We start from the raw sequence: 72,089 nt of genomic DNA, 5'->3' as shown, positions 1-72,089 counted from the left end.
CCGAATAGCCAAAGCAATCTTGAGAACGAAAAATGGACCTGGAGGAATCAGGCTCCCTGACTTCAGACTATACTACAAAGCTACAGTAATCAAGACAGTATGGTACTGGCACAAAAACAGAAAGATAGATCAATGGAACAGGATAGAAAGCCCAAAGATAAACCCATGCACATATGGTCACCTTATCTCTGATAAAGGAGGCAGGAATGTACAGTGGAGAAAGGACAGCCTCTTCAATAATTGGTGTGGGGAAAACTGGACAGGTACATGTAAAAGTATGAGATTAGATCACTCCCTAACACCATACACAAAAATAAGCTCAAAATGGATTAAAGACCTGAATGTAAGGCCAGAAACTATCAAACTCTTAGAGGAAAACATAGGCAGAAGACTCTATGACAAAAATCACAGCAAGATCCTTTTTGACCCACCTCCCAGAGAAATGGAAATATAAACAAAAATAAACAAACGGGACCTAATGAAACTCCAAAGCTTTTGCACAGCAAAGGAAACCATAAACAAGACCAAAAGACAACCCTCAGAATGGGAGAAAATATTTGCAAACGAAGCAACTGACAAAGGATTAATCTCCAAAATTTACAAGCAGCTCATGCAGCTCAAGCACAAAAGAACAAACAACCCAATCCAACAATGGGCAGAAGACCTAAATAGACATTTCTCCAAAGAAGATATACAGACTGCCAACAAACACATGAGAGAATGCTCAACATCATTAATCATTAGAGAAATGCAAATCAAAACTACAATGAGATATCATCTCACACCAGTCAGAATGGCCATCATCAAAAAATCTAGAAACAATAAATGCTGGAGAGGGTGTGCAGAAAAGGGAACACTCTTGCACTTCTGGTGGGAATGTGAATTGGTACAGCCACTACGGAGAACAGTATGGACGTTCCTTAAAAAACTACAAGGAGAACTACCATATGACCCAGCAATCCCACTACTGGGCATATACCCTGAGAAAACCATAATTCAAAAGGAGTCATGTACCAAAATGTTCACTGCAGCTCTATTTACAGTAGTCTGGTGATGGAAACAACATAAGTGTCCATCATCAGATGAATGGATAAAGAAGATGTGGCACATATATACAATGGAATATTACTCAGCCATAAAATAAACGAAATTGAGTTCTTTGTAGTGAGGTGGATGGACCTAGACTCTGTCATACAGAGTGAAGTAAGTCAGAAAGAGAAAGACATATACCGTATGCTAACACATATATATGGAATTTACGGGAAAAAAATGACAAGAACCTAAGGGTAAGACAGGAATAAAGAATAAGACCTACTCGAGAATGGACTTGAGGATATGAGGAGGGGTAAGGGTAAGCTGTGACAAAGTGAGAGAGTGGCATGGACATAGATACACTACCAAAGATAAAACAGATAGCTAGTGGGAAGCAGACGCATAGCACAGGGAGATCAGCTCAGTGCTTTGTGACCACCTAGAGGGGTGGGATAGGGAGGGTGGGAGGGAGGGAGATGCAAGAGGGAAGAGATAAGGGAACATATGTATGTATAACTGATTCACATTGTTATAAAGCAGAAACTAACACACCATTGTAAAGCAATTATACTCCAGTAAAAAGAAAAAAGAGTCATGTACCAAAATGTTCATTGCAGCTCTATTTACAGTAGACAGGATGTGGAAGCAACCTAAGTGTCCATTAACCGATGAATGGATAAAGAAGATGTGGCACATATATACAATGGAATATTACTCAACCATAAAAAGAAATGAAATTGAGTTATTTGTAGTGGCGTGGATAGACCTAGAGTCTGTCATACAGAGTGAAATTAAGTCAGAGAGAAAAACAAATACTGTATGCGAACACATATATATGGAATCTAAGAAGAAAAAGGTCATGAAGAACCTACGGGCAAGATGGCAATAAAGACACAGACCTACTAGAGAATGGACTTGAGGATATAGGGAGGGTGAAGGGTAAGCTGTGACAAAGTCAGAGAGTGGCATGGACATATATACACTAGCAAATGTAAAATAGATAGCTAGTGGGAAGCAGGTGCATAGCACAGGGAGATCAGCTCAGTGCTTTGTGACCACCTACACAGGTGGGATAGGGAGGGTGCGAGGGAGGGAGACACAAGATGGAAGAAACATGGGAACATATGTATATGTATAACTGATTCACTTTGTTATAAAGCAGAAACTAACACACCATTGTAAAGCAATTATACTCCAATAAAGATGTTAAGAAAAAAAAAAGAAACACTGGCCTTCAGTGACACATGAGGCCAGTCATTCCATCCAAAAGCAACACCATACGCAATCTTCTCAAGGGCACATGGAACATTCTCCAGGAGAGAGAATATGTTAGGCCACAATACAAGTCTTAATAAATTTTAAAAGATTAATGTCATATTAAGCATGTTTCCCAACCATAATGCAATACAACTAGAAATTGATTATGAGAAGACAACTGGAAAATTCCCAGGTGGAGATTAAAAATGATACTGAACAACCAATAGGTTAAAGAAATCAAAAGAGAAATTTTAAAAAGTACCTTGAGAGAAATGAAATGGAAATATAGTAGAACCCCATTATCTGTGAGGGATACATTCCAAGACACTGAGTGGATGCCTGAAACCATGAATAGTAATTAACCCCACAAATATTATGTTTTTTCCTATACACACACATGCACACACGGTGTGTATACAACAGACAAAGGGATGATTCATATCCCAGGCAAGATGGAGAAGGGTGGCACAAAGTTTTATTGCATTCCTCAGGACAAGGCACAATTCAAAACTCTATTTTAAAGTAGTTAAAAAATGTTTACTTCTGTAATTTTCCATTTAATATTTTCAGACCACAGTTGACTGCAGGTAACTGAAACTGTAAAAAGCAAAACTGCAGATAAAGGGGGACTATTGTGCAATATACTGAAACTTACAGGATGCAGAAAAAGAATTTCCAAGAGGGAAGTTCATAGTGATAGTGATAAATCAAGAAACAAACAAGATCTCAAAAAACCTAACTTTATATATCAAGGAACTAGGAAAAGAAGAAAAAGCAGGTGCCAAAGTTAGTAAAATGAAGGAAATAACAAACATAACAGTGGAAATAAATGAAAAAGTCTAAAATGAGAGGAGAAAAACAATCAATGAAACTAAGAGCTTTTATAATATAAGATAGATATCCAATAGAGATGGCAGAGGAATAAGACGGGGAGATCACCCTCCGCCACACAAATACACCGCAAATACATCTACATGTTGAACTACAGAACACCTACTAAACGCAGGCAGAAGACCTCAGGCTTCCCAGATGGCAAGAAACTCCCCATGTACCCGGCCGTGTGGCTGACAGGGTCTTGGTGCTCCGGCCTGCTGTCAGGCCTGAGCATCTCAGGTGAGAGAGCTGAGTTCAGTACACTGGACCACCAGAGATCTCCAGGCCCCATGTAATAGCAATCTGCAAGGGCTCTCCCAGAGATCTGTGTCTCAACCCTAAGACCCAGCTGACTCAACGGCCAGCAAGCTCCAGTTCTGGACACGCCATGACAAACAACTGGCAAGACAGGAACACAATCCGACCCATTTGCAGAGAGACTGCCTAAAATCATACTAAGTTCAGAGACACCCCAAAACACACCACTGGACACGGCCCTGCCCACCAGTAAGATCCAGCCCCACCCACCAGAACACAGGCTCCAGTCCTCTCTACCAGGAAGCCTACACAAGCCCCTTAACCAATCTTACCCACCAGGGGCAGACACCAAAAACAACGGGAAGTACAAACCTGTAGCCTGCGAAAAAGAGACACCAAACACAGTAAGTTAAACAAAATGAGAAGACAGAGAAATATGCAGCAGATGAAGGAGCAAGGTAAAAACCCACCAGACCAAACAAATGAAGAAGAAATAGGCAGCCTACCTGAAAAAGAATTGAGAGTAATGATAGAAAGGATGATCCAAAAATCTTGGAAATAGAATGGAGAAAATACAAGAAATGTTTAACACGGACGTAGAAGGACTAAGAGCAAGCAAACAACGATGAACAACACAATAAATGAAACTTAAAATTCCCTACAAAGTATCATTAGCAGAATAAATGAGGCAGAAGAAAGGATAAATGACCTGGATGATAAAATAGTGGAAGTAACTGCTGCAGAGCAGAATGAAAAAAGAAAGAAAGAATTGAGGACAGTCTCAGAGACCTCTGGGACAGCATTAAATGTACCAACATTTGAATTATAGGGGTCCAAGAAGAAGAAGAAAAAAAGAAAGGGAGAAGCTTCAAGATGGTGTAAGAGTAAGACACGGAGATCACAGTCCTCCCCAAAACTACATTAGAAATACATCTGCACGTGGAACTGCTCCTATAGAACACCTACTGAACGCTGCCAGAAGACCTCAGACCTCCCAAAAGGCAAGAAACACTCCACGTACCTGGGTAGGCCAAAAGAAAAAAGAGACAAAAGAATAGGGACGGGACCTGCACAACTAGGAGGGAGACGTGGAGGAGGAAAGGTTTCCACACACTAGGAAGCCCCTGTGTGGGCGGAGACTGCAGGTGGTGGAGGGGGGAAGCTTCAGAGCCACAGAGGGGAGCGGAGCAACAGGGGTGCGGAGGGCAAAGCGGACAGATTCCCACACAGAGGGATGGTGTCAACCAGCACTTATCAGCCCGAGAGACTTGTCTGCTCACACACCAGGGCGGGTGGGGGCTGGAGGGTGAGGCTCGGCTTCACTTACATCCCAGGGAGAGGACTGGTGTTGGCTGTGGGAACACAGCCTGAAGAGTCTAGTGAGCCACAGCTAGCCAAGAGGGAGTCTGGGAAAGAGTCTGGAGCTGCCAAATAGGTAAGAGACTTTTGCTTCCCTCTTTTCTTCCTGCTGCTCCAGAAGAGGGGATTAAGAGCACCGCTTAAAGGAGCTCCAGACACAGGTGCGAGCTGCGGCTATCAGCGTGGACCCCAGAGATGGGCATGGGATGCTAAGGCTGCTGCTGCAGCCATAAAGAAGCCTGTGTGCAAGCACAGGTCACTCTCCACACCTCCTATCCGGGGAGCCTGTGTAGCCCGCCACTGCCAGGGTCCCGTGATCCAGGGACAACTTCCCTGGGAGAGTGCACGACATGCCTCAGGCTGTTGCAACGTCACACAGGCCTCTACTGATGCAGGCTCGCCTCGAATTCCATGACCCTCCTTTCCCCCCAGGCCTGAGTGAGCCAGAGTCCCTGAAGTAGCTGCTCCTTTAACCCTGTCCTGTCTGAGCAAAAACAGATGTCTTCAGGCGACCTACACGCAGAAGCGGGTCCAAATCCAAAACTGAACCCTGGGAACCATGTGAACAAAGAAGACAAAGGGAAATCTGTCCCAACAGCCAAAGGAGCAGCGGATTAAATCTCCACAATCAACTTGATGTACCCTGCATCTGTGGAATACGTGAATACACAACAAATCATCCAAATTGAGGAGGTGGACTTGGGGAGCAAAGATATATAATTTTTCCCCTTTTTCACTTTTTTGTGAGTGTGTATGTGTATGCTCCTCTGTGTGATTTTGTCTGTATAGCTTTGCCTTTACCATTGGTCCTATGGTTCTTTCCTTCTGTTATATTGTTTTTTTTAATTTTTAAATTTTTTTCTTAGTCATTATTTTTTATTTTTAACTTTAATAAATTTATTTTATCTTCTTTTCTTTCTTTCTTTCTTTCCTTCTTTCTTATTTTTTCTCCCTTTTATTCTGAGCCATGTTGATGAAAGGCTCTAGGTGCTCCAGCCAGGGGTCAGGGATGTGTCTCTGAGGTGGGAGATCCAACTTCAGGACACTGGTCCATGAGAGACCTCCCAGCTCCATGTAATATCAAATGGCAAAAATCTCCCAGAGATCTCCACCTCAACGCCAAGACCCAGCTTCACTCAATGACCAGCAAGCTACAGTGCTGGGCACACTATGCCAAACAACTTGCAACACAGGAATGCAACCACATCCATTAGCGTAGAGGCTGCATAAAATCATAGTAAGTCCACAGACATCCCAAAACACACCAACAGACGTGGATCTGCCCCCAAGAAAGACAAGATCCAGCCTCACCCAGCAGAACGCAGGCACGAGTCCCCTCCACTAAGAAGCCTACACAACCCACTGAACCAACCTTAGCTACTGGGGACACACACCAAAAACAATGGGAACTATGAACCTGCAGCCTGTGAAAAGGAGACCCCAAACACACTAAGTTAAGCAAAATGAGAAGACAGAAAAACACACAGCAAATGAAGGAGCAAGATAAAAACCCACCAGACTGAACAAATGAAGAGGAAATAGGCAGTCTACCTGAGAAAGAATTGAGAATAATGATAGTAACGATGATCCAAAATCTTGGAAATAAAATAGAGAAAACACAAGAAACGTTTAACAAGGAACTACAAAAACTAAAGGGCAACTAAACAATGATGAACAACACAATAAATGAAACTAAAAACTCTCTAGAAGGGATCAATAGCAGAATAACTGAGGCAGGACGGATAAGTGGCTTGGAAGATAAAATAGTGGAAATAACTACTACAGAGCAGAATAAAGGAAAAAGAAGGAAAAGAATTGACGACAGTCTCAGAGACATCTGGGACAACATTAAATGCACCAACATTCGAATTATAGGGCTCACAGAGGAAGCAGAGATAAAGAAAGGGACTGAGAAAATATTTGAAGAGATTATAGTTGAAAACTTCCCTAATATGGGAAAGGAAGTAGTTAATCAAGTCCAGGAAGCACAGAGAGTCCCATACAGGGTACATCCAAGGAGAAACATGGCAAGACACATACTAATAAAACTGTCAAGAATTAAATACAAAGAAAAAATATTAAAAGCAGCAAGGGAAAAACAACAAATAACACACAAGGGAATCCCCATAAGGTTAACAGCTGATCTTTCAGGAAAAACTCTGCAAGACAGAAGGGACTGGCAGGACATATTTAGAGTGATGAAGGAGAAAAACCTACAACCAAGATTACTCTACCCAGCAAGGATCTCATTCAGATTTAATGGAGAAATTAAAACCTTCACAGACAAGCAAAAGCTAAGAGAATTCAGCATCACCAAACCAGCTTTACAACAATGCTAAAGGAACTTCTCTAGGCAGGAAACACAAGAGAAGGAAAACACCTACAATAACAAACCCCAAACAATTTAAAAATGGGAATAGAAACATACATATTGATAATTACCTTAAATGTAAATGGATTACAGGCTCCAACCAAAAGACATAGACTCGCTGAATGGATACGAAAACAAAACCTGTATATATGCTGTCTACAGGAGACCCACTTCAGACCTAGGGACACATACAGACTCAAAGTAAGGGGATGGAAAAAGATATTCAATGCAAATGGAAACCAAAGGAAAGCTGGAGTAGCAATTCTCATATCAGACAAAATAGACTTTAAAATAAAGACCATTAGAAAAGACAAAGAAGGATTCTACATAATGATGAAGGGATTGATCCAAGGAGAAAATATAACAATTGTAAATATTTATGCACCCAATATAGGAGCACCTCAATACATAAGGCAAATACTAACAGCCATAAAAAGGGAAATCGACACTAACACATTCATAGTAGGGGACTTTAACACCCCACTTTCACCAATGACAGATCATCCAAAATGAAAGTAAATAAGGAAACACAAGCTTTAAATGATACATTAAACATGATGGACTTAATTGATATTTATAGGACATTCCATCCAAAAACAATAGAATACACATTTTTCTCAAGTGCTCATGGAACATTCTCCAGGATAGATCATGTTTGGGTCACAAATCAAGCCTTGGTAAATTTAAGAAAATTGAAATTGTATAGAGTATCTTTTCCGACAACAACAGTATGAGACTAGATATCAATTACAGGAGAAGATCTGTAAAAAATACAAACACATGGAGGCTAAACAATACACTACTTAATAACCAAGTGATCACTGAAGAAATCCAAGAGAAAAACCAAAAATACGTAGAAACAAATGTCAATGGAGACATGACGACCCAAAACCTATGGAATGCCACAAAAGCACCTCTAAGAGGGAAGTTTATAGCAATACAATCCTACTTTTAGAAACAGGAAACATCTCGAATAAACCACCTAACCTTGCACCTAAAGCAATTAAAGAAGGAAGAACCAAAAAAACCACTGGCATTTTTCACAGAACTAGAACAAAATATTTCACGATTTGTATGGAAACACAAAAGACCCCGAATAGCCAAAGGAATCTTGAGAACGAAAAATGGAGCTGGAGGAATTGGGCTCCCTGACTTCAGACTACACTACAAAGCTACAAAATCAGGACAGTATGGTACTGGCACAAAAACAGAAAGATGGATCAATGGAACAGGATAGAAAGACCAGAGATAAACCCACACACATATGATCACCTTATCTTTGATAAAGGAAGCAAAAATATACAGTGGAGGAAAGACAGCCTCCTCAATAATTGGTGCTGGGAAAACTGGACAGGTACATGTAAAAGTATGGAATTAGAACACGCCCTAACACCATATACAAAAATAAACTCAAATTGGATTAAAGACCTAAATGTAAGGCCAGACACTGTCAAACTCTTAGAGGAAAACATAGGCAGAACACTCGATGACATAAATCACAGCAAGATCCTTTTTGACCCACCTCCTACAGAAATGGAAATAAAGACAAAAACAAACAAATGGGACCTAATGAAACTTAAAAGCTTTTGCACAGCAAAGGAAACCATAAACAAGGCCAAAATAAAACCCTCAGAATGGGAGAAAGTATTTGCAAATGAAGCAACTGACAAAGGATTACTCTCCAAAATTTACAAGCAGCACATGCAGCTCAATATCTAGAAAACAAGAAACCCAATCCAAAAATGGGAAGAAAACCTAGACATCTCTCCAAAGAACATATACAGATTGCCAACAAACACATGAAAGAATGCTCAACATCATTAATCATTAGAGAAATGCAAATCAAAACTACAATGAGATATCATCTCACACCAGTCAGAATGGCCACCGTCAAAAAATCTAGAAAGAATAAATGCTGGAGAGGGTGTGGAGAAAAGGGAACACTCTTGCACTGTTGGTGGGAATGTAAATTGATACAGCCACTACAGAGAACAGTATGGAGGTTCCTTAAAAACTAAATATAGAACTACGATATGACCCAGCAATCCCACTACTGGTCATATACCCTGAGAAAACCATAATTCAAAAAGAATCATGTACCAAAATGTTCGTTGCTGCTCTATTTACAATAGCGAGGACATGGAAGCAACGTAAGTGTCCATCAACAGATGCAAGGATAAAGAAGATGTGGCACATATATGCAATGGAATATTACTCAGCCATAAAAAGAAACGAAATTGAGTTATTTGTAGTGAGGTGGATACACTTAGAGTCTGTCATACAGAGTGAAGTAAGTCAGAAAGAGAAAAGCAAGTACCATATGCTAGCACATATATATGGTATCTAAGGAAAAAAGAAAAAAGGTCATGAAGAACCTAGGAGCGACATGGGAATAAAGACATAGACCTACTAGAGAATGGACTTGAGGATATGGGGATGGGGAAGGGTAAGCTGTGACAAAGTGAGAAAGTGGCATGGACATATATACACTACCAAATGTAAAATAGGTAGCTTCTGTGAAGCAGATGTATAGCACAGGGAGATCAGCTCGGTGTTTTGTGACCACCTACAGGGGTGGGATAGGGAGGGTGGAGGGAGGGAGACCCAAGACGGAAGAGATATGGGAACATATGTATATTTATAACTGATTTACTTTGTTATAAAGCAGAAAGTAATACACCATTGTAAAGCAATTATACCGCAATAAAGAAAAAGAAGAAAAAATAAAACGAGTCATGTACAAAAATGTTCATTGCAGAACTATTTACAATAGCCTGGACATGGAAGCAACCTAAGAGTCCATCAACAGATGAATGGATAAAGAAAATGCGGCACATATATACAGTGGAATATTACTCAGCCATAAAAAGAAACGAAATTGAGTTATTTGTAGTGAGGTGGATGGACTTCATGTCTGTCATACAGAGTGAAATAAGTCAGAAAGAAAAAAACAAGAGCCATATGCTAACATATATAAATAGAAACAATAAAAATTGTCATGCAGAACCTAGGGGCAAGATGGGAATAATGACACGGACCTACTAGAGAATGAAATTTAGGATATGGTGACGAGGAAGGGTAAGCTCTGACAAAATGAAAGAGTGCCACGGACATATACACACTAGCAAACATAAAATAGATCGCTAGTGGGAAGCAGATGCATAGCACAGGGAGATCAGCTCAGTGCTTTGTGACCACCTACAAGAGTGGGATAGGAAGGGTGGGAGGGAGGGAGACACAAGAGAAAACAGATATGGGAACATATGTGTATGTTTAACTGATTCACTTTGTTATAAAGCAGAAACTAACACACCATTGTAAATCAATTATTCTCTAATACAGATGTTTTAAAAAAAGAAAGAAACACTGGCCTTCAGTGACACATGAGGCCAGTCATTCCATCCAAAAGCAGCAGTACACACAATCTTCAGAAGGGCACTTGGAACATTTTCCAGGACAGAGCATATCTTAGGCCACAAAATAAGTCTTAATAAATTTAAGAAGATTAAAGTCATATTAAGCATCTTTCCCGACCACAATGAAATATAACTAGAAATCGATTATGAGAAGATAACTGGAAAATTCCCATGTAGAGATTAAAAACGATACAAGAACAACCAATAGGTTAAAGAAATCAAAAGAGAAATTTTAAAAAGTACCTTGAGAGAAATGAAATGGAAATGTAGTAGAACCCCATTATCTGTGAGGGATACATGCCAAGACACTGAGTGGATGCCTGAAACCATGAATAGTAATTAACCCCACAAATATTATGCTTTTTTTCTATACATACAGATGCACACACAGTGTGTATACAACGAACAAAGGGATGATTCATATCCCAGGCAAGATGGAGAAGGTTGGCACAAAGTTTTATCACACTCCTCAGGACACTGCACAATTCTTTATTTTAAAAAATATTTAAAGTATTTAAAAAATGTTTATTTCTGTAACTTTCCATTTAATATTTTCAGACCACAGTTGACTGCAGGTCATTGAAACTGTAAAAAGCAAAACTGCAGATAAAGGGGGAGTATTGTGCAACATACTGAAACTTACAGGATGCAGCAAAAGCATTTCCAAGAGGGAAGTTCATAGTGATGGTTATAAAACAAAAAATATCTCAAAAAACCTAACTACATATCAAGGAAGTAGAAAGAGAAAAAGCAAATGCCAAAATTAGCAAAATGAAGGAAATAACAAAGATCACAGTGGAAATAAATGAAAAAGACTAAAAAGAGAGTAGAAAAACAATAATGAAACTAAGAACTTTTAAAATATTAGATAGATATCCAGTAGAGATGGTGGAGGAATAAGATGTGGAGATCAACTTCCTCCACACATATACACCACAAATACATCTACATGTGGAACAACTACAGAACACCTACTAAACGCTGGCAGAAGACCTCAGACTCCCCAGAGGGCAAGAAACTCCCCATGTACTCGGTCGTGTGGCTGACAGGGTCTTGGTGCTTGGGCCTGCTGTCAGGCCTGAGCCTCTGAGGTGGGAGAGCTGAGTTCAGTACCCTGGAGCAGCAGAGACCTCCCAACTCCATGTAATATCTATCGGCGAGGGGTCTCCCAGAGATCTCTGTCTCAATCCTAAGGCCCAGCTCCACTAAACAGCCAGCAAGCTCCAGTGCTGGACACCCCATGCCAAACAACTAGCAAGACAGGAACACAACCCGACCCATTAGCAGAGAGACTGCATAAAATCATACTAAGTTCACACATACACCAAAACACACCAATGAACACTGCCCTGCCCACCAGAAAGACAAGATCCAGCCCCACCCACTAGAACACAGGCACCAGTCCTCTGTACCAGGAAGCCTACACAAGCCCCTTAACCAATCTTACCCACCAGGGGCAGACACCAAAAGCAATGGTAACTATGAACCTGTAGTCTGTGAAAAAGAGACACCACACACAGTAAGGTAAACAAAATGAAAAGACAGAGAATTATGCAGCAGATGAAGGAGCACAAGTAAAAACTCACCAAACCAAACAAATGAAGAGGAAATAGGCAGCCTACCTGAAAAAGAATTCAGAGTAATGATAGAAAAGATGATCCAAAAATCTTGGAAATACAATGCAGAAAATAGAAGAAATGTTTAACAAGGACCTAGAAGGACTAAAGAGCAAACAAAGAACGATGAACAACACAATAAATGAAATTAAAAATTCCGTAGATGGAATAAAGAGCAGAATAAATGAGGCAGAAGAAAGGATAAATGATCTGGAAGATAAAATAGTGTAAATAACTGCTGCAAAGAATACAGAAAAAAGAATGAAAAGAATTGAAAACAGTCTCAGAGACCTCTGGGACAACATTAAATGTACCAACATTCGAATTATATGGGTCCCATGAGAAGAAGAAAAAAAGAAAGGGAGGAGCTTCCAGATGGCGGAAGTGTAAGACGCAGAGATCAACTTCCTCCCCACAACTACATCAGAAATACATCAGCACATGTAACTGCTCCTATAGAACACCTACTAAATGCTGGCAGAAGACCTCAGACCTCCCAAAAGGCAAGAAACTCCCCACATACCTGCATAGGCCAAAAGAAAAAAAAAGAGACAAAAGAATAGGGATGGGACCTGCACCAAGGCAGGAAGCTGTGAAGGAGGAAAGGTTTCCACACACTAGGAAGCCCCTTCGCGGGCAGAGACTGTGGGTGGCGGAGGGGGAAAACTTGGGGGCCATGGAGGAGAGAGCAGCAACAAGTGCAGAGGGCAAAGTGGAGAGATTCCTGCACAGAGGAATGGTGCCAATCAGCACTCAGCAGCCCGAGAGGCTTGTATGCTCACCCGCCGGGGTGGGCTGGGGCTGGGAGCTGAGGTTCGGGCTTTGGTTGGATCCCAGGGAGAGGACTGGGGTTGGCTGTGGGAACACAGCCTGAAGGGACTAGTGAGCCACAGTTAGCCAGGAGGCAGTCTGGGAAAATATCTGGAGCTGACAAAGAGGCAAGAGACTATTTCTTCCCTCTTTGTTTCCTGGTGTGCAAGAAGAGGGGATTAAGAGCGCCCCTTAAAGGAGTTCCAGAGATGGGCACAAGCCACGGCTATCAGCGCGGACACCAGAGACGGGCATGGGACGCTAAGGCTGGTGCTGCAGCCATAAAGAAACTTCTGTGCAAGCGCAGGTCACTCTCCACACCTCCCTTCCTGGGAGCCTGTGCAGCCTGCCACTGCCAGGGTCCCGTGATCCAGGGACAACTTCCCCGGGAGAATGCACGGCATGCCTCAGGCTGTTGCAACATCACACTGGCCTCTGCTGCAGCAGGCTATCCCCGTTTTCTGTGCCCCTCCCTCTCCCCGGCCTCGGTGAGCCAGAGCCCCCGAAGTAGCTGCTACTTTAACCCCATCCTTTCTGAGTGCAGGACAAATGCCTTCAGGCGACCGACATGCAGAGGCGGGTCCAAATCCAAAGCTGAACCCCGGGAGCTGTGCGAACGAAGAAGAGAGAGGGAAATTTCTCCCTGAAGCCAAAGAAACAGCGGATTAAATCTACACAATCAACTTGATGTACGCTGCATCTGTGGAATACCTGAATACACAACGAATCATCCCAAATTGAAGAGGTGGACTTGGGGAGCAAAGATACATATTTTTTCCCCTTTTTCTCTTTTTGTGAGTGTGTATGTGGATGCTCCTGTGTGTGATTTTGTCTGTATAGATTTGCTTTTACCATTTGTCCTAGGGTTCTCTCTGTTCGTTTTTGGTTTTTTTACTTCTTAAAATTTTTTTCTTCATAATTATTTTTTATTTTAATAAGTTTATTTTATTTCATCTTCTTTCTTTCTCTCTTTTCCTCTTTACTTCTTTCTTTCTTTCTATCTTATTTTTTCTCCATTTTATTCTGAGCTGTGTGAATAAAAGGCTCTAGGTGCTCCAGCCAGGATTCAAGGCTGTGCCTCTGAGGTGGGAGAGCGAACTTCAGGACACTGGTCCCCAAGAGACCAACCAGCTCCACATAATTTCAAATGGCTAAAATCACCCAGAGATCTCCATCTCAACACCAAGATCCAGATTCACTAAACGAACAGCATGCTACAGTGCTAGACACGCTATGCCAAACAACTAGCAAGACAGGAACACAACCCCATCCATTAGCAGAGACGCTGCCTAAAATCATAATAAGGCCACAGACACGCCACAACACATCAGCAGATGTGGACCTGCCCACCAGAAAAACAAGACCCAGCATCATCCAACAGAACACAGGCGTTAGTCCCCTCCATTAGGAATCCTACACAATCCACTGAACCAACCTTACCCACTGGGGACACATATCAAAAAAAAAAGGTAACTATGAACCAGCAGCCTTAGAAAAGGCGATCCCAAACACAGTAAGTTAAGCAAAATGAGAGGACAGAGAAACACCCAGCAGATGAAGGAGGAAGGTAAAAACCCACCAGACCGAACAAATGAAGAGGAAATAGGCAGTCTACCTGGGAAAAATTCAGATAATGAGAGAAAAGATGATCCAGAATCTTGGAAATACAGTAGAGAAAACACAAGAAACATTTAACAAGGACCTAGAAAATCTAAAGTGCAACGAAAAATGATGAACAACATAATAAATGAAATTAAAAATTCTCTAGAACTGATCAATAGGAGAATAACTGAGGAAGAAATACGGATAAGTGACATTAGGATAAAATAGTGGAAATAACTACTGCAGAGCAGAATAAAGGAAAAAGAATGAAAAGAATTGAGGACAGTCTCAGAGACATCTGGGACAACATTAAACACACCAACATTCGAATTATAGGGCTCACAGAAGAAGCAGAGATAAAGAAAGGGACTGAGAAAATATTTGAAGAGAGTATAGTTGAAAACTTCCCTAATATGGGAAAGGAAGTAGTTAATCAAGTCCAGGAAGCACAGAGTCCCATACAGGATACATCCAAGGAGCAACACGCCAAGACACATATTAATCAAACTGTCAAGAATTAAATACAAAGAAAAAATATTAAAAGCAGCAAGGGAAAAACAACAAATAACACACAAGGGAATCCCCATAAGGTTAACAGCTGATCTTTTAGCAGAAACTCTGCAAGCCAGAAGGAATTGGCAGGACATATTTAGAGTGATGAAAGAGAAAAACCTACAACCAAGATTACTCTACCCAGCAAGGATCTCATTCAGATTTAATGGAGAAATTAAAACCTTCACAGACAAGCAAAAGCTAAGAGAATTCAGCATCACCAAACCAGCTTTACAATGCTAAAGTAACTTCTCTAGGCAGGAAACACAAGAGAAGGAAAAGACCTACAATAACAAACCCCAAACAATTAAGAAAATGGGAATAGGAACATACATATTGATAATTACCTTAAATGTAAATGGATTACATGATCCAACCAAAAGACATAGATACACTGGCTGAATGGATACAAAAACAAAACCCGTATATATGCTGTCTACAGGAGACCCACTTCAGACCTAGGGACACATACAGACTGAAAGTGAGGGGATGGAAAAAGATATTCCATGCAAATGGAAATGGAAAGAAAGCTGCAGTAGCAATTCTCATATCAGACAAAATAGACTTTAAAATAAAGACTATTATAAGAGACAAAGAAGGACACTACATAAAGATCAAGGGATCGATTCAAGAAGAAGAGATAACAACTGTAAATATTTATGCACCGAACACAGAAGCACCTCAATACATAAGGCAAATACTAACAGCCATAAAAGGGGAAATCGACAGTAACACAATCATACTAGAGGACTTTAACACCCCAATTTCACCAATGGACAGATCATCCAAAATGAAAATGAATAAGGAAACAGAAGCTTTAAGTGATACATTAAACAAGATGGACTTAATTGATATTTAAAAGACATTCCATCCAAGAACAACAGAATACACATTCTTCTCAAGTGCTCATGGAACATTCTCCAGGATAGATCATATCTTGGGTCACAAATCAAGCCTTGGTAAATTCAAGAAAATTGAAATCGTATCAAGTATCTTTTCTGAGCACAGCGCTATGAGACTAGATATCAATTACAGGCAAAAGTCTGTAAAAAATACAAACACATGGAGGCTAAACAATATACTACTTAATAACTAAGTGATCACTGAAGAAATCAAAGAGGAAATCAAAAATTACCTAGAAACAAATGACAATGAAAACACAACGACCCAAAACCTACGGGATGCAGCAAAAGCAGTTCTAAGAAGGAAGTTTATAGCAATACAATCCTACCTTAAGAAAAAAGAAACATCTGATATAAACAACCTAAACTTGCATGTAAAGCAATTAGAGAAAGAAGGGGAAAAAAACCCTAAGTTAGCAGAAGGAAAGAAATCATAAAGATCAGATCAGAAATAAATGAAAAAGAAATAAAGGAAACGATAGCAAAGATCAATAAAACTAAAAGCTGGTTCTTTGAGAAGGTAAACAAAACTGACAAACCATTAGCCAGACTGATTAAGAAACAAAGGGAGAAGACTCAAATCAATAGAATTAGAAATGAAAAAGGAGATGTAACAACTGACACTGCAGAAATACAAAGGATCATGAGAGATTACTACAAGAAACTCTATGCCAATAAAATGGACAACCTGCAAGAAATGGACAAATTCTTAGAAATGCGGAACCGGCCGAGACTGAACCAGAAAGAAATAGGAAATACGAACAGACCAATCACAAGCACTGAAATTGAAACTGTGATTAAAAATCTTCCAACAAACAAAAGCCCAGGACCAGATGGCTTCACAGGCGAATTCTATCAAACAATTACAGAAGAGCTAACATCTATCCTTCTCAAACTCTTCCAAAATACAGCAGAGGGAGGAACGCTCCCAAACTCATTCTACAAGGCCACCATAACCCTGATACCAAAACCAGACAAGGATGTCACAAAGAAATAAAACTACAGGCCAATATCACTGATGAACACAGATGCAAAAATCCTCAACAAAATACTAGCAAACAGAATCCAATAGCATATTCAAAGGATCATACACCATGATCAAGTGGGGTTTATTCCAGGAATGCAAGGATTCTTCAATACATGCAAATCAATCAACGTGTTACACCATATTATCAAATTGAAGGAGAAAAACCATATGATCTTCTCAATAGACGCAGAGAAAGCTTTCGACAAAATTCAACACCCATTTATGATAAAAACCCTGCAGAAAGTAGGCATACAGGGAACTTTCCTCAACATAATAAAGGCCATATATGACAAATCCACAGCCAACATCATCCTATATTGTGAAAAATTGAAAGCATTTCCACTAAGATGAGGAACAAGACAAGGTTGCCCACTCTCACCACTATTATTCAACATTGTTTTACAAGTTTTAGCAACAGCAATCAGAGAATAAAGGGAAATAAAACGAATCCAAATCGGAAAAGAAGAACTAAAGCTTTCACTGTTTGCAGATGATGTGTTACTATACATAGAGAATCCTAAAGATGCTACCAGAAAACTACTAGAACTCATCAATGAATTTGGTAAAGTAGCAGGATACAAAATTAATGCACAGAAATCGCTGGCATTCCTCTACACTAACGATGAAAAATCTGAAAGTGAAATCAAGAAAACACTCCCATTTACCATTGCAACAAAAAGAATAAAATATCTAGGGATACACATACCTAAGGAGACAAAAGACCTGTATGCAGAAAATTATAAGACACTGATGAAAGAAATTAAAGACGATACAAATAGACGGAGAGATATACCATGTTCTTCGACTGGAAGAATCAACATTGTGAAAATGACTCTACTACCCAAAGCAATCTACACATTCAATGCAATCCCTATCAAACTAGCACTGGCATTTTTCACAGAAGTAGAACAAAAATTTTCACAATTTGTATGGAAACACAAAAGACCCCGAATAGCCAAAGCAATCTTGAGAATGAAAAACGGACCGGGAGGAATCAGGCTCCCTGACTTCAGACTATACTACAAAGCTACAGTAATCAAGACAGTATGGTACTGGCACAAAAACAGAAAGATAGATCAATGGAACAGGATAGAAAGCCCAGAGATAAACCCATGCACATATGGTCAACTTATCTCTGATAAAGGAGGCAGGAAAGTACAGTGGAGAAAGGACAGCCTCTTCAATAATTGGTGTGGGGAAAACTGGACAGGTACATGTAAAAGTATGAGATTAGATCACTCCCTAACACCATACACAAAAATAAGCTCAAAATGGATTAAAGACCTGAATGTAAGGCCAGAAACTATCAAACTCTTAGAGGAAAACATAGGCAGAAGACTCTATGACAAAAATCACAGCAAGATCCTTTTTGACCCACCTCCCAGAGAAATGGAAATATAAACAAAAATAAACAAATGGGACCTAATGAAACTTCAAAGCTTTTGCACAGCAAAGGAAACCATAAACAAGACCAAAAGACAACCCTCAGAATGGGAGAAAATATTTGCAAACGAAGCAACTGACAAAGGATTAATCTCCAAAATTTACAAGCAGCTCATGCAGCTCAAGGACAAAAGAACAAACAACCCAATCCAAAAATGGGCAGAAGACCTAAATAGACATCTCTCCAAAGAAGATATACAGACTGCCAACAAACACATGAGAGAATGCTCAACATCATTAATCATTAATGAAATACAAATCAAAACTACAATGAGATATCATCTCACACCAGTCAGAATGGCCATTATCAAAAAATCTAGAAACAAATGCTGGAGAGGGTGTGGAGAAAAGGGAACACTCTTGCACTTCTGGTGGGAATGTGAATTGGTATAGCCACTACGGAGAACAGTATGGACGTTCCTTAAAAAACTACAAAGAGAACTACCATATGACCCAGCAATCCCACTACTGGGCATATACCCTGAGAAAACCATAATTCAAAAGGAGTCATGTACCAAAATGTTCACTGCAGCTCTATTTACAGTAGTCTGGTGATGGAAACAACATAAGTGTCCATCATCAGATGAATGGATAAAGAAGATGTGGCACATATATACAATGGAATATTACTCAGCCATAAAATAAACGAAATTGAGTTCTTTGTAGTGAGGTGGATGGACCTAGACTCTGTCATACAGAGTGAAGTAAGTAACAAAGAGAAAGACATATACCATATGCTAACACATATATATGGAATTTATGGGGAAAAAGTGACATGAAGAACCTAAGGGTAAGACAGGAATAAAGAATAAGACCTACTAGAGAATGGACTTGAGGATATAAGGAGGGGTAAGGGTAAGCTGTGACAAAGTGAGAGAGTAGCATGGACATATATACACTACCAAACATAAAACAGATAGCTAGTGGGAAGCAGACGCATAGCACAGGGAGATCAGCTCAGTGCTTTGTGACCACCTACACAGGTGGGATAGGGAGGGTGCGAGGGAGGGCGACACAAGAGGGAAGAGACATGGGAACATATGTATATGTATAACTGATTCACTTTGTTATAAAGCAGAAACTAACACACATTGTAAAGCAATTATACTCCAATAAAGATGTTAGAAAAAAAAAGAAACACTGGCCTTCAGTGACACATTAGGCCAGTCATTCCATCCAAAAGCAACACCATACACAATCTTCTCAAGGGCACATGGAACATTCTCCAGGAGAGAGAATATGTTAGGCCACAATACAAGTCTTAATAAATTTTTAAAGATTAAAGTCATATTAAGCATGTTTCCCAACCACAGTGCAATACAACTAGAAATTGATTATGAGAAGACAACTGGAAAATTCCCATGTGGAGATTAAAAATGATACTGAACGACCAATAGGTTAAAGAAATCAAAAGAGAAATTTTAAAAAGTACCTTGAGAGAAATGAAATGGAAATATAGTAGAACCCCATTATCTGTGAGGGATACATTCCAAGACACTGAGTGGATGCCTGAAACCATTAATAGCAATTAAACCCACAATTATTATGTCTTTTGCTATACACACACATGCACACACAGTGTGTATACAACAGACAAAGGGATGATTCATATCCCAGGCAAGATGGAGAAGGGTGGCACAACGTTTTATTGCATTCCTCAGGACAATGCACAATTCAAAACTCTATTTTAAAGTAGTTAAAAAATGTTTACTTCTGTAATTTTCCATTTAATATTTTCAGACCACAGTTGACTGCAGGTAACTGAAACTGTAAAAAGCAAAACTGCAGATAAAGGGGGACTATTGTGCAACATACTGAAACTTACAGGATGCAGCAAAAGAATTTCCAAGAGGGAAGTTCATAGTGATAGTGATAAATCAAGAAACAAATAAGATCTCAAAAAACCTAACTTTACATATCAAGGAACTAGAAAATAAGAAAAAGCAGGTGCCAAAGTTAGTAAAATGAAGGAAATAACAAACATAACAGTGGAAATAAATGAAAAAGACTAAAATGAGAAGAGAAAAACAATCAATGAAACTAAGAGGTTTTAAAATATAAGATAGATATCCAATAGAGATGGCAGAGGAATAAGACGTGGAGATCACCCTCCGCCACACAAATACACCGCAAATACATCTACATGTTGAACAACTATAGAACACCTACTAAACGCAGGCAGAAGACCTCAGACTTCACAGAGGGCAAGAAACTTCCCATGTACCCGGCCGTGTGGCTGACGGGGTCTTGGTGCTCTGGCCTGCTGTCAGGCCTGAGCATCTCAGGTGGGAGAGCTGAGTGCAGTACACTGGACCACCAGAAACCTCCAGGCCCCATGTAATATCAATCTGCGAGGGCTCTCCCAGAGATCTGTATCTCAACCCTAAGACCCAGCTGACTCAACGGCCAGCAAGCTCCAGTGCTGGACACCCCATGCCAAACAACTAGCAAGACAGGAACACAACCCCATCCATTAGCAGAGAGACTGCCTACAATCATACTAAGCTCAGAGACACCCCAAAACACACCACTGGACACGGCCCTGCCCACCAGTAAGATCCAGCCCCACCCACCAGAACACAGGCACCAGTCCTCTCTACCAGGAAGCCTACACAAGCCCCTTAACCAACCTTACCCACCAGGGGCAGACACCAAAAACAACGGGAAGTACAAACCTGTAGCCTGCAAGAAAGAGACACCAAACACAGTAAGTTAAACAAAATGAGAAGACAGAGAAATATGCAGCAGATGAAGGAGCAAGATAAAAACACACCAGACCAAACAAATGAAGAGGAAATAGGCAGCCTACCTGAAAAAGAATTCAGACTAACGATAGAAAAGATGATCCAAAAATCTTGGAAATAGAATGGAGAAAATACAAGAAATGTGTAACACAGATGTAGAAGGACTAAGAGCAAACACAGAACGATGAACAACACAATAAATGAAATTAAAAATTCCCTAGAAAGCATCATTAGCAGAATAAATGAGGCAGAAGAAAGGATAAATGACCTGGAAGATAAAATAGTGGAAATAACTGCTGCAGAGCAGAATTAAAATTTTAAAAAAAAGAAAGAATTGAGGACAGTCTCAGAGACCTCTAGGACAACATTAAATGTACCAACATTCGAATTATACAGGTCCCAGAAGAAGAATAAAGAAAGGGAGGAGCTTCAAGATGGCGGAAGAGTAAGACGTGGAGATCACCTTCCTCCCTACAACTACATCAGAAATACATCTGCACGTGGAACTGCTCCTATAGAACACCTTGTGAATGCTGGCAGAAGATCTCAGACCTCCCAAAAGGCAAGAAACTCCCCACCTACCTGGGTAGGACAAAAGAAAAAAGAAAAACCAGAGACAAAAATTAGGGACGGGACCTGCACCAGTGGGAGAGAGCTGTGGAGGAGAAAAGGTTTCCACACACTAGGAAGCCACTTCGTGGGCGGAGACTGTGCGTGGTGGAGGGGGGAAGCTTCGGAGCCACAGAGCAGAGCGGAGCAACAAGGGTACGGAGGGCAAAGCGGAGAGATTCCCGCACAGAGGAATGGTGTCGACCAGCACTTACCAGCCCGAGAGGCTTGTCTGCTCACCCACCAGGGCGGGCAGGGACTGGAGGCTGAGGCTCAGCTTCACTTGGATCCCAGGGAGAGGACTGGGTTGGCTGTGGGAACACAGCCTGAAGAGACTAGTGCACCACAGCTAGCCAACAGGGAGTCTCGGGAAAGAGTCTGGAGCTGCTGAAAAGGTAAGAGACTTTTGCTTCCCTCTTTGTTTCCTGCTGCTCCAGAAGCGGGAATTAAGAGCTCCAGACACGGGAGCGAGCTGCGGCTATCAGCGTGGACCCCACAGACGGGCATGCGACGCTAAGGCTGCTGCTGCAGCCATAAAGAAGGTCACTCTCCACACCTCCTATCCCGGGAGAACGTGCAGCCCGCCACTGCCAGGGTCCTGTGATCCAGGGACAATTTCCCCGGGCGAATGAACGGCATGCCTCAGGCTGTTGCAACGTCACACAGGCCTCTACTGACGCAGGCTGGCCCCGCATTCCGTGCCCCTCCCTTCCCAACCCCCACCCCCGGCCTGAGTGAACCAGAGTTCCTGAAGTAGCTGCTCCTTTAACCCTGTACTGTCTGAGCAAAGAACAGACGCCTTCAGGCAACCTACACGCAGAGGTGGGTCCAAATCCAAAGCTGAAATCCTGGAGCCATGCGAACATAGAAGAGAAAGGGAAATCTCTCCCAGCAGCCAAAGGAGCAGCAGATTAAATCTCCACAATCAACTTGATGTACCCTGCATCTGTGGAATACCTGCATACACAACAAATCATCCAAATTGAGGAGGTGGACTTGGGGAGCAAAGATATATATTTTTTCCCGTTTCACTCTTTTGTGAGTGCGTATGTTTCTGTGTGTGATTTTGTCTGTATAGCTTTGCCTTTACCATTTGTCCCAGGGTTCTGTCCATCTGTTTTTCTTTCTTTTGAAAAATTTTTTCTTAATAATTATTTTTAATTTTAATAAATTTATGTTTTAATCTTCTTTCTTTCTCTCCTTCTTTCTTTCTTATTTTTTCTCCCCTTTATTCTGAGCCGTGGGGATGAAAGGGTCTAGGTGCTCCAGCCAGGAGTCAGGGCTGTGCCTCTGAGGTGGGAGATCCAACTTCAGGACACTCATCCACGAAAGACCTCCCAGCTCCATGTAATATCAAATGGCAAAAATCTCCCAGAGATCTCCACCTCAACACCAAGACCCAGCTTCACTCAATGACCAGGAAGCTACAGTGCTACACACACTATGCAAAAAAACTGGCAAGACAGGAACACAACCATATCCATTAGCGTAGAGGCTGCCTAAAATCATAATAAGGCCACAGACACCCCAAAACACACCACCAGACATGGACCTACCCCCAAGAAAGACAAGATCCAGCCTCATCCACCAGAAGGCAGGCACGAGTCCCCTCCACTAGGGAGCCTACACAACCCACTGAACCAATCTTAGCCCCTGGGGACACACGCCAAAAACAATGGGAACTATGAACCTGCAGCCTGTGAAAAGGAGACCCCAAACACAGTAAGTTAAGCAAAATGAGAGGACAGAGAAACACCCAGCAGATGAAGGAGGAAGGTAAAAACCCACCAGACCGAACAAATGAAGAGGAAATAGGCAGTCTACCTGAGAAAGAATTGAGAATAATGATAGTAAAGATGGTCCAAAATCTTGGAAATAGAATAAAGAAAACACAAGAAACGTTTAACAAGGAACTAGAAGAACTAAACGGCAACCAAACAATGATGAACAACACAATAAATGAAACTAAAAACTCTCTAGAAGGGATCAATAGCAGAATAAGTGAGGCAGAGCAGACAAGTGGCTTGGAAGATAAAATAGTGGAAATAATTACTGCAGAGCAGAATAAAGGAAAAAGAATGAAAAGAATTGAGGACAGTCTCAGAGACATCTGGGACAATATTAAACACACCAACATTTGAATTATAGGGCTCACAGAAGAAGCAGAGATAAAGAAAGGGACTGAGAAAATATTTGAAGAGAGTATAGTTGAAAACTTCCCTAATATGGGAAAGGAAGTAGTTAATCAAGTCCAGGAAGCACAGAGAGTCCCATACAGGATACATCCAAGGAGCAACACGCCAAGACACATATTAATCAAACTGTCAAGAATTAAATACAAAGAAAAAATATTAAAAGCAGCAAGGGAAAAACAACAAATAACACACAAGGGAATCCCCATAAGGTTAACAGCTGATCTTTCAGCAGAAACTCTGCAAGCCAGAAGGAATTGGCAGGACATATTTAGACTGATGAAGGAGAAAAAACCTACAACCAAGATTACTCTACCCAGCAAGGATCTCATTCAGATTTAATGGAGAAATTAAAATCTTCACAGACAAGCAAAAGCTAAGAGAATTCAGCATCACCAAACCAGCTTTAGAACAATGCTAAGGGAACTTCTCTAGGCAGGAAACACAAGAGAAGGAAAAGACCTACAATAACAAACCCAAAACAATTAAGAAAATGGGAACAGGAACATACATATTCATAATTACCTTAAATGTAAATGGATTACATGATCCAACCAAAAGACATAGATACACTGGCTGAATGGATACAAAAACAAAACCCGTATATATGCTGTCTACAGGAGACCCACTTCAGACCTAGGGACACATACAGACTGAAAGTGAGGGGATGGAAAAAGATATTCCATGCAAATGGAAATGGAAAGAAAGCTGCAGTAGCAATTCTCATATCAGACAAAATAGACTTTAAAATAAAGACTATTATAAGAGACAAAGAAGGACACTACATAAAGATCAAGGGATCGATTCAAGAAGAAGAGATAACAACTGTAAATATTTATGCACCAAACACAGAAGCACCTCAATACATAAGGCAAATACTAACAGCCATAAAAGGGGAAATCGACAGTAACACAATCATACTAGAGGACTTTAACACCCCAATTTCACCAATGGACAGATCATCCAAAATGAAAATGAATAAGGAAACAGAAGCTTTAAGTGATACATTAAACAAGATGGACTTAATTGATATTTAAAAGACATTCCATCCAAGAACAACAGAATACACATTCTTCTCAAGTGCTCATGGAACATTCTCCAGGATAGATCATATCTTGGGTCACAAATCAAGCCTTGGTAAATTCAAGAAAATTGAAATCGTATCAAGTATCTTTTCTGAGCACAGTGCTATGAGACTAGATATCAATTACAGGCAAAGTCTATAAAAAATACAAACACATGGAGGCTAAACAATACACTACTTAATAACCAAGTGATCACTGAAGAAATCAAAGAGGAAATCAAAAATTACCTAGAAACAAATGACAATGAAAACACAACGACCCAAAACCTACGGGATGCAGCAAAAGCAGTTCTAAGAAGGAAGTTTATAGCAATACAATCCTACCTTAAGAAAAAAGAAACATCTGATGTAAACAACCTAAACTTGCACGTAAAGCAATTAGAGAAAGAAGGGGAAAAAAACCCTAAGTTAGCAGAAGGAAAGAAATCATAAAGATCAGATCAGAAATAAATGAAAAAGAAATGAAGGAAACGATAGCAAAGATCAATAAAACTAAAAGCTGGTTCTTTGAGAAGGTAAACAAAAGTGATAAACCATTAGCCAGACTGATTAAGAAACAAAGGGAGAAGACTCAAATCAATAGAATTAGAAATGAAAAAGGAGATGTAACAACTGACACTGCAGAAATACAAAGGATCATGAGAGATTACTACAAGAAACTCTATGCCAATAAAATGGACAACCTGCAAGAAATGGACAAATTCTTAGAAACGCAAACCTGCCGAGACTGAACCAGAAAGAAATAGGAAATACGAACAGACCAATCACAAGCACTGAAATTGAAACTGTGATTAAAAATCTTCCAACAAACAAAAGCCCAGGACCAGATGGCTTCACAGGCGAATTCTATCAAACAATTACAGAAGAGCTAACACCTATCCTTCTCAAACTCTTCCAAAATATAGCAGAGGGAGGAACACTCCCAAACTCATTCTACAAGGCCACCATCACGCTGATACCAAAACCAGACAAGGATGTCACAAAGAAATAAAACTACAGGCCAATATCACTGATGAACACAGATGCAAAAATCCTCAACAAAATACTAGCAAACAGAATCCAACAGCACACTGAAAGGATCATACACCATGATCAAGTGGGGTTTATTCCAGGAATGCAAGGATTGTTCAATATATGCAAATCAATCAACGTGATACACCATATTATCAAATTGAAGGAGAAAAACCATATGATCTTTTCAAGAGATGCAGAGAAAGCTTTCGACAAAATTCAACACCCATTTATGATAAAAAACCCTGCAGAAAGTAGGCATACAGGGAACTTTCCTAAACATAATAAAGGCCATATATGACAAATCCACAGCCAACATCGTCCTATACTGTGAAAAACTGAAAGCATTTCCACTAAGATCAGGAACAAGACAAGGTTGCCCACTCTCACCACTATTATTCAACATTGTTTTGCAAGTTTTAGCAACAGCAATCAGAGAATAAAAGCAAATAAAACGAATCCAAATCAGAAAAGAAGAAGTAAAGCTTTCACTGTTTGCAGATTACGTGTTACTATACATAGAGAATCTTAAAGATGCTACCAGAAAACTACTAGAACTCATCAATGAATTTGGTAAAGTAGCAGGATACAAAATTAATGCACAGAAATCGCTGGCATTCCTCTACACTAATGATGAAAAATCTGAAAGTGAAATCAAGAAAACACTCCCATTTACCATTGCAACAAAAAGAATAAAATATATAGGGATACACCTACCTAAGGAGACAAAAGACCTGTATGCAGAAAATTATAAGACAATGATGAAAGAAATTAAAGATGATACAAACAGACGGAGAGATATACCATGTTCTTCGACTGGAAGAATCAACATTGTGAAAATGACTCTACTACCCAAAGCAATCTACACATTCAATGCAATCCCTATCAAACTACCACTGGCATTTTTCACAAAACTAGAACAAAAAATTTCACAATTTGTATGGAAACACAAAAGACCCCGAATAGCCAAAGCAATCTTGAGAACGTAAAACGGACCTGGAGGAATCAGGCTCCCTGACTTCAGACTATACTACAAAGCTACAGTAATCAAGACAGTATGGTACTGCCACAAAAACAGAAAGATAGATCAATGGAACAGGATAGAAATCCCACGGATAAACTCACGCACCTATGGTCACGTTATCTTTGATAAAGCAAGAATATAGAATGGAGGAAAGACAGCCCTCTTCAAAAAGTGGGGCTAGGAAAACTGGACACATACATGTAAAAGTATGAAATTAGTACACTCCGTAACACCATACACAAAAATAAACTCAAAATGGATTAAAGACCTAAATGTTAGGCCAAACACTATGAAAGTCTTAGAGGAAAACATAGGCAGAACAGCATATGACAAAACTCACAGCAATATCCTTTTTGACCCACCTCCTCGAGAAATGGAAATATAAACAAAAATAAACAAATGGGACCTAATGAAACTTAAAAGCCTTTGCACAGCAAAGGAAACCATAAACAAGACCAAAAGACAAACCTTGAGAATGGGAGAAAATATTTGCAAACAAAGCAACAGACAAAGGATTTATCTCCAAAATATACAAGCAGCTCATGAAGCTCAATATCCAAATAAAAAACAACCCAATCCAAAAATGGGCAGAAGACCTAAATAGACATTTCTCCAAAGAAGATATACAGATTGGCAACAAACATATGAAAGGATGCTCAACATCACTAATCATTAGAGAAATGCACATCAAAACTACAATGAGGTATCACCTCACACCATTCAGAATAGCCATCATCAAAAAATCTAGAACCAATAAATGCTGGAGAGGGTGTGGAGAAAAGGGAACCCTCTTGCACTGTTGGTGGGAATGTAAATTGATACAGTCCCTATGGAGAACAGTATGCAAGATCCTTTAAAAACTAAAAATAGAGCTACCATATGATCCAGCAATCCCACTACTGGGCATATACCCTGAGAAAAACATAATTCAAAAAAAGTCATGTACCACAATGTTTACTGCTGCACTATTTACAAAAGCCAGGATATGGAAGCAACCTAAGTGTCATTGATAGATGAATAGAAAAAGAAGATGTGGCACATATATACAATGGAATATTACTCAGCCATAAAAAGTGACGAAATTGAGTTATTTGTCATGAGGTGGATGGACCTAGAGTTTGTCATACAGAGTGACGTAAGTCAGAAAGAGAAAAACAAATACCGTACGCTAACACACATGTATGGAATCTAAAAAAAAAAAAAGGTTCTGATGCACCTAGGGGCAGGACAGGAATAAAAGAGCAGACGTAGAGAATGGTCTTGAGAACATGGGGAGGGGGCATGGTAAGCCAGGATGAAGTGAGAGAGTGGCATTGACATATATACACTACCAAATGTAAAACAGATAGCTAGTGGGAAGCAACCACATAGCACAGGGAGATCAGCTCCATGCTTTGTGTCCACCTAGAGTGGTGGGATAGGGAGAGTGGGAGGGAGCTGCAAGAGGGAGGGGATATGGAATATATGTATACGTATAGCTTATTCACTGTTATACAGTAGCAACTAACATGACATTGTAAAGCAATTATACTCCAATAAAGATGTTAAAAAAATAAAATATAAAATAAACTGAAAAACCTTTAGCTAGACTCACGAATACAAAAAAGAGAAAATCCAAATAAATAAAATCAGAAATGAGAAACGTTACAATAGGTACCACAGACATATAAAGGATCAGAAGATACTTCTATGAACAATTACACTCCCCCAAAATTGGACAGCCTAGAAGAAATTCCTAGAAACATACAACCTACCAAGGCTGAATCATGAAGAAATAGAAAATCTGAACAGGCCAATTACTAGTAAGGTGATTCAATCAGTAATCTAAAACCTCCCATCAAAGAAAAGTCTAGGGCCAGCTGGCTTAACTTGTGAATTCTAACAAACATTTAGAGAAAAACTATGATCAATCCTTTGCAAACTCTTCCAAAAAAACAGGACAGAACACTTCCAAACTCATTTTACAAGGCCAAAACCAGACAAGGACTCCATGAGAAAATTACAGGTCAGGAAGAACATAGATATAAAAGTCCTGAAGAAACTATTATTATACGAAGTTCAACAACAAATTAAAGGGATCACACACCATGTTCATGTGGGATTTATTCCACGGATGCAAGGATGTTTCAACAGCTATGTATCAATCAATGTGATACACCACATTAACAAAATGAAGGATAATAATCACATGGTCATCTCGATAGATGCAGAAAAAGCGTTTGACAAAATCCAACATCTATTTATGATAAAAATTCTCAATAAAGTGGGTATAGAGGTAATGTACCTCAACATAGTAAAGACCATATATTACAAGCCCACAGTTAACATCATACTCATCAGTGAAAAGCTGAAAGTATTCCCTCTAAGATCAGGAACAAGGCAAGGATGCCCACTCTTGCCACTTTTATTCAACATAGTATTGGAAGTCCTGGCCACAGCCATCAGAGAGGGAGAGAGAGAGAGAGAGAGAGAGAGAATCCAAATTGGAAAGGAAGAAGTAAAATTGTCACTTTTTGCAGATGACATTACACTATACATAGAAAATCCGAGAGACATCACCAAAAAACTACTAGGGCTCATTAATGAATTCGGTACAGTTTCAGGATACAAAATTAATATACAGAAAAGCTGAAAGTTTTCCCTCTAAGATCAGGAACAAGACAAAGATGCCCACCACATAGTATTGGATGATAAGCTACAACAATTAGGCAAGAAAAAGAAACAAAAGGCATCCAAATTGGAAAGAAAGAAGTAAAATTGTCACTATTTGAAGATGACATGACATTATATATGGAAAGCCCTAAAGACTCCATCATATCTGTTGGAACCAATAAACGAATTCAGTAAAGCTGCAGGATACAATATCAGTATACAAAAATCTATCTCTATGCACTAACAATGAATAATCAAAAAGAGAAATTAAGAAAACAATACTAATTAGGAGTTTGGTATTAACAGATACACACTACTATACAGAAAATAGATAAATAAGGACCTATTATTTAGCACAAGGAGCTATATTCAATATCTTGTAATAACCTATGATGGGAAATAATCTGAAAAAGGATTATATATAATTGAGTCACTTTTGCTGTATACCTGAAACACAACATTGTAAATCAAGTATACTTCAATTTTTTAGAAAAAGCAAATTAGTAATTAGCAAATCAGATAAGATTCTGATTAGATCAAACTCTTGAAAACCAGGAATTTCAGTCTAAGAGAAAAGAGATACACATTTAGTAGAGACACTAAAATCCTGTAGTCCTGTGGAAACATCAGTATAAATTTAAATTTTATCTTTTGCAAAAAAACCCAAAAAATTATCTACTTCAATGACAAAAAAAGAAAGAAAACAATCCTATTTACAACTGCATTAAAAAGAATAAAATACCTGAGAATAAATTTAACCAAGGATGTGAAAGATTTGTATACTGAAATTTATAAGGTGTTGATGAAAGAAATTGAAGATACAAATAAGATATTTTGCCCTCATGGATTGGAAAAATATCCATACTACCCAAAGCAATGAACAATTCAATGCAATCCCTATCAAAATTTCAATGGCACCTTCCATAAAATAGAACAAACAATACTAAAACTTGTATGGAACCACAAAGGCCCTGAATAGCCAAAGCAATCTTGAGAAAGAACAAATCTGGTAGCATAATGCTTCCTGATTTCAAACTACATTACAAAGCTAAAGTAATCAAAACAGTACGGTATTGGCATAAAACAGACATATATAGATCAGTGGAACAGAATAAACAGTCTAAGGAAGAAACCCCATGCTTATACGGTCAATTAATTTTTGGCAAAGGAACCCAGAATTTACAATGGGGAAAGGAGAGTTTCTTCAATAAACAGACTGGGAAAACTGGACAGCTACATGCAGAAGAACGAAACTGGACCACTATCTTACACCATACACAAAAATCAACTCAAAATGGATTAACTAAATTGGAAGACTGGGATAGACATACACACACTAATATATAAAAAATAGAGGACTTCCCTGGTGGTGCAGTGGATAAGAATCCACCTGCCAATGCAGGGGACACAGGTTCCATCCCTGGTCCGGGAAGATCCCACATGCCACAGAGCAACTAAGCCTGTGCACCACAACTACTGAGCCTGCTCTCTAGAGCCCACGAGCCACAACTACTGAGCCCATGTGCCACAACTACTGAGCCCATGTGCCACAACTACTGAAGCCTGCACGCCTAGAGCCCATGCTCCGCAACAGGAGAAGCCACTGCAATGAGAAGGCTATGCACCACAACAAAGAGTAGCCCCCGCTCGCTGCAACTAGAGAAAGCCTACATGCAGCAACGAAGACTCAGCACAGCCAAAAATAAATTTATTTTTAAAAAAAGATAATAAGGACCTACTGTATAGCACAGGCAACTCTACTCAATACTCTGAAATGACCTATATGGGAAAAGAATCTAAAGAAGAGTGGATATGTTTATAACTGATTTACTTTGCTATACACCTGAAACTAACACAACATTGTAAATCAACTACACTCCAATAAAAAATTTTTTTTAAATGGCAGACTTGAACATAAGCCTCGATACCATAAGAATCCTAGAAGAAAACACAGGTGGTAACTTCTCTGACATCAGCCTTGGAGATGATTTTTTTGGTTTTGAGACCAAAAACAAAGGCAAGAAAAGCAAAAGTGAACATGTGGGACTACATCAAACTACAAAGCTTCTGCACGGCAGTGGAAACCATCAATGAAATGAAAAAGCAAACTACTGAGTGGGAGAAAATACTTGAAATCATATCTGATAAGGAATTACTATCCAAAATATATAAAGAACTCATACAACTCAACTGCACATAAACAATATGATTAAGAAAAGTGAACAGAGGATCTGAACTGATACTTATCGAAAGACATACAGTTGGCCAGTAGGTACATGAAATGTGCTCAACATTACTGCCACAATGAGGTATCACCTCACACCTGCTAGAATGACTATTATCAAAAAGACAAAAACTGACAAGTGTTGGTGAGGAAGTGAAGAGAAGGCAACTCTTGCACATTGTTGGTGGGAATGTAAGTTGATGAAGCCACTATGGAAACCAGTGTGGAGGTTCCTCAAAAAAATCAAAAAATCCAATCAAACTTTTTGGCCAACCCAATATTTGCACCCCCATGTTCTCTACAACACTATTTACAATTGCCAAGACATGGAAACAACCTAAGTGCCCAATGATGGATGAATGGATTTTAAAAATGTACACACACACACACACACACATAATGGAATATTAGTCATAAAAAAGGAAATCTTGCCATTTGTGACATGGATAGACCTTAAGGGTACTATGCTAAGTGAAATAAGTCAGAGAGAAAAATACCATATGATCTCACCTATATATGGGATCTGAAACAAAGAAAGAAAACCTTGGGAATTCCCTGGCAGTCCAGTGATTAGGACGTGGTGCTTTCATGGCCATGGGCCTGGGTTCAATCCCTGTTCAGGGAACTAAGATCCTGCAAGCCATGCAGCAAAACAAACAATGGAGAAATGGAGAACAGATTGGTGGTTGCCAGAGGTGGCACGTGAAGGTGTGTGTGGGTGTGTGTGTGTCAAGGCGTGGGTGAAACAGGTGAAGGCAGATCAAAAGTTACAAACTTTCAGTTATAAAATAAGTCAGGGGATATAATGTGCAGCATTGTGACTAGAATTAATAATACTTTATTGCATATTGGAAAGTTGAAAAGAGGAAATTTCAAAAATTCTCATCACAAGAAAAAAAAACTATGTGTGATGATGTTAGTCTAGTTAACTAGATTTATTGTGGTAATATTTCACAATGTATACAAATATCAAGTCGTTATGTTGTACACTTAAAAGCAATGTTATATGTCAATTATATCTCAATAAAAATAAGTAAAATGACCAAAAAAAGAAATAATTAGGGAAGACATAAAAATTGCAGGAATACAGACTATCAACAAAACCAAAAGCTGGTGCGCTTTGAAATAATCAGTAAAATTGATAAAGGTCTAGTCAAGCTAACTGAGAAAAGAGGGTAGACAGAAGTTAGTAATATCAGGAATGAAAGGAGGGTAAGTAAAATGGAAAACCATTTGATAGAATCTAACATCCACTTATGATAACACACTAGGAATAGAGGGGAGTTCAGGCTCTTGAGATACAACATCTTCATGAAACTTGTAGGCAACATCACAATAGTGAGAAACTAGATGCTTTTTTTTTTATAAGATAAGAAACTAGGTAAGGAAGTCTCCTCTCACCACTCCTATTCAACACTGTGCTGGAAGACCTACCTAATGCAATAAGGCAAGAAAAGGAAATAAAATGTATACAGATTGGGAAGAAAGAAATAAAACTGTCTTTTTTGTATATGACATGATTTTCTATGTAAAATATCTGAAAGAAACCGTAACACCAGAGATCCCTCCAGGAATTAATGAGAGTATAGAAAGACTGAGAATACAGAAGTCAACTGCTTTTTCTTATAGACCCAGAGAAATATAGCCAACTGATCTTTGATAAAGGACTAAAAGGCAATTCAATGGAAAAAAAGTCTTTTCAACAAACAGTGCTGGAAATAGTGGATATCCACATGCAAAAAACAAATAAGTAAACCTAGACACAGACCTTACACAAAACTTAAAATAGACCATAGCTCTAAATGTAAAATGCAAAAGTAAAAAACTTCTAGAAGATAACGTAGGAGAAAATCAAGGTTACCTTGTGTTAACTGATGAATTTTAAGATACAACACCAAAAGCAAGATCCAAGAAAGAAAACAATAAGCTTTACTTCATTAAAATCCCCTGTGCTACAAAAGACAGTGGTAAGAGAATATAAAGACAGTCACAGATTGGGAAAAATATCTTTTCAGAACATTTATCTGACAAAGGACTGGTATCCAACATGTCTAAAAAACTCTTAAAATGCAACAGTAAGATGACAAACAACCCAGTTAAAAAATGGGCAAAATTCGGGACACTTCCCTGGTGGTCCAGTGGCTAAGACTCCACGCTTCCAATGCAGGGGGTGCGGGTTTGATCCCTGGTTGGGGAACTAAGATTCCACATGCCGTGTGGCACAGCCAAAAAAAAAATGGGGGCAAAATTGAAAATAAAACAAGAATCCCTGGGGGGAAAAAATAAAGTCCCAAACATGGGGGAAAAAATGGGCAAAAGATTTGCACACACATCAATAAAGAAGATATACAGATGTTAAATAAGCATATGAAAAGAAACTCAACATCAAATGTCATTAGGAAATTGCAAATAAAACAAATAGATACCACTAAACGGTTATTACAACAGGTAAAATACAAAACACTCAGAATACCAAATATTGATGAAGATGTAAAGCTACAGGAATCCTTACTCATTGCTGATGCGAATGGAAAATGGTATGCCTACTTTGGAAGACAGGCAGTTTTTTCACAAAACTAAATATACCCTTATCACAGGATCTAGCTCCTAGATTATACTCCTTGTATATTTATATTTACCCAAATGAGTTGAAAACCTGCCTTCACACAGAAATATGCAAATTAGTGTTTACAGGTGTTTTATGCATAATTGCCAAGACTTACAGTTAAGCAAGATATCCTTCAATAGTAGAATGAATAAACAACCAGTGGTATATCCACATGATAAAATATTTTTCAGTGATAAAAAGAAATGAGCTATCAAGCCATGAACAGACAAGGAGGAAACTGCTGTGTATTGGTTGGTTATAATTTTAAATTTACGCATTTATGGCTTAAGTGAAGTTGTTTTGATCTACTTGTTTATGGCTCAAGTAAAGATGTTTTGGTCCAAGAGTGAATTTGTTTACTTTGGGAGGCCATGTCAGGATGATGCCATCAAAATTGTGCTTACCATTATGAACATGTGGAGGAGTGACAATCATGTGACGGACATTTAAACTTTAAATACCAGGAATTTGTGAGGACTTAATTTGGGTGTTCAGTCTGGGCAAGGCTACTCTTTGTTAATCTAAAAAGCTCTCAGAGGATCACGAGACACTTGCTCCTGCTGTGGCCAGGTTACTCTTGGATAGCAGTGGAGTTAAACCAAGCAGCAGTCTCAGGAAGAGAAGGGACATATTTGTTTCTGCCTTGGCGAGCCTACTCCTCATAGGCAATGGTGCAAGCCATGAAATGGTCCCTGGACCAAGCAGCCTACCTTGCTTGCCAACACTAGTGCTTTTGCCCAGCAGGGAGGGATCTAAGCGGGCATCTGATACCCAGCTTTTAGTTGGAAGGACTGACGCTATCAAGAACCAATCCATATAAAGGTGCAACTCAACTGAATTTGGACTTTATTTCTTTCATCTTCCCTTTGGCTGGAACAACAATGTAATTAAACTATCATTGGTTTGGGGTACGTTATGTCTTTACTGGCTTATTAAGAGACATTATCCTATTTGCTATTGGCTTGTGAAATATTATAAATTATAATTCCCGCAGTGAACCTGTGTTAAATAAATTACTGGCAAAGACAGTCTCAGTCTCTGAGCATAATTTGCCTGAATGAAACAGGAAACTTAGAAGCATATCGCTAAGTGAAAGAAGACACTCTGACAAGGCTACATACTGTATGATTCCTACTGTTTAGGACATTCTGGAAGAGATAAAACTATGAGCCAGTAAAAAGATCTTTGCTTGGGAAGGATTTGGGGGTTTGACGGAGGGACGAATGGATAGGTGAAGCACAGGGTATCCTTAGCAAAGTTAAACTATTCTATAGAAATGATGGACACATGTCATTATACATTTGCCAAAATCCCTACATTGTATAACACAAAGAGTCAAGGCTAATATAAACAGTGGACTTTATAGCATCGATATTGATCCATCGATTGTAACAAATATACCATAATAATATGAGATGTAAAAACATAGTACAAACTGTGTGGATGCAGAGGGGTCAAGTGGAAACACTCTGTACTTTCTGATCAATTTTTCTGTAAGCCTAAAATGTTCTAAAAACCGGAAATCTCACTGTTTCATATCTTACTATTTTATAAATCCTTTATAAGCATTATTTAAAATTGAGAGAAATTTATATACACCATACTTTCCTACCTAGTAGTCTGTTTTTAATTAACTTCTGCTACTTTAAATTTATTTTTAAATTAATTTTAACTTTTCTACAAAGGAAATCATTCTAAATTTAATTCTTTAAACACTATTGGGTATAAAACTGCAAACTGTAGAAAGTGAAAGACTTCAAATGTCTTTCTAACTAAAAGGACAAATGACATCATAGTTTGTCCCTCCACTATATTTCACACTCAGGATATGGTTAGGAATGAGTATCGTATTATAATGCATTAGGGGTTTGCATTTAATCCATGAAGAAACATACTAGGATTTTCAGAGATTCCCCTAAGTTTGAGTAGTTTTTATCATATCAATTAAAACAGAAATTCAATAGTTTTTCTCACTCATCAATACAAGTAGAAATTCACTTGCCTTAAGAATTGTACAGCCTTTTAAGTATCAAAGTTCTCTAGGGACAAGCACATACAAAAACTGATCTAAAAATGAAAAATGTGCCTGAGAACCTAAACATACCCATCTCACAGCTTAAGATTCTGTTGCCTAAAAGGAGCAGAAATTCTGTTTGGTTCCAGGATTTTCTTGCCTTAAACACATATTTTTCAATCAACTTATATTTTTCAAAGCCTAAGAAATCAAAAATCATATACACTCACCAAGGAAATAAAATTGCAAACTGCTAAGGGAAACTAGAGTTAAAGGACTGAAATATCCAATAGATAAAGGCATCTAAAGAAAAGAAACACAAATATTCAAATCAGCTCAGGTAAGAAGTCTGCTTGCCCACAGTTAAGAACGAAAATCCACATTCAGAAAGTTAAACGCATTCCCAAGCTTCGGGTCTAGATACCAGGTTGAGATACAGCCCCTAAGGTGGGTCAGTCCCTGGTGAAGGAGGGTAGGGACACCTGAGCAGTCACTGAAGAGAGCTCTCCTCACATTCTCACGTGAGGAAACTCTCAGGCAGATTCAGTTTAATATCGGACTCAAACTCCCAAATTCATAAACTTTTTGTCCAGGAGACAGAACTCCTGACCACAGGCTTTTTTAATACACAAAATACACTCCGGGTGCACCTATATCATGGATGCAGAACTCAAACATAAAATATCTAGGCCAAAGAAACCCCCCCCCCCCCCACTGCCAGCTCCAGATGGGAACTTTAGTTTGGAGTCACTGGCCTCAGGCCTCTGCTCCAGTCACAATACTTTGGATCACCACTGATAATTTAAATGACATAAACCCAGTGTTTCAATAATCCAGAAAAATCACTCAACCCAGTGTTTATGTGTAAAGGAAGAGAGAAGACTGTAAGGCAATTTTATTTTTTAAACAGGAAAATCCCAAAACATCTATTCCTGTCGGAAAATGAAGATGTCAATGACTTATTTCCAAAAAGAGAAACTGATTTGTAAACAATCGTATTGGAACACTTCTAGATTTTGCAAGTCTAAGTCCTGATATGCCATTGGAAATCACCCAAAAGACCTCAGAATATTACTACATCCGCTCAGGGTGGGAAAAAAAAGGGGGGAAACAAAAATTTTCATACACAGAATGTAATAATGAAATATTTTTCCAAAATTCACCTTTCTTGCCTCTTTGGAAAAAATTTATACTGTCTCCCCAGGTCTACTGAATAAATAAAATTTACATTTATTGAAAAACTGAGTCTCAAATAAGTGAATAAATCTTTTCAAAGAGAGAAACTCAGGAACGGAGGCAGTGCTGAAAAAAGATCACCCAGGAAAGTTTCTCAAGAGGACCCTCCACCCAAAGGTCTTCCCATAAGATGTCCGTGACCAAGGAAGATTTCGAGAGGAGAGGCGCAAGCATTCCATATAACATATTCCAGGTAGTGGTTCTCTGCTTTCCTCTCAAGTAAAATAGGCATCAAAATAAATCTTTAAATTAAAGAGCCATCCATGGCTCTGTTGATAAATGATTAAACAATTAAAATACTGCATCGGTTTGAAACGCACCACGGAGAAAAACAGTTAATAGTGATACTATGAACTGCCGAGGGGAAGATGGCATTTGGGAATGCGGGGAAACATCCGTAAATTTAGGGATTTATTGCCAGCCCTAGGAAGAGCCAGGCTGGGGGGACAGGGTCGTGGATTTGAGATCCTGTTCCTCAAACATTTTAAAAAGTGAGAGTAAAATGATTCCCCTGGAGAGAAAGGGGGAACCGGACACCCCCAGACCACAGCTGCTCCCACACGTGTACCCCAGAGACCGAGTCACGATTGCCCCGAGTCCCTCCCTATGGCCACCGCGCCGTGTGGGGGAGACTCGGGTTCGCAGGAACAGGACAGGACACCCGGGGGTCGCGGCTGTCGACCCAGCCCCTAGGCTGTGTGGCGCGCCACCGGCTGACTCGGGTCCGCAGACTCTGGAGTCGGCCGCGCAGGAGGCCCGGTTCCATCAGTCCCACCGCCTCCCTCTCCCAACACCCGACCCCGCACACTCACCATTTTTCGGTTCCTGGAGTTTCCGGTTGTCCACCCCATGACCGCCGCGGCATGCCGGTCACAGCGACACAGAATGCGGCATAACTACCTGGAGCCTTTAAGGGCAGCAACAGCTGATGCGGTCACTGCCATAGCCAGCGGCACTGAGCACGCAATCCACGCCTCCGCCGCCATCGGAACAGCACCGCCCCATAAAATAATTGGTAACTCCCCTGTTTGGACAGTTCACAGGGCCCCGCCCTCCCGTGCCTGAGTGACAGGAGGTCGGAGGTCGCGTCTTTGAGCCGACCTTGTCCTGCCAGTGGGTGGGAAATGTTCTCTCCAAGGACCCAGCGTCAAACCATAAGGCCACTGAGGCCTGGCACAGAACTGTGACCCTTCACAAACATGGACACTTCTGTGTCCTCACTATTCACTAATAATGAGGCTGTTCCAGGAATTCCCTGGCCGTCCACTGGTTAGGGCTCCGTGCTTCCACTGCAGGGGGCACGGGTTGGATCCCTCGTCTGGCAACCAAAGTCCCACAAGCCCCGCAGAGCCCCCAACCAAAAAAAAGACTGTTCCGTTCTACTTTCATCTTTCACCATTTCCTTTAGGAGAATTCTCTCCCTCCCTCCCCACCCCCACTCATTTGGTACTTTAAAAAGTCCCCTTGCCTCAGGGGCACTTGGCTCCGGTGGGAGGATGAACCCCACAGTCCTAGACCAGCCCTGAAGCCTCAGACACTAGCATGTGTGAAACACAGGCAGAGAAACCACCGGGAAACCTTTTCAGTGGAATTCCATTAATACTCGATTGTCGAAAGGTCAAAGCAGGTAAAACTGAAAGAACACGGCTGAGTGAAAAATAATATTTAGATGGTAAGGGTATGTAGATAAACAAAAAATCAGGACAGTGGTCATGAATGGGGCAGGATGGAGATAAGTCAGGGATGGGAACATCAGGACACTCTCACCACTGCCCACAGGCCATTTAAGAATCTTCATGATGATTCCAAGGATGTGTATATTATTACTAAATCTTACCACAAAACATTTTGTACATTTTTCCCTGAATATATTTTATGATAAAAATTTTAAGAAGAAATTCAGTTTGGAAAGTAACATAATTTGTATATGTTTGTTTGCCCTGTCAGGTGGCAATCTGAGTTTTCATTCATGGTTTTGGCAGCAAAAATTAGTAATATCGACTGAAAAAATGCACAAGATAAAAGTTGAGAAGTATGTTTTATTTGGCGGACTTTCTGAGGACTCAAGCTTGGGAGGCCGTCTCTCAGGTAGCTCTGAGGGACTGCTCCAAAGACGTAAGGGAGAAGCCAGGATATACAGGAGTTTTGCCATAGGTAGTGGAACATCAAAAGATTACTGTTAATTAAAGAAAACCAGATATCTCAAGTTAATGAATTAGCGCTTTTCTACGTGTGGGAAGATGTGAGAATCTGGGCTCACTGAAAACATTCCTTTGATATGCACCTTAACTATCTAGGGCCAGTATCCTTTTTTCCACCCTGAATCCCCTCAGGGTGCACAGTTGGGGATGGCTTGAAGGCTGATGACTTGACGGCTGCAACATCCTTTGTTTATCGATATGGCAGGCAGCATTTTTCATCCACAGTAACAAGCCATGTATCTATCGGGTTGGTCAAAAAGTTCGTTGGGGTTTTTCCACATTATGGTCCACCTTATGGAAAAACCCAAACGAACATTTTGGCCAACCCAATATTTAGAAAAAATGGATTACATAAATTCATCATCATATGTACCTTTTAAAAATAAAGGGTGGCGTGCATTGATACATAAAAATCTGGAGTATTTATCAATAGAACAATTAAGCAAAGTGTATTGATAAAGATACTGAGAAATAAAATATTGCCTGCCATATCAGTAAGCAAACGATGTCACAGTCATCAGCGATTGCAGTGCCGAAAAGGTGAGCCGGTGAGCCCGGAGGAAGCTCAGGATGTGAAAACACAGGATACTGGCCCCAGATAGCTGAGGTGCATATCAAAGGAATGATTTCAGTGAGCCCAGACTCTTGCATCTTCCCAAACATAGAAAAGCGCTAAATTCCTTAACTTGAGATACAGTAAGTCCCTGCAAACGACCCTTCAAGTTGCGAACTTTCAAAGATGCAAATGAGCGTTCCATCAACGTTAGGCTTGAGTGAAACTGCAGCTTGCCTTCTGTCTCCTATTGCTGAAGATCCTTCAGCTCTACCATCTCCCACCTCCTCTCTCTCCTCCAGTCAGTCACTCTTCTTGCCTGTTCACTCGATGCCAGCCCCTGTATGCCAGCTGTTGTACTGTACTACTGTACTTTTCAAGGGACTGTACTGTAAGATTTAAAATGTTTTATTTATTCTTTGTTTTTTATGTATTATTTGTGTGAAAAGTATTATAAACCTATTACAGTACAGTACCATATAGCCGATGGTGTTAGCTGGGTACCTAGACTAACTTTGTTGGACTTACAAACAAATCGGACCGATGAGAGTGCTCTCAGAATCAGAACTCATTCTTATGTAGGGGACTTACTGTACCTAGTTTTATTAACAGTAACCTTTTGTTCCTACTACCTGCCCTTTGTTGCAAAACTCCTATATATCCTAGTCCCCCCCTCGCCTCCTCAGAGTTGCTTAAGATGCTGCCTCCCAAACTTGAAGTCCTCAGTATGTCCACTGAAGAAAACACAACTCTCAACTTTCAGGTTGTGAATATTTTTTTCAGTTGACAATACCTTACCCCTTCTATAACTGTTATGGTAACCTACTGTGTTAGGGGGGTCCCTACCCTAGGTTTGACTGACAACACATTACTGCCAGGAACGTATGAAAGAGTTTATTACTTCCATAATGGAAGTGTCTGGGGAGGGCAGGGAAGGCCTCTTAAGCAGGTGGGAAGTGCCTTGACAGAACAAGGCAAGGAGCCTGGCCTGAGTTTTTTGTTTTTTAAAAAATTTTTATTGGAGTATAGTTGATTTACAATGTTGTGTTAGTTTCTGCTGTACAGCAAAGTGAATCAATTATACATTAACATATATCCACTCTTTTTTAGGTTCTTTTCCCATATAGGTCATTACAGAGTCCTGAGTAGGGCTCCCTGTGCTATACAGTAGGTCCCTATTAGTTATCTATTTTATTTATTTTACTTAAAAAAATTTTTTTGGCCACACCATGCAGCACATGGGTCTAGTTCCCAGACCAGGGATTGAACCTGTGCCTCCTGCATTGGAAGTGGAGAGTCTTAACCACTGGACACCAGGGAAGTCCCTCTATTTTATATATGTTAGTGTGTATATGTCAATCCCAATCTCCCAATTTAACCTTCCCCACCCCCCTTTCCCCCCAGTAACCATGTTTGCTTTTCACATCTGTGACTCTATTTCTGTTTTATAAATAAGTTCAGTTGTGCCATTTTTTTAGATTCCACATATAAGCGATATAATATGATATTTGTCTTTCTCTGTCCGACTTACTTCACTCAGTATGAGAATCTCTAGGTCCATCCATGTTGCTGCAAATTTCGGCCTGAGGTTTTTGTTTGCTTGTTTGTTTGAATTGAGATTAGGAGGCGGACTAGTGTGAGGTTTTGCACAGAAAGGCAGAGGCTACCAAGGATTTCATCTCTCACCAGCACCAAAGAAGTAAGCACCCAGGGCTTCTCGTCATCTTGTACAGATGTGGGGCACCAGGAGAAGGAAGGATGAGGCTTTAAAAGTTGTCAGCAGTCAAACATAAAAAAATGGAGTCAGACTTCTAGATTCTCATCTGGCATGTGAAGAGCATGGAAAGGGACAGTCCTATAATCCTCACCAGAAAAAAGCAAACAAACCTCAAATTAACGGCTCGGATCTATCAAACCATTAATCACAGGGCCGACTGCTGTCTCCAAAATTGGAGAGACAGTAAAATAGAAAATTTGAAATACGCCCACAATATTCTGCTCTTAACAATGCCTGTCCTCAAAAGAGTCTGTTTAGCCAGTGCCTAACTGACGTGGTGGGAGGGTGAAGTAGGAGATGGATGGGCCCCTGGGCCAGACAGCTGGTGTTTGTCAAGTGGAGCAAAACTGAAGTTTTGTCCTCAGCCAGACAAGAATGATGCCCGTTTCCCTTCCTCCACTGATATGGAGGGAATGAACCAGCAGTGGGGAGTTTGTTGCAGCAAAAATAGAAATGAAGTTTTTCCTCTCCTGAGAACAAGGAAAGTTAAGGGAACAGTGATCAGGCTAGTGAAGAAACCAACAGGCCTGAAAGAGTTAATCACTCCTAGCTATATTTTAACTGGTACTAATCTGTAGTGTCTGTAACTAGATTAGTCCTTCACAAAGCTAACCTATCACTACCTGACACTATGTGAATTACATCCTACACCTATCACTCCCTAACTCTGTGTGATGTAAATTACATCCTGCACCTGGTGTTTAAGCTCCCTGCACTCCCTTGTTACAAGTCACCCCTTGTCGCTTTTTGCATTTCAGAAAGAAGGTCACAGGCCAATAAACCAGAGACAAACAGGCCCAGTTACAGGGATGGGCTGCCTGACTCCAGCTGTGACTGTTTTGAAATAATGCAAGAAGAAGAAAAATGCAAGACCTTCATGATTTGATCCTTATCATACACCCCCGGACTTCGAGCCCCACCTATAAGATCTCCTCTGACTCCTCAGGAAGTGAGGGCACAGTTCTTGAGGTGCTAGCCTGCTGTGTTTTCCCCTTTGCCTGGCAAAGAATTAAAAGCTATCTTTCTTTTCCTCCAAAAACCCTGTCTCCATATTCCTGTTCAATATCAGTGCACAGAGAGCCAAGTTTTTCTGGCAACAGGGAAAATTGCTAACTTGAGTCTCCTCTAGCCTTTCTGCCTAACCTAAGTTGAGGGGACCTCAGAAAGACTTGTGAGGTTGAGAGTTTTGTTTTGTTTTGTTTAAACCCCAACAGCAAATACGTGGTGTGTTTTCCGAAACCACTTCACCAGCTCTCCAGTTCCAACTGGGTGTCTTACAACTCAATTCTAACACTAACCAAAGTTAACATCAGATTCCATAGTTGAAGGGCCAAGTCCTGTTGTTGGGGGAACCTCTGACCGTAACTGCCCACCCTGGCCAGACACGATAGTAACCGCTTGCAATGAGTTATCTTACAACAGGAGGTTCTGGTAAGGAATGAACTAACAGCTACCACCAACCGTAAGAATTCGGGAAAGGTCAAAAGGAGAGAAGAGAAGCCAGTCCGTGTATCTTACCAACCTCCCAGAATCCTTCTCACTGGAATCCATCTTGGCTGAGCGATGGGCGTGCCACCAGGAAGGACCCTGAGTCAGAATGATTGGCCAGAGACAACCCAGAAGCGAACCCCATTACTATAAAACGTGAGACTTTGAGCCATGTGGCAGAGCAGTTCTTCTGGGTTCCCCTACCCTGCTGCTCTCCACCCGGGCGCCCCTTCCCAGTGAAATCTCTCGCTTTGTCAGCATGTGTGTCTCCTTGGACAATTCATTTCTGAGTGTTAGACAAGAGCCCATTCTCAGGCCCAGGAAGGGGTTCCCCTTCCTGCAACACCACAAGACGGCCCCCGTGTCAGATGCCAGCTGAAAATGCAAGGCCCAGGCCACACACGTTTCTGGATGGCTGACTACAAATTCGGAAGTTCCCTATAACCCCTCATGTCTGTTAATTTGATAGAATATTAGAACTAAGAAAAATGCTTTACTTATTATTATCAGTTTATTTGAAAAGATACAAGTCAGGAACAGCCGAATGGAAAGGGTGCACAGGGCAAAGTAGGGGAACAGGGGCAGGAAGGTTCCATGCCCTCTCCTGGCATGACAGCCTCCCAGCACAGTGATGTGTTCACCAACTCAGATTTCTCTGAATCCCGAAGTTTAGGGGTTTTGATGGAGTTTTCAACACTGGGGGCTTGAGGGTGGGCTGGGCTGAAAGTTCTAAGCCTCTAATCATAGCTTTGTTCTTCCTGGTAACCATCCCCCATCATGAAATTATCTATGGGTCTGGAAACAGTTGCCTCATTAGAACATAAGATGCTACTATCACCCTTATCACATGGGAAATTCCAAGGGCTTTAGGAGGTCTTTGCTAAGAACCATGGACAAAGACCAAATATCCTTCTTATACCACAGAAGGGTCACAGTCCATGGTCACATACTGAGACCCAATCATGCGACTATAAAACATTTCCTTTCCACCCTCAACATACCACCACATCAAGAAGACACCTAGTAACAGTATAAAACACTGACAGAACTGTATGTTTCAGAACTCATTTACAAGTCTCTATAGTACTCCTAAAGATGACATGGGAGACAAAAGCAAGGACACCTGAAGATATTTTAGCCTCTAACAGCCACAGCAAATAATAAGTCCAAACCCTAGTCAGATAAACCTAAAATCTCATACTACAGGCCTAAAAACCTCAGTTCCTTTTCATGGTACGTCATGTCTGGTATTCAACAAAAGATTAAAAGGCACAATAAAAGACTTAAAAAACACATCTCCTAAAAAAATAACAAAAAGTGGGGAGAGAGAAAAAAAACCACCCCAACACATCTCTGGGATTAGGACAAGCAAAAGAACCTGATTCGGATGTAGCAGATATGCTGGAATTATCAGACCCGTAATTTAAAGCAACCATGATTCATATGCTAAGTGCTCTAATGGAAATAATGGATGACCTGCAAGAACAGATAGGTAACATGTGTAGAGCTGGAAACTCTAAAAAAGAACCAAAGGGAAATCAAAGAAATTTTTTTAAAAAAGCAAAAGAACAGAACAAAAGTAAAGAATTCCTTTTTGGGGGGACCTTATCATTACAGTGGAAATGTGTGAGAAAAAAGAATCGGCAACCTTGAGGAGCTGTCACTAGAACCTTCTGAACTGAAATGCAAAGATAAGAAAAGGGTAAAAAGACAGAACAGAAATCCAAGAGCTTTGGGACAATTAAAAAAGGTGTAACATATACAACATGGGAATACATGAAGGAGAAGAAATAAACAGGATACATAAAATAATAATGAGATTTTCCCCCAAATTAATAATGGATACCAAAATACAGATGTAGGCAGCTCAGAGGTCACCAAACAGGATAAAAACCCTAAAAATGCACACCTAGAAATATATATTCAAACTCAAGAAAAATCAAAAACAAAAAAAATCTTGAAAGAAGTCAGGGAAAAAAAAAACCTTAGCTACAGAGAAACAAGGATAAGAAGTAAATTGGACTTTTCAGAAACCATGCAAGCAGGAAGAGAGTTTTGTGAAACACAGCGTTGAAAGAGAAACCACCCAACTAGAATTTTGTGTCAAGCAAATTATCTTTCAAGTGAGGGAGAAATAAAGACTTCCAAAAAAATGGAGGGAATTTGTCACCAATATCCCTGGCTTTGCAAAAAAAAGTTAAAAGAAATTCATCAGGAAGAAGGTAAATGATAAAGGTTAAGTGTTAGAAAAGGAAAAAATGACGGTAATAATAAAATCATTTGTTTTTGTTATTCTTAATTAATCTGACATAACATTTTGTTGAAAATAATAATAGCAGCAACATATTCAGTAATTATAGCTTTTGGATGAGTGAAATGAATGACAGAAATGTTACAAGGGGCAAGGGAGAGAATTTTCACATCCAGTGAAATGCTATGGTGTTACTTCAGAGAGGAGTTGGATTAGTTGTAAATGTATACTACAAACTCAAGGGCAATGACCAAAAATGTAAAAAAAAAAAGTTATAATGATATGTTAAGAGAAGAGAAAAAATGGAATCAAGTAAAATATCCCCTAAAAGGTAGAGAAGACAGAAGAGAAGTGGAAGACAAAAAAGAAACAAAGAACAAGGGCAACAAATAAAAAATGTTAAAATATTGTAGATATTAATCCAGCTGTATCAATAATCACTTTAAACATCGGTGGTCTAAATACAATAAGTGAAACCAAAAAAACCTGTCACAGTAGATTACAAAACAAAACAAAACTGGGCTTCCCTGGTGGCGCAGTGGTTAAGAATCCGCCTGCCAATGCAGGGGACATGGGTTCGAGCCCTGGTCCGGGAAGATCCTACAAGTCATGGAGCAGCTAAGCCCATGCGCCACAACTACTGAGCCTGCACTCTAGAGCCCGTGAGCCACAACTGCTGAAGTCCACGTGCCCTAGAGCCAGTGCTCCGCAGCAAGAGAAGCCACCGCAATGAGAAGCTCATGCACTGCAACTAAGAGTAGCCCCCACTCACGGCAACTAGAGAAAGCCCGCATGCAGCAAAGAAGACCCAACACAGCCAAAAATAAATAAATAAATAAATAAGAATACCAAGGGGGTCAGCATGGATGAGTGGCTGGAAAGCTGGTACCAGGAAGTCATGAGGACTCACACCAACCAGGGCTTGGAAGTCCAAAAAAGGGCTGCACACCCTACTAATTGCTCACTGAATCCATCAGGAGCCTTGCACACCAGCTGCTTGGGATACTCTGCCTGCAGACACTTCCAACTGGCCATGGGCACACCCAATTCTCCATATACGTCAACCCCCACCCTATGTCTGGCTCCTCACATGACCCCCAGGTGAGGAGCACAAGACTGCACAGTAAGCACACACATGTAGCTCATAAGCACACACATGACTAGGTGGGATTGGGAAGACATACAGACTTGAGCATTTCAGGGGAAGCAAACACAGCATCCAGCCTGGATGTGAGGGATCAAGGAAAGGCATAGAATCTTAAGAATTCTGTCCAAAAGAGGGAACAAGAGGCATGAAGTGGGCATCCACAGAAAAAGCCTGAGAGAAGCTCAGAATATCCATCTGGGTTGAATGGTGAGGGTGTTTCTCTCCCAAAGCCAGTCAGTAAAAACTGGAGGAGGTGACTGTTTCTTCAAATGCAAAGACAGCAACACAACACTTCATGAAAAATGAAGAAGGAAAAAAAAAAATGAAGATTGTAAGGCATTCTGCCAGCTCAACAAGAAAAGCCACGAGTATCTATTGACTCCAGAAAATAATGATGCTGGTTATTATTTCCATGACAAGAAACTTTTGTAAACAATCATACTTGAGCACTTCTGCTCTGCAAGCCTAAGCCCTGGAATTACTGATACATTGAAAGCACCCAAAAGTAAGCAAAAGACTTCAGAAACACCCGCTAAGGGCAGGAAGAAAGGGAAACAAATTTTAACACAGGCAATGTACTAATGTTATGTTATACTTTTCTGAAATTCACCTCTTTCTTTAGTTTACAATTACTGTAAAACGGTGACTAAAAAGTGAATAAAACTTTTTAGGGTGACAAACCCATGGAGGAGCAGGAACATTTCTCAGGGGGTAGCTACACCCAAGGGCTTCCCATAGGATACAGGATGTCTGTGCCCAGGAAAGACTCTGGGGGGAGACACCCAAGGGTTTCACACAGCCTAGATACAGGTGATTATTCTCTGCTTTCCTCTCATGATAAAGAGAGGAAAACCAAAAACTACACCTTTAAACATGAGCTGCTCATTGGCTGTGGGAAAATGACAAAATTCTGCATCCCCCTCTGCCAAAGAGGGGCTGTGGGACCCTGTGTAAGGATTTAACTTCTTGGATCCTTCAATGTTTGCTTCTAAAAAGTGAGCTTAATATTTATTGCATGTTAGGATTAAATGAGATCTGTGTAAGGTGTCTGCACAGTCCCTGATATATGGTGAGCATTAAATAATTTTTATTTCCATTAATAATACTATTGATTTTATTATTTTGTTTTGTTTGTTTGTTTTGCGGTACGCGGGCCTCTCACTGTTGTGGCCTCTCCCGTTGCGGAGCAACAGGCTCCGGACGCGCAGGTTCAGCGGCCATGGCTCACGGGCGCAGCCGCTCCGCGGCATGGGGGATCTTCCCAGACCGGGGCACGAACCCGCGTCCCCTGCATCGGCAGGCGGACTCCCAACCACTGCGCCACCAGGGAAGCCCTGATTTTATTATTAAATAAATGAACACATAAATTTTCTGCCCTGGAAAGAAAAATACGGCGTCTGTTTGACATGCACCACGGAGGACAAATAGTTGATAATGATACTGTGAATTAGAGACGCAGTTGGCTTTGGGAAGGCGGGGAGGGACCTGGAATTTATGGATTTAATGCCAGCCCTAGGAAGAGCTAGGCTGGGGCGACAGGTTCGTGGATTTGAGACTCTGCTTCCCCAAACATTTGGAAAACTCAGGAGAAAACGGGTCCTCTTGGGGAGAAAACTGGCACGGGGGTCCCCACAGACAAAAGCTCCACCCACACTTAAAGACCAGACACAGAGTCTGAAGACTCTACCCGAGGTCAATGTACAATCTGAGGAGAGACGGGTTGCGGGTGCAGAGCTGCCCAGAGAGGCTCCGGGGCCAAAGTCACCACGCACAGTGATAGGACAGGACGCCCGAAGTCTCGGCTGCTGGCCCAGCCCCCGCGCTGAGAGCTGGAGGGGGCTTAGGTCTGAGCTGAGCCCCGGGCGGACTTCGGTCTGCAGACTCCGGAGTTGACCGCAGCAGGGTCCGGGTCCCACAGTGGCAGGTTCCGACTCAACCCCTCCTCCCTGTCCTGGGACACCTGGCCCCTCAACTCACCATTTCCTGGCTTCTGGGGTCCCCCTGGGGTCCTCCGTTCCACTCCTGCCGCCTCTGTAGTTCACAGCATCATATACACTACAAAGACACACCTGGCACCCGGGAGAGCAGATGAAACTTGACGCTGAGCACCTACAGGAGCCTTTAAGTGGTCGGCTAAGTGTTGCCCCACCCACCTTCTCGTGCTGCGCCCCTGATTGGACAGTTCACGAGAACCCACCCCCTTTCCCTGAGTGACAACAGGGCAGAAGGTCACGTGGTTGAACATAATGAGTTTCAGCCAGTGGGCTGGAACTTGCCCCCTCCAGGGAAGTTTGCTTTTAAACAAGATTTTTTCATAGGTGTTCCTAACCAATATTGTGCATAATCACACAGTGAAAGCCACAGGGCTTATGGGAAAAATGGGATTGGATGGGGTTCAACTCTCAAAACTTGTCACTGACATTTAAAAAAAAAGGAATCTAATAAAACAGCATCTTACATATATTGAATGATTAAGAAATACAAAAGCACTACAAGAAACAGAGCACTTTACCTTGAAAGAGGCCTGTCCTTTGCTTGTAGAAGTGATCATCAGAAGGATTGACACTTGTGAGTTATAATGAAGAGGTGGAGGGAGAGTTACCTAAAATCAGACAGAAAGTCAGAACCCAGATGGATATTGGGATCCTTCATAACACCTGAGAGGCACTGAATGAGCTGGCAATGTCTTGAGCTGTGCGCATGTGTTTTGTGTATTTCTGAGCAGCTAGGTTCACCTGGGTGCAGTTTTCTGCCTTTAACTCCTGTTTCTCTTGTGTGCCTTGCTGATGAAATTGCACATAAGCAAACATGAAATTTACATTATGTTCAAATTGTTTCCAAATTTATCAATACCCAGAAAAATATCATGTTTTCAAACAAGCATTATAGCAGAACTGACTGCATGTAGATGTATAATTTTTTTCTGAACCATTTGAAAGTTGAAAATATCATGACACTTCACCATTAAATATTTCAGCATGAATCATCCAGAATCAGGACATTGTCCCGTGTAACCATAATACCAATACCACGCTTCAAAAGTTGAGACTATTTTGGTATCATCTAATATTCAGTCCATATCAAACCAAGCAGAACCCATGGGGACTTTACAGGGGAAAGACCCCTGTATCCCCCACCTGATGTTTATATTGTAGAAAATCTTTAGCCTCCTAGGCCTTCCCGGAGTTCCAAAGAGCAAATTTAATAAGAGAAGGGGGAGAATGCTGAAAGAAAGGAAAAGGGTCAAGCAAGACAAAATAATAATAGTTTAGCCAGAAAACAAAGCCAAGGACTTGAGTTCCTCCTCAAGGGTATATATAATAATCTGAGCTGTATCTTTGAGTTGTTTTCCTGATAATAAAACTCCCACCAGGTGGAAGAAGTTAACTGTATGCTGACCACAAACATATGGACCCCAGAGTGGCTGGAACATAGGTTGGCAGTAAGTTTTGAAATGAGGAATTGTAACTCCTCCGAATTTGTTTTTCATTTTCAAGATTGCTTTGCATAGCCAGGCCACTCGTAATTCCCTATGAATTTTAGGATGAGCTTTCCATTTCTCCCCAAAAATTAATTTAATGATGTCAGAATTTTGATATGGCTTGCACTGAATCTGTAGACCACTTTGGGGACTACTGCCATCTTAACAATATGAACTCTCCAGTCTATGAACATAGGATGTCTTATGATATATTTAGGGTTTCTAATTTCTTTCAACAATCTTTTGTAGTTTTCAATATATGTCTTGAGTTTCCTTGGACAAAATTTTTCCTAATATTTAATTGACTATTTGTGTATCCATGTTTATAATGGATATTGGTCTATGGGGTTTTTGTGATGTCTTTATCTTATTTTATTTATAGGGTAATGATGGTCTCATAGAATATTTAGGTAGTGTTCCTTTCTCTTCTATTCTATGGAGAGGTTTACAAAGGATTAGTGTTAATTCTTCCATGAATGGCTGGGAGAATTCAACATAGAAGCCATCTGTTCTGTTCTTTTCTTTTGGGGAAGTTTTGGATACTGATTCAACCTGCTTACCTGTTACCAGATCATTCTGATTTTCCATTTTCTTAAGTCACTTTTGGTATTTTGTGTGTCTCTAGGAATTTCTCCTTTTCATCTAGGTTGCCTAACTTGTTGTGGAATAAATTTCTTATAGTGTTCTATTGTAATCCTTTGTAGATTCAAAAGATATACAGATATACCATTATTATGTGTACCAAATGTTAGTACTTATAACAAATAATACCATTATATATAATATATGTTATGTAATATATAAAGTATTTACATATTTATATAATATAGTAAAACATTTATTTTCTTATATATACAAATAATAGTATTATGTTTACCACTGTAGGCACAATTGCTAATCTAACTTCCTTGTATAACCCCCACAACTCTTAGAACTGTCCCTGAAGGTGTTGGAGGAAGAAGACAGGGATATCACCTTGATTCAGAGTCAGACACAGATGATGCTGACCTGGGATACAGTGCACGAATCTAATGACTCAGGTAATGGTTGAGGCAGGGAAACGGTCCCTGAGGATTCACAGTGGGAAAAGATACACAAAGAAGTGACAAACAGAAAACTAAACTTTAAAGGGAATTGCGGGTTATGGTGGGGCCACAAGGAAAGAGTCCATCTAAAGGAGGGGTCATGTTGGGCACCCCCAAGATGTCAACCTTGCTCTTATCCTGCAGGTACTATTGTGGTGGGCCTTGTCTCCACCCCAGGGATAGGGAAGTTGTTGGATAAAGTCCCCCTGGTCCTGGATACTGAAAAACAGGCAGTTCTGCTTGAGACACACAAGAGTTTGCTGCAAAAAATCTCCCACATCCTGCTGTCAGATGTTGTATCTACCTTTATCACCAGCAATAACACCCAGAACCTCAGCTCCCCAGTCACCTTTGTCTTCCAACATGTGAGTCCAGGTGGGATGGACCTGTGAGGTGGAAGACCCCTGTGTCCTGGGCACAGCCTTGGGCTTCAGGGGGCTCCCCCATGGGTGCATAATATCCCCAGGAAAGCCCTTCATGAGCCAGATTTGGGTCAGCATTTCTGAGTTACAGAACCACCATCTCACACCTATTTCCTGTTCCTAAAGTCAGTGATCCCTGGGCCAAGGGAGAAGATATGCTGTGTTTTCTGGGAGTGTGGCCAGAATGGAATTTGTCATTGGGCCGCCAAAGGCTGCAGGATGGCCAGCACCAGAGACAACAGCACCATCTTCCAATGCACCCACCTCAGCAGCTTTGCTGTCCTCATGGCCCAATACGATGTGCAGGTGAGAGCCCTGAGAAGGGCTGCATTCAATGTCAACCACTGTGTAACAAATTCCCACATATGTAAAACCTGAAAAAATTATTATCTCACAGTTATTGCTGGTCAGCAATCTGGCATGGTATAGCTAGGTTGTCTGCTCAGGTTCTTACAAGGCTGAAATCATTCTGTCAGCCTGGACTGCATTCTCATCTGAGGCTTGGGGTCCTCCTCTAACCCTCTGATTCTGGGTACAATTCAGTTCCTTGTGATGGTAGGACTGAGGTCTCCTTGTCTCCTATCTGTCAGCAGTGGTCCAGGTTTAGCTCTCAGGGGCTACCTGCATTCCTTCTCATGTGGACCTCTCCTGGGCCCTCTCACAGTGTATCAGTGTTCCTATTTGGAGGCCAGCAAGAGAAGCTTCCTCACATCAAAACTCTCTCAAACTTTGGATCTTTTCTCCAATAAAAAGCCCAGATCTCTTAGGAGCTCACATGATTAAGGCAAGCCCATGCAGGATAAACTTTCTTAACATCACTTAATGTGGGACATGAATTCCATTTGCAAATCCCTTCACAGCAGAACCTACATTGGCATTTGACTTCAAACCTGGAAGTGGTTATGTGTACCTCAGGGGATGGGATATGATTGCCAATTAGAATTCTGCTTACCACAGGGGTCTTCAGACCAGGGACGCACAGGGGCTGCATAAAGGAAGATTTGGTGATAGCAGACGGGGCCAAGGGAGCCAGTGAGTACAGGTGGATCAGGAGAAATCTTTGCCTCCTCACCTGGCCAGGTGAGCTGCTTACTTTCTCTGGTTCACCAAAACCAAATACTCTCTGGTGATCTCAAGTAATGGGGAATTTACTGAAATAAAGGTGGCACTCACATGAAAGTAAGCATGGAAATGATCACAGCACCATGGTCAGACCTCATAGGAGCCCCCAGAAGTTTGAACGATACTCCGAGTCCATGTTTCCTACAGCCATGTCCCTAAATACCACAATATTCATACTTTTACTTATATACTGCTTCCTGTTTATTGAAGAGTTCAGATAGTTGAGTTTTGAATTCCAACGGAACAAGAGAGGAAACACTGGAGATTCTCCATCTCAATCTTAGCTCCAGACACTTAGTTCCTCTTGCTTCAACAACCAAAGTTGTTAATTTCTCCTGCAGATTTCAATAGATATTTTACACATATAAATATAGTATATGTATTTCTTCTTTGGCTCTCCTTTTTTCACACAGCTGATAGATTATTCTCTTGAGTTGTCAAAGGATTCTTCATTATTTTCTGGCCAAATACATTCTGTTGTGTGAATGTGCTGTAAATTCTATATCAAGGCCTCTCATAATGGGCGTTTTTATTAGATCACTTACTAATACAAATAATGTTGCAACTGTTTACACTTACCTCATTGATCTCATGTTTGAATATGCAGTTAGAATGGATACTGGGTCAAATTCATAATTGCATGTTGGTAGATATTTCCGTATTTCAACATCTTGAGGTCGCACCTGTGGACACTGACACAGGTATTATGTAAAAGTTTGTGATTCCTCACACCATTACCACAAGTTTACTAGCAAATTTTTGGATGTTTACCCATCTAAGATGTAAATATCGTATCTAGGAAAAACTGTGTGTGTTTTTTATTATTAATGGACTGTAACATCTTCATTTAGGAGCTATTAGTATTTCTGTCTCTGGAAACAATTTGTTCACATCCTTGGTATATTTTTCCACTGTCTTGTTGGTAAATTTCTTATGGATTTGGGGGAGCTCTTCATACAGTAGGAAAATTAGTTTTATTCAATAAACCAAATATTCTCAAAATTTATAGTTCATCAAAATCATCTGGTGGCCTCATTATTTATTTTTAAACATTTTATTCCTAAACAAAATCAAACATAGAGATATGTTGCAAAATAAAATTTGTGCTAAAAATACTCAATTGCTCTTTATCCAGATGCACCTACTTTGAATGTTTTAATCTTCATTTTCTCCTTCATCCTTTCCTCTCTTTGTCTCTCTCTCTCCACCTCTCTCCATCTCTCGATCTCTCTCCTTCCCTGACTTACACTAAAAGGGAATTGGTGAGGGTTTTTTTCCTTGTCCTCAGGGATTTTAGGATGTATTCCAAAAAGTGGCAGAAAAATATGAATTTTAACCCACCACTGTCAACAAAATGTATCAGTTTTCCTCTTTTAACCAAGGATTTAATTCTAAATCTGTAAGGATTTGTGACGAGTCAGGAACAATTATTACAGGATGAGGTGTGTGGAGTTCAGGGTCAGGGTTTATACCTGGACATCATGACTCCAGGTACAGACTATGTCACACACCATCACATGATGGGGATGGAGGCTTGCTCAATATGGAACTACATGCCTATGTGAACCTCTTGTGGTGACCCATAAGCTTAGTCATGCCCAAAAGTCTAAAGGAAAATAAACACTTGTGAGTTCCAGGGCTTGGTCTTGACTAAGGACTCTCCTGTCCCTCAATCCTTCCAGAGACAGAATTAATCATATCAGATCCCATAAAATTCTAACGTTCTGAACCTGTAGAAAGTTAGCCATAAACATCACATATCTACTTGGCTCCTCCATTCCTGGTTTTTATATGCCTAAAACTAAAAACAAAAATGGTGGAAGCATCATTACCCCAGAGCAGGAAAGGGTGACTGTGATGTCCTCTCTGATGTGTCCCAGGAGAAGGATCCCACACTGACTGTGATCACCTATGTGGGGCTGAGCCTCTCTCTGCTGTGCCTCCTCCTGGCAGCCCTCACCTTCCTGCTGTGCAAAGCCATCCAGAACACCAGCACTTCGCTCCACCTGCAGCTCTCACTCTGCCTCTTCCTGGCCCACCTGCTCTTCCTAATAGCCATCAACAGAACCGAGATCAAGGTGCTTAAATTGTCCCAAAATACCCCTGCTCTGCCCCAGGGGATGCTGAGTTCATGAAGCCATGCTGCCTCTGACTCCTTAATAAAATGGCATTCCAGGTAAAGTTAGATATGTAAGTAGCCAATTTCACACTGACTGGCACAATTAGAAGACACTCCATTGACAACTCCTCCATATACGTCAGAGTGCTCCCCAGTGATGAAGTATAGAAGAGGTCCTGGGGTCATGCTACAACCTGACAATCCCTCCTGGTTACACCTTCTTCCTTCCCCAGGTGCTATGTGCCATCATTGCAGGTGCCTTGCACTATCTCTACCTGGCCTCCTTCACCTGGATGCTGCTGGAGGGCCTGCACCTCTTCCTCACTGCACACAACCTGACGGTGGTCAACTACTCCAGTGTCAACAAGTTCATGAAGAAACTCACATTCCCAGTGGGCTACGGAGTCCTGGCTGTGATTGTGGTCATTTCTGCAGCATCCAGGCCCCATCTTTATGGAACACCCACCCAGGTAAGGCCAGAAACTATCAAACTCTTAGAGGAAAACATAGGCAGGACACTCTATGACATAAATGAAAGCAGGATCCTCTTTGACCCACCTCCTAGAGAAATGGAAATAAAAACAAAAATAAACAAATGGGACCTAATGAAACTTCAAAGCTTTTGCACAGCAAAGGAAACCATAAACAAGACCAAAAGACAACTGCCAGAATGGGAGAAAATATTTGCAAATGAAGCAACTGACAAAGGATTAATCTCCAAAATTTATAAGCAGCTCATGCAGCTCAAGAACAAACAACCCAATCCAAAAATGGGCAGAAGACCTAAATAGACATTTCTCCAAAGAAGATATACAAACTGCCAACAAACACATGAAAGAATGCTCAACATCATTAATCATTAGAGAAATGCAAATCAAAACTACAATGAGATACCATCTCACACCAGTCAGAATAGCCATCATCAAAAAATCTAGAAACAATAAATGCTGGAGAGGGTGTGGAGAAAAGGGAACCCTCTTGCACTGTTGGTGGGAATGTAAATTGATACAGCCACTGTGGAGAACAGTATGGAGGTTCCTTAAAAAACTACAAATAGAACTACCATATGACTCAGCAATCCCACTACTGGGCATATACCCTGAGAAAACCATAATTCAAAAAGAGTCATGTACCACAATGTTCATTGCAGCTTTATTTACAATAGCCAGGACATGGAAGCAACCTAAGTGTCCATCGACAGATGAATGGATAAAGAAGATGTGGCACGTATATACAATGGAATATTACTCAGCCATAAGAAGAAACGAAATTGAGCTATTTGTAATGAGGTGGATAGACCTAGAGTCTGTCATACAGAGTGAAGTAAGTCAGAAAGAGAGAGACAAATACCGTATGCTAACACATATATATGGAATTTAAGAAAAAAAAATGTCATGAAGAACCTAGGGGTAAAACAGGAATAAAGACACAGACCTACTAGAGAATGGACTTGAGGATATGGGGAGGGGGAAGGGTAAGCTGTGACAAAGCGAGAGAGAGGCATGGACATATATACACTAACAAACGTAAGGTAGATAGCTAGTGGGAAGCAGCCGCATAGCACAGGGAGATCAGCTCAGTGCTTTGTGACCACCTAGAGGGGTGGGATAGGGAGGGTGGGAGGGAGGGAGACGCAAGAGGGAAGAGATATGGGAACATATGTATATGTATGACTGATTCATTTTGTTGTAAAGCAGAAACTAACACACCATTGTAAAGCAATTATACTCCAATAAAGATGTTAAAAAAAAAAAAAGCAAATCTCCACTGTACTTATCTTCTCCAGCATGACCATGGCCATCATAGAACCAACATAGCACTTTAGTTTTTTAAGATATATTTTTTTATTGAAGTAACATTTTTTTGTAACACTATATACGTTTCATGTATACAACTTTATATTTCTACTTCTGTATACCTACAACTTGCTAACCACCAGAAATTGAGTTTCCATCCATCACCATAAAGTTGACCCACTTTACCCATTTTGCCTCCCCTCAACCATGCCCCTTCCCCTGTGACAGCCAGTACTCTGTTTTCTGTATCTACAGGGGGAGGAGGCTTGTTTGGTTTGGTTTGTTCATTTCTTTTGTTTGTTTATAGTTTGTTGTATTCCACATATGTATGAAATCAGACTGTATTTGTCTTCCTCCACCTGACTTATTTCACTTAGCACAATACCCCCAATGTCCATCCATGTTGTCACAAATGGCAAGATTTCATCAGTTTTATGGCTGGGTAGTACTCCATGGCTGGTGTGGCTGTGTGTGTGTGTGTGTGTGTGTGTGTGTGTGCGTGTGTGTGTGTGCGTGTGTGTGTATCATGCCTTCTTTATCCGTTGATGGGCACTTAGGTTGCTTCCATATCTTATCTATTGTAAATAATGCTGCAGTGAACATAAAGGTCCATATATCATTTTGAGTTAGTGTTTTTGTAGTCTTTGGATAAATATCTAGACGTGAGATACCTGGATCAGATGGCAGTTCTATTCTTTTTTTTTTTTTTTTTTTTTTGCAGTACGCAGGCCTCTCACTGTTGTGGCCTCTCCCGTTGCGGAGCACAGGCTCCGGACGCGCAGGCTCAGCGGCCATGGCTCACAGGCGCAGCCGCTCCGCGGCATGTGGGATCTTCCCGGACCGGGGCACGAACCCGCGTCCCCTGCATTGGCAGGCGGACTCTCAACCACTGCGCCACCAGGGAAGCCCGGCAGTTCTATTCTTAATTTTTTTTTTGAGGATCTCCATACTGTCTTCCATAGTGGCTGCACCAATTTACATCCCTACCAACAGTAATATAAGGGTTCCCTTTTCTCCACATCCTCACTGTTATTTCATGCCTTTTTGATAAGAGCCATTCTGACAGCTGTGCTGGAACATCTCATTGTGGTTTTGATTTACATTTCCCTAACATTAGTGATGTTGAACATTCTTTCATGTGCCTGCTGGCCATCTCTATGTCTTCTTTGGAAAACGTCTATTCAGCTCTCCTGCCATTTTTAAATCAGGTTATCGGTAGCAGAGATGTGAGCAAGTGCAGACTGTCACCCACAACAAAGTCCTATGCTGATAAAAATTAATGTTAACCTGCATCAGATGGGCCCTGGCATGCCGGCCTTCCTAGATATCTTAGCAAAAAAGTCAGCAAACTTTCTCTGTGAAAGGCAAGATAGTATATATTTTGGCTTTGTGGGTCATATGGTCTCTGTTGTGACGACTCACCTCTATCCTTGTAGCTCAAAAGCAGCCACAGAAAAGCTATAAGAAATGAATGTGACTGTGACTCAGTAAAACACATTTCCAAAATCAGACAGCAGCCCAACGTGGACCACAGGCTGCAGTTTGCTGACTCCTGCCTTAGTAGCTCTCTCTTAGGTTCTTCCTGGTGGATCCAGCTAACCCTCTCCATGGTCCTCACACCTCCCAAGTCATTCACAATTCCCTACTTGGGATGAAACACCAACTTGATCATTTCTATCAGTGTGAACTTCAGTTACTGACTCTGTATCCTTATGCCTCAGATGTCTGACCTGTGATCATTTGATTACCTATGTTGTCATGAAGAAGAACTTACATGATGCACATGAATCCTGCCATAGCAGTGTCAGGTTTACTGTTGTTTCTGTCTCTCATACTCTCTCGCTCTCTCTCTCCTTGGCTGTCCCAATTTTTTTGTATCCTATCTACACCTACTCATCATCCACATCTCAGCATAAACACAATTCAATTCTCTCAGGGAATCCTTCCCAATATCTGAATCTCCTATAACCCTGACTAGGTTATAGATCCAGCTACATGTTCAGACAGCTCCTCATATTTGATTGTAAACTTCATCATTTTGATAGTTTCTATTTTCTGATTGTTGATGTGCCCACCTAGCTAGGAACTCCCTGATGACAGACATCACTCTATCTTAACAAGAACTGGGCCTTCAAAACCAAGTACAAATCCTTATACAGGAGGAGACACTCAATATTGCTCCAATAAACCATAAATTAACTTCTCTATTCATTTTTTCTTTAAAACATGTATATTTTTCTGCCAGTGTATCTGAAGACCAAAACTTAAAACACGTTTTTAAAAAAATTTTTCTTTTTTTAAAACCACTTTTTAACTTTGCTGTACATGTAAAAAGCTGCACATAATTCATGTATACAGCCTGATAAATTGGGAATAAGTATACAGCCATGTCCCTTACCAAAATAAAGGGCATACACAAACTTTCAATTCTGCAAAATGATAACTTCAGGAGCTCTAATACAGAGCATAGTGCCTATAGCTAATAATACTGTGTTGTATATTTAAAATTTGCTAAGGGTGTAGCTCTTATGTGAAATATTCTTACCAAAAAAAGCAATAATAACATGTACTATTATTATTAATAACGGAGGCAGAAAAATACTTTGGAGGATGAGGGATATGTTTATTTATCGATTTTTTATCCACAAAGGCCAATATATTCTTTTATTTTTAACATCTTTATTACAGTAAAATTGCTTTACAATGTTGTGTTAGTTTCTGCTGTATAACAAAGTGAATCAGCTATATGTATACATATATCCCCATATCCCCTCCCTCTTGGGTCTCCCTCCCATCCTCCATATCCCACCCCTCTCCGTGGGCACAAAGCACTGAGCTGATCACCCTATGCTATGCGGCTGCTTCCCAGTAGCTATCTATTTTACATTTGGTAGTGTGTATATGTCAGCGCTACTCTCTAACTTACTCCCAACTTACACTTCCCACACCCCATGTCCTCAAGTCCATTCTCTACGTCTGTATCGTTATTCCTGTCCTGCACCTAGGTTTGTCAAAACCATTATTTTTTCTTCTTTAGATTCCATATATATGTGTTAGCATATGGTATTTGTGTTTCTCTTTCTGACTTACTTCACTCTCTATGACAGACTCAAGGTCCATCCACCTCACTAAAAATAACTCATTTTTGTTTCTTTTTATGGCTGAGTAATATTCCATTGTATATATGTGCCACATCTTTTTCATCCTGTCATCTGTCGATGGACACTTAGGTTGCTTCCATGTCCTGGCTATTGTAAATAGAGCTGCAATGAACATTGTGGTACATTAGTCTTTTTGAATTATGGTTTTCTCAGGGTATATGGCCAAGAGTGGGATTGCTGGGTCGTATGGTAGTTCTATTTTTAGATTTTTAAGGAACCTCCATACTGTTCTCCATAGTGGCTGTATCAATTTACATTCCCACCAAGAGTGCGAGAGGGTTCCCTTTTCACCACACCCTCTCCAGCATTTATTGTTTGTAGATTTTTTGATGATGGCCATTCTGACCGGTGTGAGATGATATCTCAATGTAGTTTTGATTTGCATTTCTCTAATGATTAATGATATTGAACAGTCTTTCATGTGCTTGTTGGAAATCTATATGTCTTCTTTGGAGAAATGTCTATTTAGGTCTTCTGCCCATTTTTGGATTGGGTTGTTTGTTTTTTTGATATTGAGCTGCATGAGCTGCTTGTAAATTTTGGAGATTAATCATTTGTCACTTGTTTCATTTGCAAATATTTTCTCCCATTCTGAGGGTTGTCTTTTCACCTTGTATATGGCTTCCTTTGCTGTGCAAAGCTCTTAACTTTCATTAGGTCCCATTTGTTTATTTTTGGTTTTATTTCCATTTCTCTATGAGGTGGGTCAAAAAGGATCTTGCTGTAATGTATGTCATAGACTGTTCTGCCTATGTTTTCCTCTAAGAGTTTGACAGTGTCTGATCTTACATTTAGGTCTTTAATCCATTTTGAGTTTATGTTTGTGTATGGTGTTAGGGAGTGTTCTAATTTCATTCTTTTACATGTAGATGTCCAGTTTTCACAGCACCACTTATTGAAGAAGCTGTCTTTTCTCCACTGTATATTCTTGCCTCCCTTGTCAAAGATAAGGTGACCATATGTGTGTGGGTTTATCTCTGGGCTTTCTATCCTGTTCCATTGATTTATATTTCTGTTTTTGTGCCAGAACCATACTGTCTTGATTACTGTAGCTTTGTAGTATAGTCTGAAGTCAGGGAGCCTGATTCCTCCAGCTCCGTTTTGCTTTCTCAAGATTGTTTTGGCTATTCGGGGTATTTTGTGTTTCCATACAAATTGTGAAATTTTTTGTTCTAGTTCTGTGAAAAATGCCAGTGGTAGTTTGATAGGGATTGCATTGAATCTGTAGATTGCTTTGGGTAGTAGAGTCATTTTCACAATGTTGATTCTTCCGATCCAAGAACATGGTATATCTCTCCATCTGTTTGTATCATCTTTAATTTCTTTCATCAGTGTCTTTTAATTTTCTGTATACAGGTATTTTATCTCCTTCAGTAGGTTTATTCCTAGGTATTTTATTCTTTTTGTTGCAATGGTAAAAGGGAGTGATTTCTTAATTTCACTTTCATATTTTTCATCATTAGTGTATAGGAATGCCAGAGATTTCTGTGCATTAGTTTTGTATCCTGCTACTTTACCAAATTCATTGATTAGCTCTGGTAGTTTTCTAGTAGCATCTTTAGGATTCTCTATCTATAGTATCATGTCATCTGCAAACAGTGACAGCTTTACTTCTTCTTTTCTCATTTGGATTCCTTTTATTTCTTTTTCTTCTTTGATTGCTGTGGCTAAAACTTCCAAAACTATGTTGAATAATAGTGCTGAGAGTGGGCAACCTTGTCTTGTTCCTGGTCTTAGTGGAAATGGTTTCAGTTTTTCACCATTGAGGATGATGTTGGCTGTGGGTTTGTCATATATGGTCTTTATTATGTGGAGATAAGTCCCCTCTATGCCTACTTTCTGGAGGGGTTTTCTCATAAGTGGGTGTTGAATTTTTTCGAAAGCTTTCTCTGCATCTATTGAGATGACCATATGGTTTTATCCTTAATTTTGTTAATATGGTGTATCACATTGATTGATTTCCGTATATAGAAAAATCCTTGCATTCCTGGGATAAACCCCACGTGATCATGGTGTACGATCCTTTTAATGGGCTGTTGGATTCTGTTTACTAGTATTTTGTTGAGGATTTTTCCGTCTATGTTCATCAGTGATATTGGCCTGTAGAGTCCTTTCTTTGTGACATCTTTGTCTGGTTTTGGTATCAGGGTGATGGTGGCCTCGTAGAATGAGTTTAGGTGTGTTCCTCCCTCTGCTATATTTTGGAAGAGTTTGAGAAAGATAGGTGTTAGCTCTTCTCTAAATGTTTGATAGAATTCGCCTGTGAAGCCTTCTGTTCTTGGACTTTTGTTTGTTGGAAGATTTTAAATCACAGTTTCAATTTCAGTGCTTGTGATTGGTCTGTTCATATTTTCTATTTCTTCCTGGTTCAGTCTCAGAGGGTTGTGCATTTCTAAGAATTTGTCCATTCCTTCCAGTTTGTCCATTTTATTGGCATATAGTTGCTTGTAGTAATCTCTAATGATCCTTTGTATTTCTGCAGTGTCATTTGTTAATTCTTTTTCATTTCTAATTCTCTTGATTTGAGTCTTCTCCCTTTTTTCCTTGATGAGTCTGGCAATGGTTGATCAATTTTCTTTATCTTCTTAAAGAACAAGCTGTTAGTTTTATTGATCTTTGCTATTTTGGGTTTTTTTTGGTTCTATTTCATTTATTTCTGCTCTGATCTTTATGATTTCTTTCCTTCTGCTAACTTTGGGTTTTGTTTGTTCTTCTTTCTCTAATTGCTTTAGGTGTAAGTTTAGTTTGTTTATTTGAGATTTTTCTTGTTTCTTGAGGTAGGATTGTATTGCTATAAACTTCCCTCTTAGAACTGCTTTTGCTGCATCCTTTAGGTTTTGGGTCATCATGTTTTCATTGTCATTTTTTTCTACGTATTTTTGATGTCCTGTTTGATTTCTTCAGTGATATCTTGGTTATTTAGTAGCATATATATATATATACATATATATGTATATATATATATACATATACATATTATTATTATTATTTTTTTTGCAGTACATGGGCCTCTCACTGTTGTGGCCTCTCCCGTTGTGGAGCACAGGCTCCAGATGTGCAGGATCAGCGGCCATGCCTCATGGGCCCAGACACTCTGTGGCATGTGGGATCTTCCTGGACCGGGGCACAGACCTGTGTCCCCTGCATTGGCAGGCGGACTCTCAACCACTGCACCACCAGGGAAGCCCCAGCATATTTTTTAGCATCCATTGTGTTTCGATTTTTTACATTTTTTTCCCCTCTAATTGATATCTAGTCTCATAGCGTTGTGGTCGGAAAACATAGTTGAAACGATTTCAATTTTCTTAAATTTACCAAGGTTTATTTGTGACCCAAGATGTGATCTGTCCTACAGAACATTCCATGAGCACTTGAGAAGAAAGTGTACTCTGCTGTTTTGGGGTGGAATGTCTATAAATATCAAGTTCATCTTGTTTAAGGTGTCATTTAAAGCTTGTGTTTCCTTATTATTTTCATTTTGGATGATCTCTATTGGTGAAAGTGGGGTTTAAAGTCCACTAATATGATTGTGTTACTGTCGGTTTCTCCTTTTATGGCTGTGAGCATTTGCCTTATGTATTGACGTGTTCCTGTGTTGGGTGCATAAATATTTACAATTGTTATATCTTCTTCATGGACTGATCCCTTGATCATTATGTAGTGCCCATCTTTGTCTGTTGTAATAGTTTTTATTTTAAAGTCAATTTTGTCTGATGTGAGAATTGCTACTCCAGCTTTCTTTTGATATCCATTTGCATGGAATATCTATTTCCATTCCCTCACTTTCAGTCTGTATGTGTCCCTAAGTCTGAAGCAGGTCTCTGTGGATAGCATATATACAAGCCTTGTTTTTGTAACCATTCAGCCAGTCTATGTCTTTTGGTTGGAGCATTTATTTTATATATGTTTAAGGTAATTATCGATATGTGTGTTCCTATTACCATTTTCTTAATTGTTTTGGGTTTGTTTTCGTAGGTCTTTTCCTTCTCTTGTGTTTCCTGCCTGGAGAAGTTCCTTTAGCAGCTGTTGTAAAGCTGATTTGGTGATGCTGAATTCTCTTAGCTTTTGCTTGTCTGGAAAGGTTTTAATATCTCCGTCTAATCTGAATGAGTTCCTTGCTGGGTAGAGTAATCTTGGTTGTAGGTTTTTCCCATTCATCACTTTAAATATGTCCTGCCACTCCCTTCTGGCTTGCAGAGTTTCTGCTGAAAGATCAGCTGTTAACCTTATGGGGATTCCCTTGTTTTTTTATCTATTGCTTTTCCCTTTCTGCTTTTCATAATTTTTCTTTGTATTTAATTTTTGATAGTTTGATTAATATGTGTCTTGGTGTGTTTCTCCTTGGATTTTTCCTGTATGGGACCCTCTGCACTTCCTGGACTTGATTGACACTTTTCTTTTCCATGTTAGGGAAGTTTTCAACTATAATCTGCTCAAATATTTTCTCAGCCCCTTTCTTTTTCTCTTCTGCTTCTGGGACCCCTATAATTCGAATGTTGGTGCGTTTAAAGTTGTCCCAGAAGTCTCTGAGACTGTCCTCAGTTCTTTTCATTCCTTTTTCTTTATTCTGCTCTGCAGTAGTTATTTCCACTATTTAATCTCCAGGTCACTTATCCATTCTTCTGCCTCAGTTATTCTGCTATTGTTCCTTCTAGAGAAGTTTAATTATTGTGTTGTTCACCATTGTTTGTTTGCTCTTTACTTCTTCTAAGTCCTTTTTAAACGTTTCTTGTATTTTCTCCATTCAATTTCCAAGATTTTGGATCATCTTTAGTATCATTATTCTGAATTCTTTTTCAGGTAGACTGCCTATTTCCTCTTCTTTTGTTTGCTCTGGTGGGTTTTCACCCCGCCCCTTCATCTGCTGCATATTTCTCTGTCTTCTCATTTTGTTTAACTTACTGTGTTTGGCGTCTCCTTTTTGCAGGCTGCAGGTTTGTAGTTCCCATTGTTTTTGCTGTCTGCCCCCAGTGGGTAATGTTGGTTCAGTGGCTTGTGTAGACTTCCTGGTGGAGGGGACTGGTAAGGCCAATATATTCTTGAATCTCCTTCCACCTCTCTCATAGATGCTGGTTCCACACAGACAAAGGATTTATATGGACCTTTCTTGGCCCTTTCTGCACCATCTTCTCTGTGAGTAATGGATGACGTCAGAGCATCCTTCCTATCTGGTTGAGCGTGAATCAAAAGCAGAGGTGTAAAGAGGAGTATAGGCAGAGTGACCAGTTTTTCCAGTTTGTTCAGGAATGAGTGGACCCCCAGGATGCAGGAATTTCCACTTTAAAACCAAGAAGGATTGTTTCCTTAGACACGGGACTTTCAGTGTTTAAAGATGTAAATTCCCATGCAAACTGAGTTACTGGGTGTTTGGTCTGGTGTTCTATGACTGTAGTGAAATAAAAAACATTCCTACCTGCTGGTTTAGGTGTTGGATGAGCCAGGAGGAACATTTAGCAGGTGTGGATGTATTCAATATGCCTTATGGTGTTTCTGCAGATTAATTTCCTGATAACCTTCTGGATTGTGAAAAACAAGCTCTCAACACTGATGATGTCCACTCTCTGGATCACTAGGTGAGATGGATCAGAGGTACACATTGCTCCTCATAAAAAAGCATGACCCGGGAGTGAGGCCATACGGTTCCAAGCTCCTGATGTACATTCACAGGAATTCTAAGCAGACTTGAGGGAAGATGTATAGCCACACACCTTGGAAGTTCAGATACAGTGTTTTTCTGCTGACACCCAAGCCGGAAACATTCCATTCGTCTATAACCCAAGAATGAAACTACCTCAGCTACAAAGAAAATTGACTTTGTTCTGAAAAACAGGGATTACTACCATGGCTCTATGAGAAAGGTCCTGAGAACATTTACATTCTTATAAACCACTTAGGAAATTACATACCTGACCCAGAACCCAGGATGCCCTTTCCTGCCCATACCTTTATTTAAGCTCCTCCTGCTACCCTCAACCACACTGCGCTACCTGATGAAATCAGGTTCATTAGCCACATATCACATCTTCTAAGAGGCTAGGGATGTGCTTTGCTTTCCTCAAGTTTACAAAGAATGAATCATCTGGGCAAAGCATGCTCTGGGTCAGTTCATAGAGAGGAAAAGGATAGGAACAGCATTGGAGGGACCAAGGACAGAGGTACCTAATATTCACAAATTAATCATTGACCATTTGTATTTGGCTTTCCAGTAGACTGTAAGGTTTGTGAAAACAAAAATTTTGCCCTTGTTATTTTTAATGCACAGGGTCCAACACACAGCCAGGTGTACAGAACATCCACAGTAATATCGGTTGATTGAAACTGGGGATATTCATGCAACATCATATTACTGAAACCCACATTATGAAGTGTCACTACCAACTTCAGTCCAAGTCTAAATGCCATCCAGGATTGAAAAAGCATTTCTTTTCGAGAATCATTGACAGTAAATATCAGAGTGGCCACAACTCAGTCAGAGGCATCCATGGTGTAGAAAAGAAATGGCTTTGATTGTTTTGCTCAGGGTGCATCACGAGCCTCCTTTCGCTTCCTACCCAGGATGATGACATTTAAAGCCACAGCTCAGCTCTTCATCTTGGGATGCACATGGTGTCTGGGAATCCTGCAGGTGGGACCGGCTGCCCACATCATGGCCTACCTCTTCACCATCATCAACAGCCTGCTGGGTGTCTTCATCTTCCTGGTGTACTGCCTCCTAAGCCATCAGGTATCACTGTCTGACTCCCACTCAAAACTCTTCCCATCCTCATTCCTCTCTGTTCTGACCCAGACCACGTTTTGCATCTACAGGTCAAAGAGCAGTACAGGACATGGTTCAAAAGGATGAAGAAAACCAAAGCCGAGTCTGAGGAGTACACACTCTCCAGCAAGACCTTGTCAGATCCCTCTAAACACAGTGTGGTAAGATCATGTACTGCTCCCAGAGCACTTCACTAAAAGATCCATTGAGCAGCACATGCTTATCATGCTGAATAATTGGGTATAAAGCAGGTGATACCCTATGATAGCTCACAGTGGTTTACATCTAGACTCACCCAAGATATTCATCTATCATGAAAGAAAGTTTATAGGACATTCCTACCAAAAACAGCAGATTACACTTTCTTCTCAAGTGTGCACAGGACATTCTCCAAGATAGATCACATCTTGGGTCACAGATCAAGCCTCAGTAAATTTAAGAAAACTGAAATCATATCAAGCATCTTTTCTGTCCACAACGCTATGAGATTAGAAATGAATAACAGGGAACAAAACGTAAAAAACACAAACACATGGAGGCTAAACAATACGTTACTAAATAACCAGGAGATCACTGAAGAAATCAAAGAGGAAATCAAAAAATACCTAGAGACAAATGACAATGAAAACACGACGGCCCAAAACCTATGGGATGCAGCAAAAGCAGTTCTAAGAGGGAAGTTTATAGCTATACAAGCCTACCTCAAGAAACAAGAAAAATCTCAAATAAACAATCTAACCTTACACCTAAAGGAACTAGAGAAAGAAGAACAAACAAAACCCAAAGTTAGCAGAAGGAAAGAAATCATAAAGATCAGATCAGAAATAAATGAAATAGAAGCAAAGAAAACAATAGCAAAGATGAATAAAACTAAAAGCTGGTTCTTTGAGAAGATAAACAAAATTGATAAACCATTAGCCAGACTCATCAAGAAAAAGAGGGAGAGGACTCAAATCAATAAAATTAGAAATGAAAAAGGAGAAGTTACAACAGACCCCGCAGAAATACAAAGCATCCTAAGATACTACAAGCAACTTTATGCCAATAAAATGGACAACCTGGAAGAAATGGACAAATTCTTAGAAAGGTATAACCTTCCAAGACTGAACCAGGAAGAAATGGAATATATGAACAGACCAATCACAAGCAATGAAATTGAAACTGTGATTAAAATCTTCCAACAAACCAAAGCCCAGAACCATATGGCTTCACAGGCGAATTCAATCAAACATTTAGAGAAGAGTTAACACCTATCCTTCTCAAACTCTTCCAAAAATAGCAGAGGAACATTCCCAAACTCATTCTATGAGGCCACCATCACCCTGATACCAAAACCAGATAAAGATTTAATGAAAAAAAGAAAACTACAGGACAATATCACTGATGAACATAGATGCAAAAATCTTCAACAAAATACTAGCAAACAGAATCCAACAGCACATTAAAAGGATTGTACACCATGATCAAGTGGGGTTTATCCCAGGAATGCAAGGATTCTTCAATATACGCAAATCAATCTATGTGATACACCATATTATCAAATTGATGAATAAAAACCATATGATCATCTCAGTAGGTGCAGAAAAAGCTTTTGACAAAATCCAACACCCATTTATGATAAAAACTCTACAGAAAGTAGGCATAGAGGGAACCTACCTCAACAGATAAAAGCCATATATGACAAACCCATAGCCAACATCGTTCTCAATGGTGAAAGACTGAAACCATTTCCTCTAAGATCAGGAACAAGGCAAGCTTGCCCACTGTCACTACTATTATTCAACATAGTTTTGGAGGTTTTAGCCACAGTAATCAGAGAGGAAAAAGAAACAAAAGGAATCCAAATTGGAAAAGAAGTAAAGCTGTCACTGTTTGCCGTAACATGATACTATACACAGAGAATCCTAAAGATGCTACCAGAAAATTGCTAGAGCTAATCAATGAATTTGGTAAAGTAGCAGGATACAAAATTAATGTACAGAAATCTCTTGCATTCATATACACTAATGATGAAAAATCTGAAAGAGAAATTAAGGAAACACTTCCATTTACCACTGCAACAAAAAGAATAAAATACCTAAGGATAAACCTACCTAAGGAGGCAAAAGACCTGTATGCAGAAAACTATAAGACACTGAAGAAAGAAATTAAGGATGATACAAACAGATGGAGAGATAGACCATGTTCTTGGATTGGAAGAATCAACATTGTGAAGATGACTATACACCCAAAGCAATCTACAGATTCAATGCAATCCCTATCAAACTACCAATGGCATTTTCCCCAGAACTAGAACAAAAAGCTTCACAATTTGTATGGGGACACAAAAGACCCCAAAGAGCCAAAGCAATCTTGAGGGAAAGGAAAAAAAAACGGAGCTGGCAGAATCAGCGCCCTGACATCAGACTCTACTACAAAGCCCCAGAAATTAAGATAATATGGTACTAGCACAGAAACAGAAATATAGATCAGTGTAAAAGGATAGCAACCCCAGAGATAAACCCACGCACATATGGTCACCTTACGTTTGGTAAAGGAGGCAAGAATATACAATGGAGAAAAGACAGCCTCTTCAATATGTGGTGCTGGGAAAACTGGACAGCTACAGGTAAAAGTATGAAATTAGAACGCTCCCTAACACCATATACAAAAATAAACTCAAAATGGATTAAAGACATGAAATTTAAGGGCAGACACTCTAAAACTCTTAGAGGAAAACATAGGCAGAACAATCTATGACATAAATCATAGCAAGATCCTTTTTGACCCACCTCCTAAAAAAACGGAAATAAAAACAAACAAATGGGACCTAATGAAACTTAAAAGCTCTTGCACAGCAAAGGAAACCATAAACAAGTCGAATAGACAACCTCAGAATGGGAGAAAATATTTGCAAATGAAGCAACTGACAAAGGATTAATCTCCAAAATATACAAGCAGGTCATGCAGCTCAATATCAAAAAAACAAACAACCCAATCCAAAAAATGGGCAGAAGACCTAAATAGACATTTCTCCAAGAAGATATACAGATTGCCAATAAACACATGAAAGGATGCTCAACATCACTAATCATTAGAGAAATGCAAATCAAAACTGCAATGAGGTATCACCTCACGCCATTATCAAAAAATCTACAAACAATAAATGCTAGAGAGGGTGTGAAGAAAAGGGAACCCTCTGTTGGAGGCAATGTAAATTGATACAGCCACTATGAGAACAGTATGGAGGTTCCTTAAAAAACTATAAATAGAACTATTATACGACCCAGCAATCCCACTCCTGGGCATATACCCCAAGAAAACCGTAATTCAAAAAGAGACATGTACCACAATGTTCATTGCAGTACTGTTTACAATAGCCAGGACATGGAAGCAAGCTAAGTGTTGATCAACAGATGAATGGATAATGAAGATGTGGCACATATGTACAATGGAATTTTACTCAGCCGTAAAAAGAAATGAAATTGAGTTATTTTTAGTGAGGGGGATGGATTTACAGTCTGTCATACAGAATGAAGTAAGTCAGAAAAAGCAAACAAATACTGTATGGTAACACATACATATGGAATCTAAAAAAAAAAAAAAAAAAGGTTCTGATGAACCTAGGAGCAGGACAGGAATAAAGACACAGATGTAGAGAATGGACTTGTGGACACAGGGAGGGGGAAGCATAAGCTGGGACGAAGTGAGAGCATAGCATTGACATATATATACTACCAAATGTTAAATAGATAGCTAGTGGGAAGCAGCTGCATAGCACAGGGAGATCAGCTCGGTGCTTTGTGACCACCTAGAGGGGTGGGATAGGGAGGCTGGGAGGGAGACGTAAGCGAGAGGGGATATGGGGATATATGTATACATATAGCTGATTCACTTTGTTATACAGTAGAATCTAACACAACATTGTAAAGCAATTGTACTCCAATATAGATGTAAAAAAAGTAAAATTTAATTAAAAAAAAGAATAAACTGCTGATAATGTGACAAAGATAAATTTCATGGGCACTATATTAAGTGAAAACACCAGACACCAGGCACCAGACACAAGAAATAGAACCACATACTGTGTGGTTCTATTTCTCTGAACAGGAAAAACAGATTTATGGTGATAGAAGTCAGAATACTGGTTACCTCTGATGATGGGGCTTATTGACTGGGGTAGGGCCCAAGGGAAACTTCCGGGGAGATAAAATATTTTATATTTGATGTGGGTGGTATAGACATATATAAAATTCATTAAGGTATACACTAAAACTTATGAAATTTTACCTAATTTATGCCTCAATTAAAGAACTTTAAAACACAAAAATAGAATCATGTGAGTACAGGTTAAAATGGAGAATGGCCCCCTGGGGTGAAGCTCTGTAGAAAGAGCCAGACTCTGTCACTTACTACCTTACATACCTCTGTAAACTCACCTCAACTTTCCAGGCCTCAGTTTCCTCATCTGTGAATTGGGGATAATAACCAGTACCTTCCTGAAAGTCTGTGAGGACTAAATAACCTAAAAGATAGGAAGTTTAGGGTAGTAGCTACTATCTAGTAATAATAAGCACTAAGTAATTATTTGCTAGTATGATGATGAATGGTTGAATATTCATTGCTAGGGAGAAAGATGGTCACTATAAGAATAAAAGGAACAATTATCTGGAAACTTATAAAATGTCAAAAATATTTTCATTTAATTCCATTTCTTCAAAATATATGAAACTTAAAATTGACAGAATTACAAGACTTATTCAGTAATCCATACTTATGGTGGGAGAGTATCATATACTGAGAGGCTTCTCAGTATATGATAGATCAGAAACTG

The 72,089-nt window shown here is 40.1% G+C and overlaps 1 protein-coding gene across 1 annotated transcript; it reads left to right on the top strand.

Annotated features, from left to right (window-relative positions):
- Positions 1 to 38,801: 38,801 nt before the first annotated feature.
- LOC309819966 (adhesion G protein-coupled receptor E2-like) lies at positions 38,802 to 67,570 on the top strand (the record flags this gene model as incomplete). Its single annotated transcript, XM_082650394.1, has 10 exons — positions 38,802 to 38,931; positions 51,747 to 51,854; positions 52,044 to 52,264; positions 52,448 to 52,627; positions 55,324 to 55,521; positions 55,796 to 56,032; positions 65,587 to 65,652; positions 66,016 to 66,092; positions 67,075 to 67,243; positions 67,327 to 67,570. The coding sequence occupies 10 exons, from the start codon at positions 38,802 to 38,804 to the stop codon at positions 67,471 to 67,473; spliced, it is 1,533 nt and encodes a 510-aa protein (XP_082506520.1). The 3' UTR covers positions 67,474 to 67,570.
- Between the last annotated feature and the right edge of the window lie 4,519 nt (positions 67,571 to 72,089).

Source organism: Grampus griseus (assembly GCF_964374135.1).
Source record: "Grampus griseus genome assembly, chromosome: 3".
Lineage (NCBI taxonomy): Eukaryota > Metazoa > Chordata > Mammalia > Artiodactyla > Delphinidae > Grampus > Grampus griseus.
This window is presented reverse-complemented; position numbering and strand designations above follow the sequence as displayed.